At 43.2% G+C, this 60,948-nt stretch overlaps 1 protein-coding gene across 1 annotated transcript; it reads left to right on the forward strand.

Annotated features, from left to right (window-relative positions):
* Positions 1-19,220: 19,220 nt before the first annotated feature.
* Positions 19,221-60,604, forward strand: RALBP1 (ralA binding protein 1). The gene is made up of 10 exons (XM_043444510.1): positions 19,221-19,362; positions 41,507-41,808; positions 43,190-43,648; positions 46,873-47,222; positions 48,578-48,739; positions 49,753-49,884; positions 54,500-54,607; positions 58,313-58,434; positions 58,667-58,790; positions 59,175-60,604. Exons 2-10 carry the CDS (start codon positions 41,565-41,567, stop codon positions 59,385-59,387), a joined length of 1,914 nt encoding a protein of 637 aa, XP_043300445.1. The 5' UTR covers positions 19,221-19,362; positions 41,507-41,564; the 3' UTR covers positions 59,388-60,604.
* Positions 60,605-60,948: the final 344 nt, after the last annotated feature.

Genomic DNA, 60,948 nt, shown 5'->3' on the forward strand with positions numbered 1-60,948 from the left:
TGACGGAGAAGGCAATGGCACCCCACTCCAGTATTCTTGCCTGGAGAATCCCAGGGACGGGGGAGCCTGGTGGGCTGCCGTCTATGGGGTCGCACAGAGTCAGACACGACTGAAGTGACTTAGCAGCAGCAGTAGCAAACCTGATATTAATGAGAGTCTGCTGAGTAGAAACCTTGCCTTACGGAGGTGTCGGGCTTTCACCTAACCTAATATGATCACCTGGCTGTATTGATACAGGTGAGTATTCTTTTTTTTAATAGCTTGTTTTGAATTTTTATTGTATATTATTTATTTAGTTAGTTTTCTATGCAGCTTGCAGGATCTTAATTCCCCTACCAGGGACTGAACCCAGGTTCTGACAGTGAAAGCATGGAGTCCTAACCACTGGACTGTCAGGGAATTTCCAGTACAGGTATGTGTTCTTAATGGAACCAGACCTGACTATCTTCTTGTGGTGAGAGGGTAGAGGAGCAACGAGAGCTAGGAGAAATCATCTATTTCCGAATGGGCGGTCAGTCACCATGGATTATAAAGCACAGCTGCGCGTCTTTAGTGACTTAATGAAAGGTAGAGATTCAACAGAAATGAAACAGGTGGGGCCATGTTATTAGATGAATAGGTATATAAGGAAGGTTGAGATTGTTAAGGCAGTAACAGAACAAACAGGGACTTTATATAATTACTTTCAGTTGAAATAAAAAATACAGTTGTCAAACTTGGCCTACATTTAGCCAAGGGTAAAACAAAAAAAATCTTCCAAACATAAGCAAAACTTGTTAAGAAAAATTTTAGTGGGGTTGTTGAAAAAAGCTTCTAAATGTTAAATACATCTAGGGAGGGCCCTGAGGAGGTCTGAGCGTTTTGAAGACGGCGGTGATGCGCCTGATGCAGGTCGTAGCTAAGACCTGTGGCCATGGCGCCCCACCACCAGGTGGGTGCTGTGCTGTTTGTGCCTTTCCTGCTCCGTTTGTGTCTTTTCTGATCACAGTATGGTTCTTTTCACCGCGTGCTTTTCTTCTGCAAGTTTTAACACTACGTTCCTGTTCTCTATGACTTCCTACTATAAATGGCATACTGGAGTTATGGAAAAGAGAATGATTTTCTTTTGAAGTATTGCCTGGTCCCAGCATTAGCTGGAGTCAGGGGGGGAGAATGGCCCAAGAATGGGTCTTTGAATTATAACACTGTTTTACAATTACACTTGTGTTTGCAAAAGAGAGGAGAAATCAGATGAAATCAGCTTTGTCCCCATTTCCTGCTGGGGAAGAGGGTTCATACGACGGGACAAATTTTGGGTTTTCCTCACTGACAATTTTTTAAAAAGTGTATTGAAGTATCATTGATTTACAATCTTGTATTAATTTCTGCAGTATAGCAAAATGACTCAGATATACACACACATACGTGTGTATATATATAGATATATTTTATATTCTTTTCCATGATGGTTTATCACAGGACATTAAATATAGTTCCCTGTACTATACGGGAGGACCCTGTTGCTTATCTTCACCGACAATTTTAACCCTTTTGTATGAGCCACACTAGTAGGTAGTTAACATTGAACTGCTCATGTACTTGTGTGTATATACATATAAATATATACACCTGTGTATATGGGCTTCCCTCATAGCTCAGTCAGTAAAGAATCTGCCTGAAATGCACTAAACTTGGGTTTGATCCCTGGGTCAGGAAGATCCTCTAGAGAAGGAAATGGCAACCCATTCCAGTATTCTTGCCTGGAGAATCTCATAGACAGAGGAGCCTGGCAGGCTACAGTCCGTGGGTTTGCAAGAATTGGACATGATTTAGCAACTAAGCCACTACCACCTGTGTATGTATGTACCTGTATGGATGGATGGATATATGCTAAGTTGCTTTGGTCATGACTCTGTGCGATGCTATGGATGTAGCCCACCAGCCTCCTCTGTCCATGGGATTATCTAGGCAAGAATACTGGAATGGGCTGCCATGCCTTCCTCCAAGGGATTTTCCCAACCCAGGAATCGAACCAGCGTCTTTTAAGGCTCCTTCCTTGGCAGGCAGGTTCTTTACCACTAGTGCCACCTGGGAAACCCCCCCCCACACACACACACATTAAAAAAGAAAGCTTGCTAGGAGGAAGAAACATTGGTGATGGTGCTAACAGCCATGGCCTCTATGGAGACCTTGGGCTGAGTGTACTCTACCTGGAAATTGCCCAGATGTCTAGGTCACCTTGTCTGTGACTCTGCTGAGGAGGTGAAATGTTTTGTCATCTCCCAGGAACAGTATACCCGTACACCCTCAGAGAGTAGGTGGGGGTTGAGTATCTCAGCCCTTGTCCTCCTGAATTCCTCTCTTGGATTCAGCTCCGAGTCTAAGGCAGCCCCTCATCTGACTTTCTCTCAGGTGACACAGTCCCCTCTTCCACCCTCCTCGCCATCTGAGGTGCTGAGTGAGACCGAGCCTGGACTCCCTGCCTGTGACAGGCCGCCCCGCCCTCAGCACACGGGGACTGTCAGGAGAGGTGACCCGCTGGCTGCAGTCTCGGAGCTGGCCAGGACAGACTGGCGGCCAGGTGGCACGCGTGACCTTCAAGCCACAGCTGTAGACAGTCTCCTGTGGGGAAGCTCTCAGGGTCCCCTCCGCGAGCTCACAGCCACGCTGCTCCTCGTCCTCTGTTGTCCTCACGGCCAAGCTGTGGACAGTCACCCCTGCATCTGCTTGCTTCTTTCCAGAAACCACACTAGCAGACGGAATTGGATGCTAAACCCTAAGGTTCTTGCTTTGCCTCTGCTTCTGGTGGGGAGTGAGAGAAGGCCATTTTCCAGAGATCTGCAGTCCACAGACTGTTTGGAACCCGGGCTACTGACTCAGTCTTGACTTGAGGGCTGCTTGCTTGCGCGCTCCCTAGTCGGCCGTTTTCGGAGGGGCGGCTCAGCCCTCAGAAGCAGCGCTGGAGGCGGCGGCGTGCTAGAGGGGCAGACCCGCTGTGCCCCGCTGCTCCCCACAGGAGCAAGGCGCGCCCTGAGCCTCGGATGAGTGCATCTGACGCTTCCCTCCACCCCCACCCTGAACACTTCCCAGGTGCAGCCGACACCGCAGCACAAGCCTCGAGTTTCTGATGAGACACTGACTGACCTCGGCCCGATCCACAGAGGCCGGCAGAAGGGGCAGGTGTCCACTGGAGACAGTTGTTCTGGGCCATTCCGTGCTTTTTGCCGCCAAGAAGTGAACTGTCTTGAGTACCACGATGGGGGAACGCCGGTTGGCCTTCAGAGGATGGACTCTGGCTGGAGACCGCGGGCTGTCCTACCGTCAGCCGACCCCCCAGGACCAAGTGTCACAGGTACAAGTTCTGGGCTCACAAGGCTTGACCTTGGCTGGTTCTTCCAGGTTGTTTTGTACATTTTTCAGCAGCAGGTAGGGGGAAGACCCTCAGAAAGCACCCTTCCTGCCTGAGCCAGGGCCTAATGACCTTGACTTAACGAAATCTGCTCCTCCTTCCAGTCCTCCCGAGATCCCCCGTCCCTACCATGTGAAGGGGGAGCCCTGACCCTAGAGCCCAGGCTTCCACCAAAAGCCCTCCCAGGGCCCCAAGTCCTGCCCCAGCCCTGTACCTTCTTTACCAGATAGTCAGGGGGAATTCTCCCCTCCATGAACCTGCCAGGGCGCTCAGGTCAGTCCAGGGGTCCTCTGCCCCAGGCAGGCCAATATCCCTAGAGACAAGCTTCAGCAGGTCCAGACAGCCAAGGTCACCCCTCCTTCTTTTAAAAATGAATTTCTAAGTCAAAGCTAACATTGACTTTCTCTGTGACTTGCTTTTTGCACTGAGGGTATTCCACGTCAGCATATATGGAGCCATCACACTCTTTTAACAACCATACTTTTTTTTTTAAACAACCATACTTTCAAAATTAGGAAGTGGCTGTTGTGTTCTTTCTGCTGCTGTTTTTGCTGCTGTTGATGATCTTTTTTTTAATGCTTTTTAAAAATGTATTAATTTATTTATGGTTGTGCTGGGTCTTCATTGCTGCATGGGCTTTTCTCTAGTTTTGGCGAGCCCAGGCTACTCTCTCGTTGCGGCTTGCAAGGTTCTCACCGCGGTGGCTTCTCTTGTTGTGGAGCACAGCGCAGGCTTCAGCAGTGGCGGCCACTGGGCTCAGTAGTTACGGCTCCCAGGCTCTAGAGCACAGGGTCAGTTGTGGCGGGACACGGGCTTTGTTGTTCTGCAGCATGTGGGATCCTCCCAGATCAGAGATGGAACCCCATGTCTCCTGCACTGGCAGGCGGATTCTGAACCACTGTGCCACCAGGGAAGCCCTATTGACGATTTAGAATTAGGAGGCAGGTGATGTGATCGGGAGAGAGACTGGCGGGGCCTCCTACCTGGACTGGATGTGTGCTGACCTGTCCAGCAGGAGCATTCCTATAACCAGGCTATGTCTTGGGGGTGCAGGGATCCCCTAATGTAGATTTGGCTTCTACATCTCTGCAGAGGAGGGTGAGGAAACTTGTGGTCCTCCATTTCATTCTAGGTTTTCATGGCACTAGCCTATCACACCTTCAAAGATGTTTTTAATGATGTTAAATGGCCCTCCCTTCCCTTTCATTTCTCTTTCTCTTTCCTGAATCAAAGACAAACTTCAAATGTTTAGAGTGGCAGTTTCACCCAGTTTAATGCTTTTATAAGTGTTGGCAAGAAAGAAATTCCCCAAGCAAAACATGTCAAAGTGATCTTTGTGAAACAGGCATGGTGGAGAGTGTTTTCCGAATGCTGGCGATCAGCAGGATTCTTGAAATAGAATTACAGCCTTTGAAATCACATCTTATAATTAATTGTCCCAAGAACACAGCTGGGCTTTTCTCTCACAGAACTTTCAAACAGCCACAAGAGTAATGCTACCTGGTGCTTTGTTTTTCGTAAGACCAGCACAGAATCTCCTTCCTAGTTAGCTCATGTACGTTTATTTTTTTTTTATTTTATTTTTTTTCATGTACTTTATTAACTGGACACACCATGGTTGAGTGTGGGGCTCAGGGCAGGGCCAATGTTCATCTGAGGTCCTGGCTCCCGCTTGGAGCTTCTCCAGGGCTGTGCTGCTCCCCAGCCTCAGATTCCACTTGTTCTAACAACTGCTGAGCTGTCAGGGAGACCCCTGAGCCAGAGACTGACACTCAAGGTCTGAATCTTCCTCAGGTTAGAAAGGGGATTTCACAGACTGTAATTCTTTTGGCAAATATGCCGATATCATTTTAAAAATAATTTTATTTATTTATTTTTGGCTGTGTTGGGTCTTTGTGGCTGCATGGGTTTTTCTCTAATTGTAGTGTACCGGCTTCTCATTTCAGTGGCTTCTCCCGTTGCAGAGCACAGGCTCAATAGTTGTGACACATGGGCTTTGTTGCTCTGTGGCACTTGGGATCTTCCCGGACCAGGGATCGAACCCATGTCTCCCGAATTGGCAGTTGGGTTCTTTACCTCTGAGCCACCAGAGAAGCCCTGATGTCATCTTCAAATTCTAAAATTGTATTTCCAAGTTCTCACCCATGTGGAGGTGACAGAGGACTCCTGTGAATGGCTCAGCTCACAGAGTCTGAGAGGGAGGAACTGATGGGGGAACAAGTGAAGCCTGAAAATTCTACAGCATCTCCCACTCTGAGGAGGGCACCTAGCGAGTCCTGGATTATGTCAAAGCAAAGACATCATAAATCAGATTCGTTGTAGTAGGCAGTGCTTCCCAACTGAGAGTTCAAAAGATTTACTCTGTTAGAAGATAGAATGGCCACTGTTTCTATTTCAATTTTAAAAAATAGCTCAGTATCTGCTTTTTTAAAATTTCAGCCTTAAAACAGGTTTGAGAGCCATCAAATGCTTAGGCGGTGCACTGACTGGCTGAGCTCGCTCTGTACCAGCTTCTAAGAGGACTCTTTGAGAGGACTATTAAGTCCTCAGGCTTTTATCCTTACTTCTGTGTCATTTACCTTCTGGAAATGAATCCCTTATCAGATGTGTGATTTGCAAATATTCTCTCCCATTCAGTAGGTTTGCTGTTTTGTACAGGGCAACAGAGGATGAGATGGTTGGATGGCATCACTAATGCAACGGCCATGAACTTAGGCAAACTCCAGATGGTGATGGACAGGAGAGCCTGGCGTGCTGCAGTCCATGGGGTCATGAAGAGTCAGACACTACTTGGTGACTGAATAACAACAAAACAGGAAACCCACTGAATGGGAGCCCCCCAGAACCTATAGAGAATTCCTAAAACTTAATAACAAAAATGAAAAACCTGGTTAAAAATGGGCAAAGTCCTTAAATGTACATTTCTCCGAAGAAAATATACAAACATTTTCGCCTAGATCTATGACGTATTTATCTGACCACAATTCTTATGCAGCAAATCAAACTATCTCTAATTCTTCAAAAATCAGTGTTAAAAGAGAAAACACAGTTTAAAAAAATCCAACTTGGCTTTTCATTTATGGAGGAAAAAAGTCTTCTATTTACAATATATGATTTCTGAAAGAATAAGAACATAATTTGAAACTAAACAGAAAAGTCATAAAAATAAACCTACTGATGTTTTCTAACCAAAAACTGCAAAAATTTAAGACAGCTGCTTTGGCTTATTTTTTTTAATTTTATCTTATGGAAGTACAGTTGGCCTTGATTTGAACTGTGGTGTTGGAGAAGACTCTTGAGAGTCCCTTGGACTGCAAAAAGATGAAACCAGTCAATCGAAAGGAAATCAGTCCTGAATATTCATTGGAAGGACTGATGCTGAAGCTGAAGCTCCAATACTTTGAGGCCACGAGAGACAAGCAACGAAGATGCTATTACTATACAGCAGGCCCTATGTCAAAGTCCTCTCCATCTAGTACAATTTAATTCTACATACAGCTAAATGCCAACAAAGGTCTATATAGTCAAAGGTATGGTTTTCCTAATAGTCATGTGTGGATGTGAGAGTTGGACCACAAAAAAGGCTGAAGAATTGATCCTTTTGAACTGTGGTGCTGGAGAAAACTCTTGAGTGTTCCTTGGACAGCACAGAGATCAAACCAAGGGACAAGGGAGAAAACACATGTTAAGCAACTTTAGGAAAATAATAAATATTAAAACAGCATAAAATGAATTTTAAAAATTTATATTGACATTGCATATCCTGATTTTTTGTTGAGATCTGCTTCTTGAGGGAGAGAAGGCAATGGCACCCCATTCCAGTACTCTTGCCTGGAAAATCCCTGGTAGGCTGCAGTCCATGGGGTCACACTGAGTCGGGACACGACTGAATGACTTCACTTTCACTTTTCACTGTCATGCATTGGAGAAGGAAATGGCAACCCACTCCAGTGTTCTTGCTGGAGAATCCCAGGGATGAGGGAGCCTGGTGGCCTGCCGTCTATGGGGTCGCACAGAGTCGGACACGACTGAAGCGACTTAGCAGCAGCAGCAACTGCTTCTTGAGAGCCACCTTAATTGTTTGTATGCTTGATATTAGAGATTTTAAATATTAGCCTACTAAAACATGATTTCCAGGTATTTCCCTGCTAGGCTTTCAAAAGTACATGTTTTTAACATCTAATAATTTTTCAAAAGTTTTTCATAATTTTACTTTATTTTTGTTTACCAATAAACAAATTCTTTAGAAATGCTGCTTTAGGTTGGAGAGTCAAATATGTGTTATAATTAGATAAGTGTCAATAGTGTAATGACTACTTGTTCCTTAATTTTTTTCATTCATACTCTTTCTAGAGCTTGACTAATCAGGCCACTTTAATCAGTCTAATCAGACTAATCAGAATATCCTATTCTAGAGAATCATACCTAATGACATCACATTGACAGGTTGTTGTCACACATATTTCGTCCAGATAACTAAGTTTGCTGTTTGTTGAATGTCATGGACATCTTTCATGCCAAAATATAAAGATACATAGACTTTTAAAAAATACGTAATATTCTACTGAAATGAATGTCATAATTGAATTAAACAATCCATTGTTGATGGGTCTTTAGCTTTTCCAGTGTTATTAAAAATAGTAACATGTATGCATGCCACACTTGTCATCTTACAACCTTGGAATAAGTTTCCGGATCACAGTTTATGTACACTTTACATTTTGTTAGATGTTCTCAATTTCTCTCTCAGAAGACTGCCTCATTTACAGTCCCACCAAGAGGATGAGAGTTTTTTTTAGCTACTGCTTCAGCTTCTAGAAACCTGCAAAGTAAAATATTTAACAAAGGAACTCTTAAATATTCACTAGAGGGACATTTCTCATTCTTTATTTAGCAGAAAGACCCCCCACCCCCGCCATTTCATTCAGATTCTATAGAGATTGTTTCAACTGATGCTTCTTTGTTGTAATTAGACCCACACATTACCTTCCCAGGGAAATGGTAACCCACCTTACTTTTAAAAGCCTGTGTAGCTCTAAAAGCTTTTCAACAACCACAAGAAGAACGTCCTTTTGATGGCAAACTTCAAAGCTTTGTTTTGGTCAAGGATCTTTTCTTTTCTGTTGCAACCTCAGTGAAAAAATGGAATTCCTTTACTTGAAAACTCGATTTTCTGTCCTTAAAGGCATGCCTCCATCAGCATCCCTGAATTCAACAGTATTGAGATGCTGCATTTATGAATAAGCCTGAGCTCTCTCCTCCTGTTTGGGAAGCTCTGCTGGAAGGAAGGAAGAGAGGGAAGAAGAGAAAGAGTGGGAGGAAGAGGGGGAAGGAGGGACCGCAACCTGAAAGCTAAGCTACTAAGAGCTTCCAAAGGACTAGGAGCTGAAGTGAAGGTGTTTGGTTGAGTCACAAATGGCATATCTGTGTGGCTGGAACAAAAGCCAGAACCCCAGATGGATCAGTGAACCAGAAAGTCTAATGCACCATGAAACTACCTTGTGCAGTTTCAGCTATTCCAGGCTCTGTCCAGTCAGCCAGAGCAAAGAGCAAGGAGAGGTTCAGCAACTTGCCCAAGGTCACCTGTAAGTAGGTAGTGACAGATCCCTGCTCCGGCCAGATTCTCTATCTTTTGGGCCCACTGCGGTGCCTGGCGCCTGCTATTTTAGACAAGTGCCAGAACAACCTTGTAGTTAGCATCAGGAGTGTTTATGCAAATGATCTAATTGTGATCAACTAGTTCACAGAGCAGAGGTCAGCAGAGCATGGCCCAGGGGCCAAATCCAGTCCTTCATTTGTTTTTTTTTAAATAAAGGTTTTGGGGGGAAGAGGAGCAGCCACACTCCGTTGCTGAGATGGTGTCTCTGCATGACCACAGGGCAGCAGGGTTGGGTAGCTCTGACAAACATGTAGCATCGCCCCTTCCCCCCCACCGGAAAACTGACAACCTTCAAACTCAGTTTTATCAAATTAAAAAAAAATACTGTGTCCCATTAAATCATCTCATTATACCCACTCCTTGTGTAACAGAATCCTGCAGTTTGAGATTGTATTTCGTGTATCCTTGTGGACAAGTTAGAGTCATGGACAACAGTACAATTAGTCACTAATTCAGAGTCTGTGGGGAAAGGTCACCCCCCTCAGTCACATGGAGGTCATACATATGCCATGGTCTTGGAGTTGAGAGGAGGTTGCTTAGGTAACTGGAGAAAACTCGACAGGAGTTCTTTTTTTAAATACATATATATACACATATATTTTAATTTTATCAAAGTATAGTTGATTTACAATGTTGTATTTCTTTTGCACAACAAAGTGACTCAGTTTTATATATTATAGCCTTTTTCATCTTCTTTTCCATTATGGTTTGCCACAGGATATTGAATATAGTTCCTGCGCCATACAGTACGACCTTGTTGTTTATCTATCCTATATGTACTAGTTTGCATCTGCTAATCCCAAACTTCAAAACCTTCCCTCCCCTAGCCTCTTCCTCCTTGGCAACCACAATCTGTTCTCTGTCTGTGAGTCTGTTTTTGTTTTGTAGGTAAGTTGATTTGTGTCGTATTTTAGATTCCACATGTAAGTAACGTCATGTGGTATTTGACTTTTTCTTTGATTTACTTCACTTAGTATGATAATCTCTAGTTGCATTCATGTTGCTACAAGTGGCATTACTTTGTGTTTTTATGGCTGAATAATATTCCATCGTATATGTGTACCACATCTTCTTTATCCATTCCTCTGTTGGTGGATATTTAGATTACTTCCACATCTGGGCTATTGTGAATAAAGCTTCTGTGAACATAGGGGTGCATGTATCTTTTTTAATTATAGTTTTGTCCAGATATATATCCAGGAGTGGGGTTTCTGGGTCTATGGCAACTCTATTTTTAGTTTTTTGAGGAACCTCCATGCTGTTCTCCGTAGTAGCTGTATCAATTTAATTCCCACCAACAGTATAAGAAGGTTCTCCTCTACACACCGTCTCCAGCAGTGTTTGTAGATTTTTTGATGATGGCCATTCTGACTGGTGTGAGGTGATACCTCATTGTAGCTTAGTTCTACACTTTGAAATGTACTTGGACAGCCAAGAATCACTGAGCATTTGAGAAAAACCTCTCATATGAAAGTCAGAGACCAAAACAAACACAAACAACAGCCACAAAACTAAAAAATCACAATCTGAAGAATAGCCATAGATTATGCAAGGAACATACATACTTTCCCTAGCCTCTGGAAGATAAGACAGGCTATTGCATAAGAATAGAATAGGATGCCATATAAATAATTAAGAGAAAAACAATAACAGAAAAGGCAAAACAAAAAAGAGCCCTTGGAAATTAAAAGTATGAAACCAGAAATGAAAAGCTCAATAAATAGGTTGAAAACATAGTTGGAGAGGTTTCCCAGAATTTAAGTATAAAGACAAAGAGATAACAAATAGGAAGTAAGACCATAAAAGCAGAGAAGTATGAAGACTTGATAGAAATGACAGGAGTTACAAAAATAAAGAATAGAACAGCGCGGGAGGAAAATCATGAAATAAATACAGAAAATGCTGCACAACTGAAGTGCACAAGTCCTCAGGTTGAAAGGGCCCATTAGGCACCTCACCCACACAAAGAATAAAGCTAATCCTAGCTCGATTTTATAAAAACAGGGACAAAATGGAGAATTTTAAAACATTTTTTCCTTAAAGAAGGGGGAAGTTGAAGTATTTTTTTTTAAACAAGGATCTGAGATTTAAAAAGCATTGAGTTTTTTCATAGTAACACTAGACAGTGGGAAGACAGCAGCTAACTTGTCAATATCTGAGGTAGACCTGTTCCAACCAAGTCAGTTCATTGTCAGCACAGAAAAAAGATACTTTAAGATATGCAAGGTCTCCAAAAAGTGAATCTCCACACATCCATTCTCTAAAGGCTACTGGAGGGTGTGCTCTGTGGAAAGCAAAGAGTAAACTAAGAAAGAGTAAGACCAGGAAAGAAGGGTTGGTTATGGGCTGAATTCAGATGTTGACCTCCTAATCCCCAGGAGCTCAGAATATGATTGTATCTGGAAGTAGGGCCTTTAAGGAGGTAATCAAAGGAAAATGAGGTCACATGGGTGGGACCTAATCCAGCATGATTGGTGTCCTGATTAGAAGAGGGGACAGACACGTACAGAGGGACAATCACGTGAGGACACAGGGAGGAGATGGCTGTTACACGCCTCAGGAGAACCAACCCTGCCCACACCCTGATCTCTGACTTCTAGCCTTCACGACTGTGAGAAACTAATGTGCTGCTGTTCACGCCACCCAGTCTGTGGTGCTTGGTCATAGCAGCCCTAGAAACTAATGAAGGATCCAATATAGCAAGACAAAGGGGAAGCCTGGGATGCCGGTGAAGGAATGCCTGAAGAGGAACGGCAGAGGCCTATAGAGAGCAAGTCACGGAGATGAGCAGCTCACAAGTTCCTGGAGAGACATCTCAAGAAGTAACAAACATCCGGGGTGTTTACATACACAGAACACACAACTCGGAGGAAATTACTTGTAAGTACATTGAAAACTAAATAATCAAAAAAGTAAAAAAGCAATCACCAATTTTTCAGAAAATAGAAGGTACAGGAAAGGCAAGGCAGTTCTGGCTCATTACATGGCACACCTGTGAATAGCCCTGGCCTAGGCTCAGTCATATAGTGGATCAGACCTAAATGATCACATTAACTCTTAGATAAATCTCAGCATCTAAAAGTATGTGATAACCTTCTATGACATTTTCTAAAATTTCATTTTTACTTTTATCCATTATCCATACACAGAAGATATATACAGTTATAGGGTAGATACTATCCAAGAATATAAACTTAGTGGTGTGTCTGCTATCACATGGAGAGAGGCTGTCAGAAAATGAATCCAACATAAAGGAGAACCAAAAGATGGTAAGGGACAGTCCTCAAGATGCATTTGAAGCCCTAAAGCCAGCTGTGTGGGGAGTCAGTATCTTGGACTTCTTGCTTATGTGTGTGAATAAATTCTTTTTTGTTTAAGCAAATTTGAACTGAATTTCTATCACTTGCTACCCAAAGAATTTAACAGACTCATTGCACAAAAATTTATTAAGCATCTATTATGTGCCAGGCACTCTACCAGTCATGAGTAGAATGGTGAACATGCTTAATTTTTGCTCCTGTACTTACTTCCACAGTGTTAGCCAAACCTGAGAGGCAGCTGGTTTAGCAAAGGTGTCAATCACACTGACTTATCACAGATTCTTGGAGGATATAAAATCATTCCTTAGGAGCCAAGAAGATTCGAGAGTTCTTGTCATAGTTTGCAAATAAATGGCACAAATTCTTTCCATTGTCTCCCATCTGGGGGCGGAATCTATTCTCCATCCCTTGAGTCTGGGACTTGGCATGTGACTTGCTTTGGCCAGTATCCCATTAATAGACAATATGCAAACATTTGAAAAGTGCTCGTGCCCTGAGAATGCAGCCTCCGTGGGAAGCCAAGAGCCTGTAAGAGAGGCTTAGCCATTGCAGCTGCTCCAAGTGAGCCCACCTCCACTTAACACATCAGCTGACTACAGTCGCAAGAGCTGAAAACTTTAAAGCCATTAAGTTGTGGGGCAAATTGCTGCAAAGAGCAAAACTGAACTCATACAGTTCTGATGCTTATTTTGTTCAGTTCAGTTCAGTCACTCAGTTGTGTTCAACTCTTTGCAACCCCATGGACTGCAGCACTCCAGGCTTCCTTATCTATAACCATCTCCCGGAGTTCAAACTCATATCCATTCAGTCAGTGATGCCATCCAACCATCTCATCCTCTGTCTTCCCCTTCTCCTCCCACCTTCAATCTTTCCCAGCATCAGGGTCTTTTCCAATCAGTCAGCTCTTCGCATCAGGTGGCCAAAGTATTGGAGTTTCAGCTTCAACATCAGTCCTTCCAATGAACACTCAGAACTGATCTCCTTTAGGATGGACTGGTTGGATCTCCTTGCAGTCCAAGGGACTCTCGAGAGTCTTCTCCAACACCACAGTTCAAAAGCATCAATTCTTTGGTGCTCAGCTTTCTTTATAGTCTGACTCTCACATCCATACGTGACTACTGGAAAAACCATAGCTTTTATTAGACGGACCTTTATTGGCAAAGTAATGTCTCTGCTTTACCATACATTTTAAATATATACAAGTAGACCATTTCAATCATGTAACAGTGCTATGACCCAGTGAACTGTTTAGGAATCAAGACCTTAGTGCCACTCCTGAGGATACAGACAATAGGCACTGGATTCTTCCACTCTGTTCATTGAAAGGTAGGGTTTTTCTTTAGGATATTTCATTGAACTCTCATATCTTAAAAAAATATAATGGCATTATTGAGATGCAGTTCACATACCATAAAATCAACCCTTTTAAGATGTATAATTCATGAAGGATTTCAGTCTGTACTTCTGTATTTTCTTAGGATGTTCTTGGTTTTGGTACCAGGGTGATTTGGCCTCCTAAAATAAATTGGGAAATGTTCCTTAATTCTCTATTTTCTATAAAGTTATTATTAGGTTGAGGGTTCCTCCCCTCTTAAAATATTGATAGAATTCATCTGTGAAGACATTTGGACCTGGCTTTTCTTTGTAGTAGGCTTCCCTGGTGGCTCAGCAGTAAAGAACCCACCTGGGATGCGGGAGATGTGGGTTAGATCCCTGGTTGGGAAGATCCCCTGGAGAAGGGCATGGCAACCCACTCCAGTATTTTTGTCTGGGAAATCCCTTGGACAGAGGTGCCTGGGAGGATACAGTCCATGCGGTCACAAAGAGTCAGACATGACTGAGTGACTAACACTTTTGCTTTTTTTTCTTTGTGGTGATATTTGTATTTAGTGATTCAATTTTTTTTTTACCTTGATATATAGATATATAGTTGTTCAGATTTTCAAATTTTTTTTTTTTTTTGGTTTGGTAATTAGTTCTCTGTAGGAATGCCTCCATTTTCATCTACTTTAAAAATTATTGGAGTTATAGCAGCAAATAAAGATATTAAAAACAGTAGAGATATCAAATGAAGCATTTTGAGCTTGAGAAGAGAATTTTGTAGTGTAATGAATATCTGAAAAGAGTTGCTTATAGTTTTTTGTAGTTAAGCAACAGAATTAATACAGCTATTAGTCTTCCATACACTATATGACTAGTAGAAAAAAATATATACAAAATAAACTTTGTAAGTTTTGTTCGAGGCCAAAAATGAGTAGAAGAGTAAAATATCATTGATAAAAAAAATTATTGGAGTTATGATGCTCATAATACTTTATAATCCTTATTTTCATTTCTATAATTTGTGTCTGTATTATCTTTTTTTCCATCAGTGCAGCTAATGGTTTATCAATTTGATCTTTCAAAGAATCAGCATTTGGGTGCTTTTCTCTATTTTCTTACTTTTTTAATTCATTGATTTCTATTCTGATCTTCACTATTTCCTTGCTTCTATTTAATTTAGGCTTGATTCACTCCTTTTTTGCTACTTTCTTGAGGGGGAGCTTAGTAGGAATATAAGCTGGTAACTTAAGTCTTCCTTCTAATGTAAGTTTTTAAAAGGCTATTAATTTCCCTCTAAGCACACTTTAGCATGCCATGTCACTTCAGTTGTATCCAACTCTTTGTGACCCTATGGACTGTAGCACTCCAAACTCCTCTGCCCATGGGATTCTCCAAACAAGAATACTGGAGTGGGGTTGCCATGCCCTCCTTCAGAGGATCTTCCCGACCCAGGGATTGAACCCCATGTCTCCTGTGACTCCTGGATTGCAGGCGGAGTCTTTACCGCTCAGCCACCAGGGAAGCCCAAACACATTTTTAGAGGCAATTAAATCTGATTCCTTTATATTTGATGTTTTTAATTCAATTAATTAGATATTTTCTAACTAAATTAAAATTAGATATTTTCTAATTTTCCCTGTGATTTCTTCTTTGGCCCATATCTTATTTAGAAATAGATTAATTTCTAACTATTTGGAAATCTCTCAGCTTTCTTTCTGTGGCTAATTTAATTTCTCCTTGTAGAAGGAGAACATATTCTGTATGTTCTTAATCCTTTTCAATTTGTTGACATGTGTTTAGTGACCACCATATGGTCTATTCTGGAGTGTCATTTGCACTTGAAAAGAATGTGTATTCTGATGCTGTTGGATGGTTTTCTATAGTTGTGAAGTATTACAAGTTGGTTGATGTTTGATGGTGTAAGTCAGATTTTCTATACCCTTGTTGACTTTATCTTGTGTGATCAATGGCCAAGATTAAATCTTCAACTGCAAATGGTCAATTTCTCCTTTCAGCTCTCATGATTTTTGTTTTACATTTGTTAAGAATTTCCTTCCTTTTAATTCTTACTATCCATTTCCAACTAATACCACTAAGTAATATAGTGCTTATCTCATAACACTGTTGCTAGAGTGAATAAAATAGAAGTATAAATTTAAAAAAAAAGAATTTACTTCCTTTTAAAGGCTATATAGTGGTTCACTTTATGTATGCAGCATATTTTGTTTACCCATTCATCCCTTAATGGACACTTGAGTTGCTTCCACCTTTGAGTGAAGTCGCTCAGTTGTGTCTCTTTGCAATCCCATGGACTGTTGCCTACCAGGCTTCTCCGTCAATGGGATTTGCCCAAGAGTACTGGAGTGGGTTGCCATTTCCTTCTCCAGAGGATCTTCCTGACTCAGGGATTGAACCCGGGTCTCCCACATTGCAGGCAGACGCTTTACCCTCTGAGCCACCAGGGAAGCCCCCTACCTTTCAGCTATTGCAAATAATACCTCAAATATGGATTTACAAATCTCTCTCTGGTTTCATTTCTTTGGGGTATGTACTCAGAAGTGGAATTGCTGGATCAAGTGGTAGTTCTATGTTTAGTATTTTGAGGAACCACCATGCTATCTTCCATAACAGATGCACTATTATATATTGCCTTCAGCCATCAAAGCCATGGGTTTTGACCTCCCACGGCAAATCGAGTCCATCCCCTCTGGGAGCAAAGCTGCTAGTTTTCTTGGCTAGCCCCACCTACACAAGTAAAATTTCAGTTCTGGGGCAACATGGCAGCCTTGGGCAAGGTTACAGATATCTACTCTTCCTACTAGAATCTTTTAGCAGTTTTTCAAGAATAGCTGATTCTCAAATTGTCTGTGTTTGATTTCCAATGCCCTGAAATGGTTGTGTTTCACAATATTGTCCAAGTTATACTTGCTTTGTGTGCAGAGGAATTGTTGACTGTAACATATAACCATAGCTGAAAGTCTATTCCACAGTTTCTCTTGTGTTAGTCAGGGCCTTTCAACATTATGTATAAGAAATCCAACAGAACCAGTTAGGACTTTTAGAATTTTGAGTTACAGAAAACTCCCCAATGTAAACTTGTTGAATCAACACAGTAAATTCTAAACAGTCTATAGGACTGTCCATGAGACAGGTCAAAGAGGTGAGGTTTGACAGTGCAGATCTGATGATGCAACAGGGCGGGCACATTTGACAGTACTGACTTCATCTTCAGGCCCGATTGTTGCCTTTTCACCTAAACCTTTTCCCTCCAGATTTTCTTTTTTGTAGGAGCAAAATAGCTGCCACCTGTCCAGACTTCACAAATGTACACCCTGCCAGAAGATCAAGGATGCCGCAGTTTACTAGAAGCCCCAACCCACATCCCATTGGGTCTTGTCAGGTTCTGATTGGGTTACCACCTCTGAAAGGCTCAGCCACCAAAGGGAATGATTATGCTGCATGGCTTAAATGGAAGGAATGACTCTCAAGAGGCAATCAACAAATGTGTTCCATAACCACAGAGTAATTGCATTGGCTCACCCAGCTAGGTTCACATACGCAAAGCACTTCAAAAGAGCTATACAAACCATGGCTTCTGAAGCTGAAGCCAGTCTGCGTAGCGGCAGCTCCTGGTTTCTCTCCCTCTGTTCCCCAACCCCCCACTTGTTTTAGCCTCCTTCATTGCTGCTGCAAAAATGCCTCTTTAAAAAAAAAAAAAAATTATTTACTTATGGCCGTGCTGGGTCTTTGTTGCTATGTGTGTGCTTCCTCTAGTTGCAGCAAGTGGAGACTAGTCTTCCGTGAGGTCCACAGGCTTCTCATTGCATTGTTTCCTCTTGTTGCTGTGAAGCACAGGCTCTAGGCATAGGGGTATAGTTCTGGTGCATGGGGTTGCCGAGGCATGTGGGATCTTTCCCAACCAGGGATTTAAAATGTGTCCCCTGCATTAGCAGGTAGGTTCTTAACCACTGGACTACCAGTGAAGTTGAGAAAGGCCTCTTTGTGAATAACATGACCATCAATAAGATGCTATCTTTCCTCCCTTTTGTGTGTCCATATAGCAACTTCCAACAAGGGTTCAATAGCCAACGTGGTCAGTGCCCATTCCGTGACCCAATCAAAGTTGCCAGAGTACTGTAATTGGCAAGATAACATGCCCATCCCAGTGGACAGAGGACACCGTTCTGTTGCCAGACAGGCAATAAGAAAGCTTTTCAAAAAGTCAGAATACAATGGCTACAGCAGACCGTCTTGGTCTGTTGTGGGCCAGTTGTGGGCCCTTCCTGGGTATCAAGCCAAAAGGGCTCAACTTTCGAGTGGGAAATGCAAGGTACAAGGGAGAGCTCTACCATCAGACTTGAGGCGGGCTGATTTGGAACAGGGTAGGGTGGATCACAGAGGTCAGTCTAAACATGTAATGAAGTTGTAGGAAGAGGAGCACAGGCAGTAATGGAGGTGACTGGGAAAGGCCATCTATCCCCAATCTAGGGGCTTCCCCGGTGGCACAGATGGTAAAGAATCTGCCTGCAATGCGGGAGACCGGGGTCGGATCCCCGGGTCGGGAATATCCCCTGGAAAGGAATGACAACCCACTCCAACATTCTTCCTTGGAGAATTCGATGGACAGGAGACATCTCCCAAGTCAACTGTCAAACTTTATAAGACAAGAACATTTGCAGGACAATTCCTGAAGCCTTTGTGAAGGGTTTCTGGAGGAAATGCAGTTACTTCCATCTTCCTTCAGATCCAGTTCTGTGTGCACGCCTGCCGAGCGAAGGGCAGCTCTGACTCAAGAGCTCCTCGGTACAAGGTGCAAGGATCGAGGGAGGCGCTCGTCGGCCCCCGTTTAAGGAACGCTGAGGCAAAGGCCGACACGAAATCCTAGGAGGTTCCTCTTTGGAAGCCCGGGGCGCTTCCTTTGTCCAAATCCCCAGCAAAAGTCCCCACCCCAAGCCAGACTCCCCACCCAGCCCGGGATGAGCCCCACCCCGCGGCTGCTGGGCCGGCCTCCGGGCCGGTTTAACTGGTTGGGGCTGAAGCCCGCGGTGAAGACGGTCTGCGCCTCGGGAGTTAGGGAACAGGCTGTGCGGAGCGTGGGCAGGACAACTCCTGCCCTTCTCCGGAGTTCGGCCGGCTCTGCCCGCAGCAGTCCTCGCGGAGCCCTCGCTGGATAGGTACGCGACCACCAGGTGCCTCACCACCTGGAACTGCGCAGGCGCCGGCGGCTCTCTGGCGCGTCGCGTTCTCTCGCGCGCTCCCGGGTCTCCCCCGCGGGCCCCTGGGCCGGGCAGGCGTGATGCTTCCTGGATGTTGTAGTGCGCCTCCCGCGGCGGGCCGCCTGAGGACTGGGCACTGGGTTTCCGAAGACTGCTATTCCCAGCGTGCCTCGCGCGGGGGTCACGGGGCGCCTGCCCTCACGGCCCCGGACGTCAGCGCTGGGAGGAGGAGCCGGGAAGCTGGTGGCGGCGGGAGGAAGGAGTGCGCGTGCGCGGTGGGCCGGCTCACCAGGTTCTGTCCCAATCATTGTAAACAGGCGGAGGCTGGGGCGGGGTGGGAATGGGGCGCCCGAGGCCGGCCGGGGGCGCAGCGCAGGAGGCGGCCGCGGCGGCAGCAGCGTGAGAGCAAGGAGGCGGCGGCTGCGGCGGCTGGCGGTCGCGCGGCGGCGGCGGCGGCGGCGCAGGTCAGTGGCGGGCGGCGGTCGCAGCGGGGCCCGGTGCCTGCAGCCGTCCTCACGCCTCCCCGCGGCGTCTGTCAGGCAGCGGGCCGGGCTCTCGCGGCCGGGTGGCGGGGCGGGGGCGTGGCTGCCGGGGCGGCGGGGCCGGGCGCTGGTCCGCGGCTCCGGCCCGCGCAGCCCATTCCTCCGCTCGCCGGTCGAGGGTCTTGGGTCTGGGCAGGGAGGGTGGAAGCCCGGCCCTTCCCCGAGGCCCGGGCCTCGGATGGCGGAGAGGGGCTTAGGCTTTTACGTAACCGCGGCCGGGATGCTAGAGGGTCCCCGGTGCGCGCCCGGCGCGGAGGGAGGCTGGTGGGCGCGGGGGTGCTCTGGTGCGCCGGCAGGTCCGAGCTGGGAATTCTCAGAACTCCTCGTCAGGTGGGCTTGTGCCCACAGGCTCTTGTGGAGGTCAGCTGTGGGGTGGCTTTCGGGTTTTTTTGTTTGTTTATTTCTTGTTTTAACCGTCGTGAGAGTGAAACAGTTTTCCCCGCATAGCCCACACCCGAGCCTCCCTCAAGTCCTCACGCCCCTCGGGTTTGGGAGTCGTGACTCCAGAGCCTCCGCCCTGAGCAAGCAGAGCATCTTCCCCTAAGGCCTGGTTGAGTGCTCGAAGGTGATCAAGTATTATCTCGAGCGGTTTTGACCGTGCGGGTGAAAGTGCTGCGATTTGGACGCCGCGTTCACGTGGACGCGCCGGGTCAGGAGCCGGTCACCGCGGGTTGTGCGGCTGGAGCGGGCGGGTCCCAGCCCTGCGGCCCCGGTGGCGGTGCAGGTGCTCGGCGGAGAGGCGCTCAGGTTCTCCGGAAGGCGCCGGCCACGGGCGGTTCGCTGGTCACGGAGTCTTGTTGTGTGGAAATGAGAAAGGTAATCCATTTTCCGCCTTCCGAACTTGCTTGGCCGCTTGGTAACTCCTTTCTGAGTGTCTTCCTGAGGACGAGTTAATTGCTGTCAGCTGTTTCGGCAGATGGTGCCGGCAGGAAGGAAGTTAGCAGAGGGGCTTACACCTTTCAGAGTGACCCGTAAAAGGAAGTGAGGTGGGCTAGCTTAACAGGAGCCGCTGGGAAGTAATTCTTTAAACAGAGTATCTCAAAGCTGCGAGAGATAATTTATTATGTTTTTAAAATAGTATTTATCTTTTCAGGTCTTCCAGGGATCATTTCTCCCTTGATTTAGAAAAATAGAAGTGGTATCAGAAAGTGCATATTAACTTTAATTACGGTTTTTTTACAAGGAGGGATTGGGCCCAAAATGTAACCCAGAAGTATGTTCTTTCTTTTCTGGAAGAAAATCTCTAATAGAAGTTTTTGTTAGTGTATGTAGAGAAAATAAGTAAAAGTGCAGGTCATTTAGTTTAATTTCTGTGTAGCAGGTGCTGTGAAGACTTACAGATGGATAAGGCAGTGCCCCTGCCTTCAGGATGCTAAGACTTTATCTCTTACGTGAACTTCCATGAAGACAGTGTGTTTTTGAGGTTGCTTTGACTGGAGGAAGGCCAGGGGCACAGAGGGTATAGAAGGGAGGTAGTGGTCAGAGTTTTAAGGGACGGGGAGGAGAGTGTGGAAGGGGGCAGTGGTAGGGAAAAGTGTATGGGAAGGGCTGAGAACAGTGAGGAGACAGGATCAGACAGGATGGGCATTTCGTTAGGAGGATCTGTTTGAGAAAAGCCAGGAGTCCAAACTTACAGAGTGAGTGTGGGATCTGCAGGTATGGCCCACAAGGGTGGAGGGTGGTGGCAAGCTGTGAAACCCAGGAGGTAGGCAGAGGCCAAATTAGGAAGAGTCTTGTAGACAGGTGAAGTAATTTCAGCTTTACCTCGAAGCAGATGGGAGTCACTGAGACAGAATGAAGAGGCCTAAGCCTCTCTCCCCATTGTAACTCCTCCCTATGTGTCAGGCATTGTATTAGGTGTTTTAGACTTTATGTCCTTAAACTTGAAGAAGGCTTTGGCATGACCGAGGCAAAAATTGCAGGAAAAGAGGTTCAGGCCAAGGGAACGTTGAACCAGAGGATTGCGAGGATGGAAAGTCATTCTCTGCAGCTGTAGCATGGGCTTATGGGGTCAGTAGCAGAAGTTCAGGCTGCACAGATTGGTCCCCATGCCATCCTAAGGGTTCTCGAGGGCTTTTTCGCTTGGTAATAATACAGCATATGAATTTTAACCAGGCAAGAGTCATCATAAGGTTTTCATTTTAGGAAGATCACTCTGGTCTCATATAGATGTCAGAAGGGATGGAGGGAAGACAAGGCAGGGTGTAGGAGGACAGTGAACAGTTTTTGCAATATTTGAGGTGACAGATAACAGCCTAAACTAAGGTAGGGTCAGTGGAGATGCAGAGGAGTAAGTTAATAGCACAAATATTAACAAGGTAGAATTAACTGGATTCAGTGAAAATTGGATTTGGGAAGTGAGAGAGAAATAGTAGGACAAGATAACTGTGGATTTTAATTTGGATGATTGAATAGACAGCGGGAAAGTACACTGAGGGAAATCAGGAAGATCAGCAGATCTGGGGAGGAATAGTATTTTGGCTTTTGGATAAATTGAGTAGGAGTTACCTATAGAACATGCAGGTGGAAATGCTTGCTGCAGGGTCAGGTGTGTGGTTTCGGAGCACACAGGAGAGGGCTTGATAGGAGAGGCATCAGGATCTATTATAGGTGGTACCTGAAGCCTTTCATTGGGTAACATGACATAAGAAGAGTTTCCGGATGGAGAATAGTCCTGAAATAGGCCGTGGAGAATAATAGCATTTGAAGCCAAACTGAAGAAGAACTGAAAAGGGAAATTCCCATGTGTTTAGAAATCAGGAAATCATGAGACAATGATGTAGAAGCCCAAGATGGATCATTTCAGAAGGAAGCTGTACTTCACAACTGCCTCTCCAGAAAAAAAATAAATAAAAAATAAAGGAAGCGATATGCTTCCTTTGAGAACTTGAGGAAAACTGGGTTGTTCGGAGTTTGTTGAATTTGATAACTGAGAGCACTTTCATAGCATCCTGCTTAGTGCTGTCAACTGGGGAGGGAACTGTTCGATTGAATTGAGGTGTAAGTGGAAAGTCAGAGTGGAGAAAGCCAATGTAGATTATTTCAAGAATAAACAAATCTTCAGCTGTGAAGAGAAGAACAGGAAGAAGTGTTACCAGAGGTTACTAAAGGGATAGGAAGGAACTTTTAATTTGGCAAAGACCTGAGCCTGCTTTTTCCTTGTTGTTGTTCAGTCGCTAAGTCGTGTCTGACTCTCTGTGACCCCATGGACTGCGACACGCCAGGCTTCCCTGTCCTTCACTGTTTCCCACAGTTTGCTCAGATTCATGTCTGTTGAATCAGTGATGCTAAGTATCTCTTCCTCTGCTGCCCTCTTCTTTTGCCTTGCATCTTTCTGAGCATCAGGGTTTTTTTGAATGAATTGGCTCTTCTCTTCAGATGGCCAAAGTATTGGAGCTTTAGCATCAGTTCTTCCAATGAATATTCAGGATTAATTTCCTTTAGGATTGACTAGTTTGATCTCCTTGCAGTCTAAGGGACTCTCAAGAGTCTTCTCCAGAATTGAAAGCATTGCTTCTTCACCACTCAGTCGTCTTGGTGGTTTCTCACTTTCGTACATGACTACTGGAAAAACTATGGCTTTGTCATATGTGTCAAAATATGGACATTTGTCGGCAAAATGTGTATTTGCATTTTAATCCTCTGTCTAGGTTTGCCATAGCTGTTCTTTCAAGGAGCAAGCATTTTTAATTTTATGGCTGCAGTCACCATCTGCAGTGATTTAGGAGCCCAGGAAGATAAAATCTATCACTGCTTCTACTTTTTCCCTTTCTATTTGCCATGAAATGATGGGACCGAATGCCATGATTTTAACTTTTCATTCCAGCCCCAAAGAAGGGCAGTGCCAAAGTGTTCAAATTACTATAAAAGTGTGCTCATTTCTCATGCTAGTAAGGTTATGTTCAAAATCCTTCAAGCTAGGCAGGCTTCGGTAGGACATGAATGGAGAGCTTCCAGATACACAAGCTGGGTTTAGAAAAGGCACAGGAACCAGAGATCAAATTGCCAACATTGGTTGGATCATAGAGATAACAAGGGAATTCCAGAAAAACATCTGCTTCCTCGACTACGTGAAAGCCTTTGGTTGTGTAGATTACAAGATACTGTGGAAAATTCTTAGAGAGTTGGAAATACCAGACCACCTTCCCTGTCTCCTAAGAAACCTGTATGTGGGTCAAGAAGCAATAATTAGAACCTTACATGGAACAACTGACTAGTTTAAAATTGGGAAGGGACTATGCAAGACTGTATATTGTCATCCTGCTTATTTAACTTACATGTAGAGTACATCATGCGAAATGTCAGGCTAGATGAATCACAAGCTGGAATCACAATTGCCAGGAGAAATATCAGCAACCTCAGATATGCAGATGCTTCCACTTTAATGGCAGAAAGCAAAGAGGAACTAAAGAGTCTCTTGAAAGAGGAGAGTGAAATTGCTGGCATTTTCCTTATGCTACCTTTTTTAAGATATTCATATAACATAAAATTGATCCTTTTAAAGTGTACAATTCAATTTAAAGTGTTTTTAGTATGTGTAGGGGTGCAGTCACACCTGCAATCAATTTTAGAATCTTTTCATTACTGCTCTTCGTTATCAGCCACTCACCTTTCCCTCTGCTCCCACTCACTAGCAACCACTAATCTACTTCCTGTCTCTGTGGGTTTGCCTCTTTCGGACATTTCATGTACATGGAATCATATATGTGGTCATCTGTGACCGACTTTTACTCAGCATCATGTTTTCAAGACCTGTCCATTTTGTGGCAGGTGTCAGGACTCCATTCCTCTTCATTGCTGAGAATATTCCACTGGTTGGTTATACCACATTTTGTTTATTCATAAGTTGTTGAACATTTAAGTTCTTTCTACATTATGACTATTTTTAGTGCTGGTGTGAATAATCATGTGCAGCGTTTTTTGTAGATACTTGTTTTCATTGTTTTTCATGAGAGAAGTGGCTCATTGCATACAAGGGATCCTCAGTGTCATCATCAGCTGACTTCTCATCAGAAACCACAGGAGCCAGAAAGCAGTGGGATGACACAGTCACACTACTGCAAGGAAGAACTATCATACCTAAGAGTAGAATTGGCTGGATCATGTAGTGACTTTTATGTTGGAACAGTTTGAGGAACTTCTAAACTCTTTCCTAAAGCAGCTGCACCACTTCACTCTCCAGTGTAAAGATTCTCATTTCTCCATATCCTCACCAACACTTGTTATTTTCTGGTTTTTGAAAATTTAAACTATCCTGGTAGATGTGAATTGGTAACTTATTGTGGGTTTGGTTTGCATTCATTTTCCTGGTGGCTGATGATGTTGAACATCTTTTCATGTGCTTATTGGCCATTTGTATATCTTCTTTGGAGAGAGATTTATTCAGGTCCTTTTCCTAGCTTAGCATTGGGTTGTTTGTCTTTTTGTTGTTGAGTTGTGAGAGTTCCTTTGTATATTCTGGATGGTAGACCCTTATCAGTATATGCTCAGTTGTTTACTACTGTTTTGCGACCCCATGGCCCAGCAAACTCCTCTGTCTATGGAATTTTCCAGGCAAGAATACTGGAGTGGGTTGCCATTTCCTCTTATAGGGGATCTTCCTAACCCAGTGATTGAACCCGCATCTCCTGTGCCTCCTGGATTCCAGGAGCTGAGCCATCTGGGAAGCCCCTTATCAGTATATGTGATCTGCAAATACTTTCTTCTGCTCTCTGGGTAGTCTTTTTTACTTTCTTGATAATGCCCTCTGATCTATAGAAGTTTTCATTTTGATGAAGTAGAATTTATTGGTTTTTTTCTTTTGTTACTTGTGATTTTGGTGTCGTATCTGTGAATCCATTGCCAAATCCACAGGCATGAAGATTTACACTGTGCTTTCCTCTAGGAGTTTTATAGTTTTATTTCTTATATGTAGGTGTTGGTTCATTTTGAGTGAATTTTTGTATATGGTCCGAGATAGGGCCTGTTTTTTGTACATGGAAATCTAATTATCCCATTCCTATCTGTTGAAGAGACCATTTCTTTCCCATGGAATAGTCTTGACACATTTGTTGAAATCAGTTGACCATAGATGTTTGGGTTTATTCTGGACTCTTCAGATCGATTCTATAGGTCTGTATGCTTATCCCGATGCCAATACCACATTGTTTTGGTTACTCTAGTTCTGTAATTGCTTCTGAAATTACGAAGTGTGAGTCTTCCCCCTTTGTTCTTCTTCATTATTTTCGTGTTTGAGGCCATTTCGATTCCGTACTGGGGATCAGATTTCCATTTCTGCAATAAGGCTTGTTGAAGTTTTGCCTTGCATCTATAGATCATTTTGAATTACAGCAGTACTTTGTCATCTTAACAGTACTGAATTGTCCCATTAAAAAGGAGTTTATTTAGGTCTACTCTAGTTTCTCTCAGCAGTGTTTTGTAGTTATCAGTGTATAAGTCTTTCACCTCCTTGGTTATGTTTATTCCTGTTTTATTCTCTTGGCTGCTAATGCTTAATCATTAGCAGAGCAGTAAGCTACCAGAACAGCTGTGTGTCTCTTGGATGTAGCTTCAGCACTCAGCCACTTGACAACTTTGGTCTTAGCCTTTGTTTCTGTCTGTGCAGATGTCAATATCATCCAGAGGTGAGTCGGGTGGGCTTTCTCGGGTGGGATGAGCTCAATGAGATCCACCTAAGACACTTCTTAATCGACTGGTTTAAAGACAAAGACAAGGAGAGAATCTTGAAAGTAACGAGAGAAGTGGCTCGTCACATACAAGGGATCCTCAGTGTCATCATCAGCTGACTTCTCATCAGAAACCACAGGAACCAGAAGGCAGTGGGATGACACAGTCACACTACTGCAAGGAAAAATTATCAGCCAGGAATTCTGTGTCCTGAGCATGTGCGTGGCGCTGGGCATCCATGTTTCTCCTGATTTCCAGGAATTTGTTGCAGCAGTTCAGGGTCTTCCCCAGAACATCTCTCGGCTTAGCCTTTCTTCTCATGATTTGGAGGGAGTGTTGACTCCAGCTGTTGCCTGTTGCTTCGGGGGCAACGGCTAACACCTCTCTCTGCCTGCACCCTAGTGGGCTTAGCCCTGGACGTGGGGAAAGTTCTGAGGTAACTGCATTTAGGTGAGACAAGGCAGGCCTCTTCTGCAGGTAGGTCTTCCAGAGAGCCTGGAATAATAATTTCAGTTTGTTTGTGAATGAGGTTTGTTCTGCTGTGCCAGTGCTGGGAATGTGGGCTGTTATTTTCAAGGCTGCCACTGATCTGGGAAGCCCAGGATAGGATCAGAGTGAGTTAAATATCACAAAATCCTACGTTCTCACTAAGATTCAGCTGTTTTTCTTGAATAAATGCTCCCTGAATTGCTGCAAGCTTCTGGTTAGTTTCCAGGGTTGTGAAAAAGTGGATTTTGACTGGTTTTAGTTGGCTTTTCTGGAGGGTGAACTTTTGGAGTTCCTTAAGCTATCATTTTTGGAGAAGGAGATGGCAATGCACTTCAGTATTCTTGCCTGGGAAATCCCATGGAAGAGGAGCCTGGTGAGCTACAGTCCATGGAGTTGCAAAGAGTTGGACACGATTTAGCAGCTGAGCACTCAGGCGCTCATTTTACCAAGGTTACTCCATCTGTTTATTTAGCACTCCATGCATTATCAGGCTGCCTCTGTTACTATAGTTCACATGAGTCTTTTGTAGACAGCATATAGTTGGGTTAGTGTTTTTCTCTGTTCTTTGCTTTTTTCATAAAGAATTTGCGGTGCTTGTAGAGATGCAACATAATAAAGGATTTTGGCCATCAAAATCAGGACTTTGCTTACTTTTGTCTATTGGGGGACAAGGTTTAACAGTGAATTTGCTAGGTCAGAATGATAATTTTTGGTAGATACTGCTGAATTGCCTTCTAAATGAGTCAGTTTACACTTTTACCAGTAGCATGTGACAGTCTCTTTCATCACACCCTCCCAATGTTGGGTTATCAAACTTGTTCCTCTTTAGAAAATTGGTGGGTGAAAAAGAGAATCTTAAATTCCCTGTTTTTTCATTTTAAGAGTATTTGCTTCAGATTCAAATCCTCAGTCGCTTTTTGTTTTTGTTTATTAATTTGCAAAGTAATTGTCATGTTTAGTGTCAGTACTTTTCCTCCAGGTTTCTTCTTGGCTTCTTACATTTGTTTATGATTTTTTTTCTTAACAGTGCACTTATAATTTTCTGAACGTTATTTAAAATGGGAGTCAAGGAAAGAAAAAGCAGTAAAACTCTTCCTTTTTCACACTTTCATGGGTGGAGAATATAGTTTATAAAATCTCAAGTTTTGTCCAGGAGTTTTATATTGTTGCTTTTGTATAGTTGTTATTGTTGCTGCTTACTGAGTACCTGCTGTAGACCACGAATACTGTTTTGTTTAATTCTGGCAGTGCTGTGGCAGGTCAGTGTCAATATTAACAGATAAGGAAACCCCGTCTGTGAAGGGTGATAGTACTTAGACCCGCAGCTGTGCCATATTCTCTCTCCCCATCAGGGTCTCTCCCAATTTCTTTACTGAGAACTGGGGGCCTGGGTGAGCCATTAAGGATAACACTGAAGAGATCACAACTTAATCTTTTCTGGTATATTCCTCCAGAGGCGTTTTATACACATATGAGCAAAGAATGTGTAAACATGTATACTTTCTGTTCTAAACTATCGTAGTGTAAATCGTGGAATGAGGCTTTTATTTGTTGAGTGCTAACTCTACACCAGGTGCTAGGTCTGTTTCTTTGCAGTTGATCAGTTTGAATGAAGTCCATCAAACTGATCACCTGGAAAGGTTGTATAGATATTTAAATATGAAGCTTTTGTCTTAAAAGTAATTAAAAACAAAAATACTAGCTGAACAACAAAAATACTAGCAGAACTTGTTTGGAGTTGCTTTCAGAGTGATACCTTGATAAAATGAAGCATGATCATAATCATTTGGAGGCTAAATTAAATCAGAAGCACTGCAAATTGAGAGCCAGATTTGATATTTGTATGTATTATGAAATGATCATCACAGTAAATCTAGTTAGCATTCATCACCACACAGTTACAAAAAATTTTTTAAGAAAAAAATTTTTAAAATCTAGAATTATTTTTGTCACATTTATTGCTGTTTTAATGTGTAATTCCCCAATGATATATGATATGGAACATCTTTTCATATGCTTATTTGACATTTGTATGTTTTTTGGTGATGTTTCTCTTCTGGTCTTTTGCCCATTTTTAAATTGTTTTGTTTTCTTATTGTTGAGTTTTAAGAGTTCTTTGTATATTTTGGATAATGGTCCTGTATCAGGTATGTCTTATACAAATATTTTCTTCTAGTCTGTGGCTTGTCTTCTCATTCTCCGTCTTCAGTTCAGTTCAGTCGCTCAGTCGTGTCCGACTCTTTGCGACCCCATGAACCGCAGCACGCCAGGCCTCCCTGTCCATCACCAACTCCTGGAGTTCACCCAAACTCATGTCCATTGAGTTGGTGATGCCATCCAACCATCTCATCCTCTGTTGCCCCCTACTTCTCTCGGTCTTAAGTCTCTTAATTTTTATGTTCATTCTCCCACTCTTCCTCCTTCCCCTCTCTTTTTCTTTAGTATTAGCTAAATAAACTAAATTGTATGTCCCTGTATTTTGAGACTTAATCAGAATAAGGTTTTATCAGTTTAGTTTTTCCAGGCCGGTGTCTTTTTTTTGTCTGTGATCTTAACAGCCATTGATCGTTGCCAGTGTCTGTTTTTAAATTGCTTATTAAGTGGTGATAGTCTTTTATTTCTTTGTTTATTACATGGAAGATTTTGATAAAAGGAAACTTGGCTGAACTATACTTTGTATAGGAGGTTCAGAATAAATGCTCCCCCCTCCTTTATTTGCCAGTTATTCCAAACAATTACATGGTTCTCTAGTTCCCATATCCTCCAAAGTGATCAGTGAATTTTATTTTTAAATATCCATATGAACTCATGGATTTAAATATACTTGATACTTTAGTTCCTGGCAGTTATTAATTTTATTCATTCTCTTTGGCATCCTTGGCATCTTCTAGTTGACTTCTGAGTCCTTTTGTCTTGATTCCAAGCATCTTTCATTTCTTTTATGACTTGATATTTCAGTCTCATACATATCTTATGTATTAGACCTGGCGTCAGCCTAATGGAAATGTTTAATAGTATGTTAAATTATATTGTTAGACTCACACAACTAAATACGTATTTATGTCTTAGCAACTTTCAGTTCAGTTCAGTCACGTCTGACTCTTTGAGACCCCATGGACTGTAGCACACCAGGCTTCCCTGTCCATTACCAACTCCCAGAGCTTGCTCAAACTCATGTCCATCAAGTCGGTGATGCTATCCAACCATCTCATCCTCTGTCATCCCCTTCTCCTCCTGCCTTCGATCTTTCCCAGCATCAGCATCTTTTCCAATGAGTCAGTTCTTCGCATCAGGTAGCCAAAGTATTGGAGCTTCAGCTTCAGCAGCAGTCCTTCCAGTAAATATTCAGGGTTGATTTCCTTTAGGATTGACTGGTTTGATCTCCTTGCAGTTCAAGGGACTCTCGAGAGTCTTCTCCAGTACCACAGTTCTTCGGCACTCAGCTTTCTTTATAATCCAACTCTCACAGCCATACGTAACTACTGGAAAACCATAGCTTTGACTTGATGGACCTTTGCCTTTTCTAAATTCAGATTGAACATCTGGAAGGTCACGGTTCATGTACTGTTGAAGCCTGGCTTGGAGAATTTTGAGCATTACTTTGCGAGTGTGTGAGATGAGTGCAGTTGTGTGGTAATTTGAACATTTCTTTGGTATTGCCTTTCTTTGGGATTAGAATGAAAACTGACCTTTTCCAGGCCTGTGGCCACTGCTGAGTTTCCCAAATTTGCTGGCATATTGAGTGCAGCACTTTAACAGCATTGCCTTTTAGGATTTGAAATAGCTCAGCTGGGATTGCATCATCTCCACTAGCTTTGTTCCTTGTGATGCTTCCTAAGGCCCACTTGACAGGCAGCTTAGTAGCCATTTGAAAAAAATCATACACATAAGCAGAAAGAGAAAATAATTTTTATCCTAATCTTAAGTAACTAAAATTAGTGGTCTGTGTGTGTCCATTGAACACTGTGCAGCTTATGATACTTTGCAATCAGATTAAACATCACCACCCTTATTTCTTGTTTCATGTTGATTTTTTAAAAACCTCTAGAAAACCCTGCTTTATGGAGGTGTGCTGTGGAAGGGAACGTGCACAGTCGAGTGTTGAAAGCCTCCTTCTTTTCTGGTAGTTGTGCAGTGTCTGACAGGTGTCGAGGAGCACTGTGCTTCCCTCAGTTTGAGCTACCCCAGACCCGTGGAGTTTGCTCGCAGTGCCCTGGGTCCCTCTGCACACTGTTGGGGAACAATGGACTAGATGCTTTTACCCACTTTCTATTGTAACCGATGGTGTGTGTTTTAAAAATTATTAAATGAGGTTTATTGGGCTCCCCTGTTTCCATGCTAAGTTCTGAGTTAAGATTTACTTGAGACTAGATCATGTGAGTATGAGATATGGCAGGAAAGATACCACCTGTCCCCCAGCCAAAGGGTATACTGTTACTTTAAAAAAGTGCTGTTTTACTGTTAAGTTCCAAATGATATTTATTAAGTTTTTTAAAATTCAGTTTTTACTGGAGTATAGTTCCTGTACAGTGTTGTGTTTCTGCAGTACAGCAAAGTGAATTGGCTGTATGTGTTCACATAACCCCTCGTTTTGGATTTCCTTCTCACTTAGGTCACAAGGTTTTTTTTATAAGAAAACTTTTTTTTGGTCCTCGGTGTTTGTGACTGCTGATGATATAGCACTTTTGGTTTTGTGTAAAGGCAGTGGACTTTTCTCTCCATACTTACTATACATATATGCCCTTTGATTTGGACAGCTGTATGCAGAACTGAACTGTGTCCTCCCCAGCCTTTCAGCCCAGGCAGAGGTGGAATTATTTCTGGCTGCTAGATACTGTATGTTCCGGCTGCTCATTTCCTGACACCTGGAGTTCTGAACCTCAGAGTTTTTATGTTCACCTAACTAATGGACATAGTCTGTGCTTTGCAGATTTGTGTTTCATCCAGAGGTTGATTTTATATTGCATTATATCAGTTTCCTAAAATGTGAATTTTTCTGTTTTATTGTTAATAGTCATGTAATAGTTATTGTCAACCTTAAAAAGACATTCATACGTTCATATTCATTATCATGAACTTTGGAATTTCACATCTTTTAGACTGATTTGATAACCTGTATCTTAGAGATGTTTTATTATTTACTGATTTACTTTAGGCTGTGCTGGTCCTCATTGCTGCACTTGGACTTTCTGTGGTTGCAGCAAACGGGGGCTCCCTGCCAGTGGTGCCCGGGCTTCTCATTGCGGAGCACAGGCTCAGGAGTTATGGCACACAGGCTTAGTTGCTGCGCAGCATGTTGAATCTTTCCGGTCAGGGATCAAACCCGTGTCCCCTGCATTGGACTGTGGACTACCAGGGAAGACCTCTTAGGCATATTTTAATCAACGACACTGAGAATGTTGAGAACCTGAGTAGAAAACATAAATCACTGTGTCATTCAGTGAATTTCTCTATGGCATATGGGACACTAATTAAAAGTTTTTTGGCTAAGCTCCTAGGGGTGGGGGGGAAATTAAAATAAAGATTAAGTTTGATGATATATAAGAAGACTACAGAAAAGGAACAGTAACTCAGGAGTAAAATGTCTATTAAAGTACTTGTTGTTTAGTCGCTCAGTCGTGCCCAATTGTTTGTGACCCCATGGGCTGTAGCCCGCCAGGCTCATCTGTCCTCATAGACCTGAACAAAAGTTGGAAGTTTTGAAGGACCAATTACGTAACAACCCAGAGGGATGAGAGTTGGTCTGTGGGGGTATGTGTGGTTCTGCACTGTGGATACTGCTGTGCGTTATGGGCACAGGCTGTGAACCTCGCGCGTGATAGTGCGACAGGGACTTCGCTGTGGACGATAGGAAACCCTCTAAGCCCACTTCATCTGAAGGATTACTTGCCTCATCTCAGCTTGTAAACTTGGTTTTGTTTTTTTTTTCTTGAATAGTAATATTCATGTCTTAAGAGAAATCCCTTGAGGAGTAGAGTTCCTTACGGCCTATAAAATTTTGTGTAAGTGAGAAGTGTGGTTATTGGGCCTCAGCAGTTTGTAGAATAGCCTGATTTATGCAGAGTTCCTGCCTTCTTTCTGGGAGTCTGGGACTTCAGTACCCGCTCCACAGAGAACATTGCTGTGACCGGTCTCCTTGGGGACCTTGGGCTGACTGAGGAGCAGTCAGAAACCCCTGGTGCTTCATGTGTCCCCATGTCTCCCCTGCCAGGGGGCCTTGGGAGCATACGCCTGGTTCCTCTGGACTCAGCCCCTTGTCCTTTGCTTTTTTTTGCTTTGTATCCTTTCTCTGTAATAAGTCTTAGCCTGAGCTTGACTGTGTGCTTACTGATCTGAGTCCTCCTAGTGAATCGATGACCCCAGGGTGGCCTTGGGGGCCCCATCCCAGTGTCAAGACTCATAGGCAAAATGCTGTGTTCCCCACCCCCCAAGTTTTATAGCTGAAGGTTGCCTTTCAGCTATTTGTTTTGGTGTTTATTTCCTTTACCTAAGTAATATCCTTAAACTGCTGTTTTTGAAGATGGCAGTTTTGGATGTCCTCTGTTACCGGGGCGTTAGGTGGATGAGGATTTGGGTCTCTGAGGTGCTTCCCCGGGTCCCCTGCCCCCAGCCCTCCAGCATAGTCATGCCCTGCAGAGCGTTTGGTTCCATCAGTCAGCATCCATCGTTTTCATTGTGATTATTACCGAAGCATTGTGTAATCCTGAGCCAGGCAGAGAACTACAGTTTCATTTTCCCATCTACCTTTTTTCTTAAAGTTAACGGTTGTCTCTTACTGTTATTTGTTTTTTACTCTTGTTTTATGGCAGATTTGTTCCCAAAGCTCCAGTCTTCTTATTCTTTTCCACACAGGCAGATGTCTTGGAACCCTTCTTCCCCTGGGTCACGGGGACTGTGTCACCAGCTGGCCACAGGCCTGCTTTTCCTGGATTCTTTGCTGCCCATCAGGTCACATCTCAGGTCGTCAAGTCTCTTGGGCAAGTGTGCAGGGAATACAGTCCTTGCCCCTGTGTGTCTGAAGTGTCTTTATTCTACCTGTACACTTGGGTGGTGGTTGAAACTGGTTTTCTTATCAGAATTTTGAATATGTTTGTTTATTGTCTGTAAATTTCCAGTGTCCTGTTGGCAAGCTGATCATGATCTTTTGTGATTTGCTTGTCCTGTTCCTGCCTGGTAATCGTCTCTGTCCCTTGTTCCCTGAGGCCTCATGGTGTGCTCCGAGGGGTCTCTGCACGTATGGTGTTGGTGCTTAGTGGTCCCTTGTGATCTGGATGCTCTTTAATTCTGAGAAAATCTGAAGAACAAGAATGTATTTTGTATGCACACATGCTTATGAAGTTGGACACCCCCAGATAGTAGGTTAATGGGAGTCAGTGCTCAGTATATACTAACGAGCCAGTGTCTGGATTCCTTGGTAGAGATTTAGGTTAGAGACTTTCCATTTACAGATTATTATTTATTTATTTTTTTTTGGCAGATGATACTTTTATTTTTTATTTTTTCATTTATTTTTATTAGTTGGAGGCTAATTACTTTTCAGTATTGTAGTGGTTTTTGCCATACATTGACATGAATCAGCTGTGGATTTACATGTGTTCCCCTTCCCGATTCCCCCCCCCCCCAGATTATTTTTAAAAACCATAAAAACTAAGGAAAAGCTGCTTCCAGTGACTTTTAGGCTATATTTAATAAAAATTGTTTATAAATATTGGATTTGTTTAACTTGTGAACTGCCGGAGCCTGCCGGCAAACAAACTGGTCAAGAACGCAATCACCAGAGTACCTAGGAAAAATAAGACTCAGAAAGAGAAAGATGGGGTTGAGAGGGACGGAGTCCGCTTGCGTCTGACTCCGCCAACTTTATTGAAGAAGACCACGCCTATATATACGCTAACAGGAGTTACTAAGAATAGATTGAGGGTTTGCATACGTGCAGAGCTACAGATGTTTTAAATTCCCACACTCAAGATCAGCAAAGTGTTAATTACCCTAGCGCCCAACACGATTAAGATCATTAGAACATTAGATAGAAAACAGGCTTCATCAATAGAACATTAGATGGAAAACAGGTTTCAGGCATGATGAGCTTATCAGCACCAGAAAAACAGGCAAAAAGGTCACCGGTGTGTTTTTTCCCTGAAGGAGACAAATGCCAGTCTATACTTTAACAAGAAGGGGTGGCAGGACAAAGAGAGACCTTTTGATCTCTCTTAGAGCCGTAAGGGGCCTGTACATTCAGGCCGGCTCCCTGCAGTGAACTAGTTAAGCTGTTGGTGTTTTGGAAGAGGCCCTTGTCTGTGTAGATATTATCAGATTTAATGAGTCATTAGAGTTATTTTCAAAACCTCGTTTCAGGAGACTTCAGTTTAGCAGTCTGTCTTTCCTGCTGATACTGCTCTGTCCTTTGGCATGGGTGAGTGGTTCCTCTTACGTGTGCTGATTAATACTGGTACATGAGGGGAAGAGACTGTTGGGAACAGTGTATATCCTGGTTCTTTAGAGGACCGAAGTTTTTTAAGTCTTTATTAAGTTTGAGTCTGATTTTGTGAAACTTATTTTTGGCTTTACCCCAGTTAAAACTGTCATAACTATTCTTTTTACATGAAATATTTAATTTCAAAGGTATAATTTGGGGGATTCTAAAGTAAAATTCTAGATGTATTGTTTTTGCTATATACTTTTAATGGTTTTTGTTAGTTATTATAGAAGTCACATTTTTTTCCCTTAAATTCTCTCTGGAGAGAGATTTTTCCCCAAGTAGCCATAGGCTTTCATTTGGGAAAGACTGGAAATAGACATTCCTATTGCAGTGATTTTGGGTATGGGGGGCTGGGAGGGGATGTCAACCATTAGGGTAAGAGTGGCAACATTTGAGGAGAGTTCATATTTTTAATGGCTTATGATCATCTCTGCATAGCATCCGTGGCTTTTCCCCTAATCTGTGAGATTTTATTGAGGGCTAATTTATATTCAGTGATAGGCACAGTTTAATTTTTTGTGTGTGTGTGTGACCCCATGGGTAGATCTAGAGGGCATTTTGCTAAGTGAGATAAGTCGGACAGAGAAAACAGATATGATCTCAGTTATGTGTAGAATCTGAAAAATAAGACAAAATGAAAATAGACTTATAGATGCAGAGAACAAATGTGTGGTTGCCAGAAGGGAAGGAGGTGGAGGGTTGAATAGATGAAGGGGATCAGGAGGTGCAAACCCCTGGTTATTAAAAGAAAAGCCTCAGGATGTAACGTGCAGCATAAGGAATGTGGAATAATGTTGAAATAACTTTGTGTGGAGACAGGTGGTTACTAGGCTCACCACTGGTCATCATTTCAAAATGGATGGAAATGTCAAAGCACTAGTACACCTGAAACTAACACAACAGTGTGTGTCAGCGGTGTTTCATTAAGACGTGTTTCAGCAAATGTGTATGTGTGTGTAGCCCACATGCCTGTCAGGACATAGAACACAGCCATCACCCTGGAGAGTTCTCTCTAGCTACTCTGTACTCCGTCCCTGCCTCTTCCCCAAACGCCAGGACCACAGTTCTAGATTCTTGTGATGGAGATGTTTGCCTCTTCCAGAACTTCATGTAAATAGTCATACACTATGTAATCTTGGGTGTCTGCAGTGCTGTCTTGAAGTTCATCTGTTTTGTTGTATGAATGACTTGTTTATTTCAAAAAATGCTAGTATTCCATTGTGTGAATATATTACCGCTTGTATTACTGCTTGTTTATCCAGTCTTGTTAATGGCAATGTGATTCTGTTTTTTATCTGTTATGAATACAGTTACTCTGATCATGCCTTTGTGTGAACATGTTTCCATTTCTCTGGGGTAAATACTCAGGAGTGGAATTGCTGGGTCATAAGGTAAGGATTTAACTAGAAGATACTGCCAAATAGTAATACTTTTCCAAAGTGGTTAAATGTTACATTCCCACCAGCAATGTATTAAATTTCTAGTGCCCCACATCCTCACCAACATTAGGAATTATAGCTGTGTTTGCACTTCAGCCGTTTGGGATGGTGTCTGTTGATAGCTTGTTGTGGTTTTAATTTCCATTTCTTTGATGTTTAGTGATGTGAGGGTTTTTTCATGGGCTTATTGACCAGTCATAGACTTTCTTTTGTAAATTGTTTGCTTGATTTTGCCTATTTTTGTTTTGGATTGTTTATTGTTGAATTGTAGAGGTTCTGTATATATCCTGGATTTAAGTCTTTTGTGAGACACAAACACACACACACACACACTGTAAGTGTGTTCTCCACATCTTGGCCTTGACTCTTAATTTTCTTCCTAATGTCTTTTGATGAGCAAAAGTTTTTGCTTTTGATAAAAAGTCTAGTTTGTGGACTTTTAATTCTGTAGTTAATTGCTTTCTGTTCCTGTCTGGGAAATTCTACCCCTAAGGGCTCACAAATGTGTTTTATTTAGAAGTTTTAAGTTGTTAGCAGTGAACTGTTGTGTCTAGTTGGTCACGCACACTTTATGGTGACGCGATGGAGGGCTGACCTCTCTTCCCCACATGGTTACTCTGCGCCACTTGCTGAAGGCTTTCCTTGCCCCATGAATTCCTTTGGAGCCTTTGTTGACAGGCAGTTGACTGTGTATATGCGTGCCTCTGCGAAGATTCTATTTTGTTCACTAACCTGTCCGCCCTTGCTGGAGTACCATCTGTCATGGTTACGTCTCTCTGGTGGGGTAGCCCACAGAGTAGACTCTGCGTCTGTCTACTGGACGGAGTAGACTGCGTCTTCTGAAGTTTTCTGTCTGGAAGGACCGCCCACTTCTGGTCCTTCAGCTGAGAGGGCTGGCTTTTGTCATCGCTGGTGTTTCTGGCATCTTTTGCTGCAAGTCTGCGATGCAAAGGCAAAAAGAACCCTCCAGGAACAGTGTTGGTCCTCGTGTTCGAGGCCCGGTCCTGTCTGCCTTCTTTGCCTGTCAGTGTGCGGTCTGTTTCTTAACTCTGCTGACATCTTTCTTAAATGTTGACAAGTTTTACATCACTTCTCCTCAGGCCTCAGAAGTAGGAATTTCTTTTTTTTTTCTCCTCGCCTTCGGCTGTTTATGCTGAAAGTCACCGTGGACCCTTCGAGGCCTGTCTCTTCTGCCCACTCACTCAGGATGCTGAGGTGTGCTCTGGCTCCCTGAGCTCGGGACCATCCCTGCACCTCCGTGCCCGCCTCGCTCCGTCCTGTGCGCCGGTGGCCGCTCCTCCCAGCCGTGCGTGGCTGAGTCAGGGCAGCAGCTGTTCCTCCGGAGTGGTTTTTGCAAGATCGTCTCTTCAGTATGTCAGAAAGAGGACTCTTCCTTGTCAGCCCAGCGTGCAGACCACAGACTGGGGGGTGGGCCAGACCCGCCTGCATTCTGTGGTTCGTGGTCCTGCCCTCATGCCTCTCAGCCCCAGCCTGTCACTTCTGGACTTGAACTTGGTGATGACCTCCTCAGCTCGGCACCTGCTGGCTTTCAGTTCAGACCCATCTTGTCTTTCCATGTCTTTTCTGTTGCTTCTTCATGAATCTGCTCCCATCAGACCTGTCTTCTTGCTGTTCTCATAGCAAGCCCCACGTTTCTGCTTGTGTCATTAATATGCTGCTCCTCCGGGCATAAGTGTGCTCGTGTGTGTGTGTGTGCACGTGTGTACACAGAGGGCACTTCAGTGGAGAGAACGTGTGTTTCCGTCAAGCTCATCCCAGTTTTACCTCTCGCTGTGTGGCATAGGATAAGTTACTTCACTTCTCTGAGCCTTAGTTCTACTGTTTGTAAACCTGGGAAGATACTTTTCTCACAGGGCATGTTAGGTTGATGTGAAAGTTCCTGATACCACAGAATTCAAATAAAATATGGGTTTCCTTTCTTTGTTTCTGTAATTAAAAGTTGAGGCTGAGGGCCAGGTCATTTCTCCTCGTCTTTGTGTCATCCGCGGGATACAGTGTGTTGAGAACGTGGAAGAGACTTGTTAGTGGGTTTAGTTAGTTAAGGAAACGTCTGACCACTTCCCGTGCAGCCTGTGCTGTGTTAAATGTTGGGCTTGTAAATTACTGGGAGAGATGGCCCCATGCACAGGTCCTTAAGGCCCAGTGTGGCGTCCAGGTGTGCGCCTTGATTCTGTAGCTCGGGAGGCGGACACGGCTTAGCCTGGGCCGCGTGAGGCATGAGCAGGGATTCCTGGAGAAAGGGGTGCTGGTACTTGATCCTTTTTTTAACAGCTTTATTTAGGTGTAATTTGTATACCATAAGATTTCACCCACTTAAAACGTCAATTTACAGTTTGTAACCATCACCACAATCCAGATCTGGACTGTTCCCATCACTCCAGAAAGATTCCTTGTGCCCATCTGTGGGCCTAATGTGGAAAGACGAGTATGAGCTGGCTGAGCAGGAATCCTGGAAGGAAGGCTGGGTCCCGGGGCCCGGAGGAGACAGAGTGCAGGGAGGTGTGTGACCCGGGGCTGTGTCAAGCTGTGCTCCTTCCCACACCTGTGTTTTGGTTCTCTGGTCTTCAGACCTCAGTTGCCTCACCTGTGGTGTATAACCAATAGGCTGGTGGCATCTTCAGTTCAGTCGCCCATTCGTGTCTGACTCTTTGCGACCCCATGAATCGCAGCACACCAGGCCTCCCTGTCCATCACCAACTCCCGGAGTTTACTCAAACTCATGCCCATCAAGTCGGTGATGCCATCCAGCCATCTCATCCTCTGTCGTCCCCTTCTCCTGCCCCCAGTCCCTCCCAGCATCAGGGTCTTTTCCATTGAGTCAACTCTTTGCATGAGGTGGCCAAAGTACTGGAGTTTCAGCTTCAGCAGGTGGCATCTTAGCTCTGTTTAAACTCTCATCCCTTCAGTTAAGGGAAGAAAAGAATGTACTTTTAAAAAAAAAAAAGCCAACATCAGGACCCATGAGGTAAAACCAGAGAATTAGAGTGACAGCGATGCTTACAGTTCCTTTGATGAAATTTCTCGTTTAATGTTTTTCCTGCTTAGGCAAGTAGTAGTGTATACTGTACTGATAGAAAACTGATGAAATGCAAAAAAGTGAAAAGATCACTTATAACCTTATAATTCAGAGATAATTATCACTAAAGTTCCCTTGTTCTTACATTTTTCGTGTGCTTATGTATTTAAAAGTTGATACTGTGCTGTAAATTGCTTTCCTCAGACTATTAAATATCGTCAAAAACAATTTTTATGAGACTAAAAAAACATGGCCTGTTCATTTGAAAAATGTGCTAATAGCAGTACAAGTGATAGATGGGCATGGTAAGGCTCAAAATAAAATCTTTCTCTCCCTCTTTTACAACTTAGGAGACTTAACAATGGTTAATTATGTCAGCGATGGCTTGTGTGTGACTTTACATTGCATTATTTGGATCAAGCCTAATTTAATGTGTCTTTTATTGATAGCCATTTAGATTTTGCTGTCTTTGCTTTCACAATGCTAAAATGATTATTTTCACGTGCACGTCTTTGAATGCTTGTAAAAGGATGTCTGAAGGATAAGTTCCTAAAAAGAGGAGTTCTTAGATCAAAGAGAGCACATTTAAAATTTTGATCGATTTTGCCAAATTGCTTTTCAGAAAAGACTGAGCTGGTTCATACTTAAGCTGTTAGTGGATATTCTCCCTTAGTGGATATTCACATCCTTACCAGCACTTGGTATGCTGGTATATTATAGACCTTTTTTGTTCTTTGCCAGTCTGATGTTATAAAAATTCTAACTTACTGTCTTATGTTCTTAAAATTGCAGTTGTACTTGAATAGTTATTTTCACGTGGATATTAGTCATTTTCCTGTGAACTGCTTCACATTCTTGCTATGTTGAAATTTTCATTGATATGTGAGAACTCTGCTTTTTAGAAAAGTTTGCTATCATAATTTACACATTTTTTTTCATATTTGTTTGTCTTTTGACTTTGTTTTTATCAGTGATCACTTGTGTTTGTGTGTTTTTAAAATTTCAAAATCACCCTAAGTCAGTGCAAAGAGAAACAAGTGATTCTGGTAGTATTTCAAATGAGTATTAGAAAAACATTAAAGAGGATTAAGAACTAACACAATTTACTTTTGAACATGGTACTTTAAACTGTGTACCATTGTCTAAAGAAGAAAAATGTGAACAGATCTTGAACTTTTCTTACATTTGTACTTTTTTATTATTTCTTTCAAAAATTTTATTATTGAGATATAGCTGGATTACAGTGTTGTGTTAATAATTGCTGTGTGGCACTGTGACTCAGTTATACATAGATATACACACATATGTGTTCTTTTTCATATTTTCCATTCTGGTTTCTCACATGATATTGAGTACAGTTCCCTGTACTGTACAGTAGAACCTTGTTATTTACCCACATTTGTCCTTTGTAGTGTCCATTCTAGCAAAACTGTGTATAGTTTAGGAATGAGCAAATGAGGTTCTTCCTTTGTTAGCTGTATCAACACATGGATTGTCTAATGTAGTATGTAACTGCAGCTAATGATCTATAACTGTGTTAATCACTACTTCTGTCACTTTAACTGTTTTGTAAATTTTACTTATACTGAACTATTCATGTATAGTTTATAAGAGTCTTCTTGTTATTCATGGTTATTTGGTCATAACTTAAGAAAAATTAAGGTTTTCTGTTGGATACCAATCAAAATGAAACCCCTTACAGTGGGCTCTTTTTAGGAGAAACTCTGTGTCCTGCCTTGCTGTCCTTATGTCCTTTCATTTGGTTAATTTTCCTCACACTTGAAGATCCAGTGCTTTCAGCTTTTTGAGAACCAACGTGCATGTGTGATGCATGAATGCAACTCAAGGTGACAAAACCAGCAGCGGTTCTTAAGGGGGAGTGTGCCGAGCTGTGCGTCTGTCTGCTGCCCCGGGTGGTGGTCACAGGTGACCGTGATGCTCTGTCTCCCGCAGGTGTGATGGATAGGTGACCGAGAAGCCCTCCTCGCTGTCGTCAGGGAGGCAGCATGACCGAGTGCTTCCTGCCCCCCACCAGCAGCCCCAGTGAGCACCGCAGGGTGGAGCATGGCAGCGGGCTCACCCGCACCCCCAGCTCTGAGGAGATCAGCCCCACCAAGTTTCCCGGGCTGTACCGCACAGGCGAGCCCTCACCCCCCCACGACAGCCTCCACGAGCCTCCCGACGTAGTGTCTGACGATGAGAAGGACCATGGGAAGAAGAAGGGAAAGTTCAAGAAGAAGGAAAAGAGGAGTAAGTGCCGTTCCCTCTGTGCTGTGGCTTTAGTCCTGATACATTTCTGCTCTGGTCACGTGTCCCTGCCATCCCATATCCAGGGACTCCTGTTTTATATTTTCTTTTCAGGGTCTCAGTTTTTGTATTTTAGGGTCTTATTATCGCAAGTAAAAGTACTCTATTTCCAGAAGTGGTAAAGTTTTCTGGTGGAGGTTTCTTAAGTTGGTTTTTAAAAATAATGTATGAAAAGTAAATGTTGAAATTTTGTGCTTATGGAGTCTTACTGTCTTGGTGAGGTTGTATAGGCCAGTTGGAGTACATGGTAAAGAAAGTGTATTTGTTTTCTTTTTTCCTTTTTGTATTTGTTTTCTTAAGCAGATGCCACCACACACCTATATGGGATTCCTCTTCTGTAAGGAGGATGATAGCTTTCTATTATTGGGTTGGCCAGAAAGTTTGGGTTTTCCTGTAAGATGTAACAGAAAAACTCAAATGAACTTTTTGGCCATCTAATATCATGCTCTTCTTTTTTTTTTTTTTTTTTTATCATGCTCTTCTTTTGCCATTCTGGTTGGTGTGGAGTTCGTGGTATTTTAACTAGAGGGAAATTTATGCAAAACCTTTAATCTCTATTATAAAATCTCTATTATTAATCTCTATTTTAGCTTGTAAGATATTTGGCTAAAGAAAAGAACAGGAAAGTTTTAGATGTTTAAAAAAAAAAAAACAAAAAACAAGGAAGCCAAATTAGGACAGCTCTGATACTGAGTAGCTGTCAGTGTGAAACCCAGGCTTCTGACTCAGGGGCGGGGCCGACGCTCGAGGTTAGGGGTTTCCTGGTCGGTTCTCCCCAGAGGAGGCTCAGTCCCTGCTGCTGGCCCCATAGGGGACTTACCAGCCAGAGACCCGGGAGCCAGATGCGGTGGGGAGGAAAAGCACCTACACAGTCCTGCGTCTCCAGTTGTGACTGCAGACGGCTTCAGATTACAGGAACCAAATAGGAGAAGCTAAGCTAAGAGGAGTGTAGGTTAGAGGAGGTTCTTCTGACTGTGAAGGAACGTTGTGTCTGATGGTGTGATTTTTTCCAAATAAGTTGAAATAATAAATGATCATTTACAGTAATGTGGTTTGTAAAAGTTCCTCTTGCACACATGTATAAAATAAAACCACTTGCAAGGGTAACTATCTCTGGGCACATTGCCCTCTTGTGGTTGAGAGATGTCACAACAACACCTTTCAGCTGAGATGAGTGGCTGGGAGAACAGGAGGGCTGGGCCACAGGTGGAAAGCTAGGTCACCAAGGCCAGGTGACTCTCCTTTGGTCCTGTTTTAAACATAGAAAATGGACAGTGTGACATTCAGCAGACTGTGACTCACGCTCCCTGCGTTTCTTTGGCAGCTGAAGGCTATGCTGCCTTTCAGGAAGATAGTTCGGGGGATGAAGCCGAAAGTCCTTCCAAAATGAAGAGGTCCAAGGGGATCCACGTCTTCAAGAAGCCCAGCTTTTCTAAAAAGAAAGAGAAGGATTTTAAAATAAAAGAGAAACCCAAAGAGGAAAAACATAAAGAAGAAAAGCACAAAGAGGAGAAGCATAAAGAGAAGAAGTCAAAAGACTTGACAGCAGCCGACGTGGTTAAACAGTGGAAGGAGAAGAAGAAGAAGAAGAAGCCGATTCAGGAGCCAGAGCTGCCTCAGCTGGACGTCCCGAGCCTCAGGCCCATCTTCGGGATCCCACTGGCCGATGCGGTGGAGAGGACCATGATGTACGATGGTGTGCGGCTGCCCGCGGTCTTCCGGGAGTGCGTGGACTACGTGGAGAAGCACGGCATGAAGTGCGAGGGCATCTACAGGGTGTCAGGTGAGGGCTGCACCAGTCGCTACCAGTCGGCTTGCTTCTGTGTTTCAAAGGAAGGAGCAGGATACTTGTGAGCAAGATTGTGACATGGGTCCTAAGCCTCATTCATGTCCTTGGTCCTTCCAGTTGAACAAAGGCCCCCACACTGTGTCCGTGTGTGTATGTGCATGTGTATGCACGTGCTGCCTTTTTTACTCGATCCCCACGCCCCCATTAGGAGGATTCACAGTGGGTTCATTGTGCAGCGACTGGCGCATGTGGGCAGCACCCCTCACCTGGGTGCCCCCGAGAGTCTGGGTGCTGGGAGGAGGTCAGCGGGGAGGAAGGAGTCTGGCGTCTCGGTTCAGGATGTGTCTTGGCCACGAGACACAGTGACTGACGATGTCGTGTAAGTATTTCCTCAGTTTATCTGAGGGATGGACTGTTCTTGCTAAGTGTTTAGACCCCAGGGGTGGATTCCTTTAGGTCAGGTGTGGCTCTGACATGATGTTAGTGAAGTCTTGGTTCCATTTTCCTACATTCCATGTATGTGAAAACTTACATCTCATACTTGGCAGGAGTGTGATTCCTATTGGGTGTCTAAAGTCAGGCAAGACACGTGTGGTCCAAAATTGAGACTCTGTTCTTACAAAGCAGTGTGGCTTTGTTGTTGGTGCAGGATGCAAGTCCTACCTGTGCGACATCCGTGCTGTCGCTTATCACCTTCCCATGACTGAGGCTGTAACATGCATCATTGCTCATGCACATTCATGATGAGTTAGATCATACACGTTTAGAATAAAAAGACTAGATTTAGTTTTTCCATCTAATTGGTTCATGCACATTTCTTGAAGGTAGATTTGATATGCCCTTTCTTTGTTAAGAAAGGGCAGGCATGTTTGATAACTGGGGAGACCTTTACATAGCCTGCAGATAACATGCAATTTAAGAGTGTTTTGGCTAATAAGCTGCTATTTTATAGAAAATAAGAAAATGAATTAGGTACTGAATTTTAACTTATGACTTCTTAGTTACATAAAATAAACACATTTAACTGAATGTAAAACTTGCCTTTTAAGAAAAATTAATGATGGATTTTTAAAGATCTACATGATACTAACATAGCTGCTTCTCGCTTGTGATTTTGATAGGCATGAGGAAATTTCATTTTAGGTGAAAGCTTCTCTGAAGGTTCCTACAGCGTTGTTCAGAGGATTCTTTGGACTTTGTCCTGATTTTTTATGTTTGTATTCTTTTGGAGATGGAGGTGTAGAATGTCTTCTCTATTCAACACTAAACTGCTCCCCTGGTCCTTGGCTCCTTGAGAATGAGCACCCTCTTTGATCAGTTTTGTATTTATTTGTGAGGCTCTGGCAGAACACTGCATTTAGCATTCTGGACTGCAGAACTGTGCATGTGACTTTTGCTTTTTGAATACTAGTAGTATCGCTTTCTCATGGAGAACCTTGATTCGCACTTATTCATGTCCAAGTTCTAGTTTTAAAACTAATCTATTTTCATCTGCTCTTTCTGTACCTGGGACTTTGAAATGTTCAGTTTTTAAAAGGAAAGCATTTTGATAACAATTTCCGAGTAACAGACCAAACACATATGCTAATTGTTCACTTGTGCCATTTTCTGGGCAGGCACTGCTGGGGCAAAATTACATATCTACAAGGTGTTCATGAGAGAGAGAGAGGAGGTCATGAGGAATTTCAGTTGAAGTTAGCACTCACCATGTTCTATTCAGAAAAGTAAGAAAATAGGAATTATTTTCTAACTTTTCCACTCAAAATGAAGATTGTAGCAAAATAAAATCTATATTATTATTTTCCTATTTGGAATTGCTGGTTTTATTTTGTCAGTGCTGGATTAAGTTACTGATTTATTGTGATGCCATTAGAAGGTTTTATAATGTTTACCATTACAGTGTCAGCCTCAGTTAATGGCTTGTTTTTAATAACTGGCCTAAAGTTTTTTTTTTAATTGAAGTATAGTTGATGTACAATATTCTATAAGTTTCAGAGCTATAACACAGTGATTCACTATTTTTAAAGATTATACTCCACTTATAGTTATTGTGAAATATTGGCTGTATTCCCTGTGCTGTACTGTGGAGTGTATTTATTTTGTGCATGGTAGTTTGTACCTCTTAGTACCCTCCCTCTAGCTTAGCCCTCACTCTTCCTCTCTCCTCTGGTAACCACTGACTTGTTCTCTGTGTCTGAGTCTGCTTCTTTTCTGGTACATTCACTGCTTTATTTGTTTAGATTCCATAAAAGAAGTACTGGTCTTTCTCTGACTTATTTCATGTAGCAGCGCCCTCCAGGTGGAGCCATACTGTTGCCAGTGGCAGGATTTCATGCTTTTTTTATAGCTGAGTGGTGTTCTGTTGTGTGTAGCGTCACACGTTAGCCTGAAGTTTCAAGCATTGAAGACAGCGGAACCTACCTTGTGCTCTCGTGAGCGCGCAGTCAGTGTCAGTGAATTCTGTCTTAAATGCAGATTGGAGTCAAGACTTACATACTTAGTGTCTGAGAAACATTTATGTGTGTTTCTTTCTGACCAGTAAGAAAAGCAAAACAATTTGATTTTAGTAACCCAGATTTCACTTTTTTTTTTGGTTCTAGCCCTGTTTCAGATTAAGAAAACATGTAAAGAATTTAAACTTAGAAATTAGATGCGTATTATTTATTGGGGAATGATTTTGAAACAGTTTGTTTAGATGGTGAGCTCACCTTTTCCATTTGATACAATTTTTGTTTATAAAAAAGTACTTACCAAAAAAAAAAAAAAGTACTTACCCATTGCAGCGTGCTTTTGTGTACTGAGTTGTATTTTATATGGTTAGTCTTGTGACTGGTTAGAAAAAGCAGTTGGCCACTCATGTAGAGGAAGGCTTATGCTTGAATTGTAGTTTAACTTTTGCCTACTTAATCTTTAAAAACATTTTCCCTGAATCGATTGGCGTATTTGCTTAGTGTTTCTGTGTTTGCTGTGATATTTGTTCTGAATATTGTTTTTCCATTATCATTTAGCATTTGGCTAAATTCGTTTTCCGAGTATAGTCTTCTATCTTATTTACGGAGGAATTGTGTGAACAATATGCAGACAAACAGTTAACATGCCAGGTTGGCTCTTTTCCCATCTCCCTCAGGGGTGATGGTGGGCATGCTGGGGAAGAAAGCTGTGTGTTTGATTTTTTTTTTCTTGATACTTTTTTTTGTTCTGAATTTGAATGTTCTCAGGAATTAAATCCAAGGTGGACGAGCTGAAAGCAGCCTACGACAGAGAGGAGTCTCCAAACTTGGAAGAGTATGAGCCGAACACGGTGGCCAGTTTGCTGAAGCAGTACCTGCGGGACCTGCCTGAGAACCTGCTGACCAAGGAGCTCCTGCCTCGCTTCGAGGAGGCGTGTGGCCGGAGCTCGGAGGCCGAGAAGGTGCAGGAGTTCCAGCGCCTGCTGGAAGAGCTGCCCGAGTGCAGCCGCCTTCTCATCTCCTGGCTCATTGTGCACATGGACCATGTTATTGCCAAGGAACTGGAAACGAAAATGAACATCCAGAACATTTCCATAGTGCTCAGCCCCACTGTGCAGGTACATGGCCTTCCTGGCACATGTGTGGGCCCTTGGGGTTGGGGCGAGGGCGCTTCCTATTGCTGAGTCACACACCAAGCAGTGGACCAGGGACAGCGGGCAAGGGCTTGCCCTGAGTGTTGCTGTTTTCTTTCACAGTGTGGACGGTGTTGACGTGGAAGGTGGTGAGCATGTTGTGCCTGTGAAATCTGAGTATTGTCCAGGTTTGGGTGTAGGTCTGTAAGCAGCTCCTAATGACAGTGACCTGTCCTTAGTGCAGGAGGAGCCCCGGGGTACCTGCAGTGCCAGTTCATCTGCAGAGTTTTAAAGATTTCAGTTATTCCATCAAATAGCATTACTGCTCAATCATGTCACACAGACATACAGACTCAGGCCCAAGGGGGCCTAACATTATTCATTTGGTCAGGGACTTAACTTGAGGGTTTCAGTCATGAAGGTTATATAAAGTATTTTATAGAATCTTAACCTGGGGAGGCATTTCAAGGAGGTGGGTGGTGATTCTTTATAACGTAAATTCCTGGTCTTCGTTTCCTGCTGCTCACTTGGTGCTGGCCTAGAGTGTGTGAGTTCCTATATTGAAGTTACTGATATTTCACTCAGGCCAGAAACAGAGGGCAGAATGATGAGAGGGGTTATAGTTTTTGTTTTAAGCCCTCTTGGCGAATACACCAGGTTATTATTGGTCACTGTCACATATAACAGTGTATTTTCTTTCACTGAAGATTCCTTCATTGCTTACAGCTTGGAAACAAGATGTTTCTTAAATTTCCTGTCAAGTTTTCAGAATTTGGTAAATATTACATTATTACTTAGTATTTCTATAATAGGGATTATGGTGTCACAGAAAATGCAGGTGTGTTGTCAGAGTAAGTTTTAGGTAGGAAACAGTTTCTTTTACTAGCTATTTAGCCACCTGACATCCTGCTGTCTTAGCGTCTGAGCTTTGGAGCTTCCCGGAAGGTCTTTGTCCCTGGAGTGGGGGCTCCCGTGTTCAGCCCAGCTCTGTAGCCACAGGCTTCCCTGTTCTGCAGTTGATCCAGTCGTGTGTGCTAGAATGCCTCATAGTAACTGGAAAATAAAGAACATAGGATTTAAAAAATCAGTTAATTCTCTAGTGCTAAAGCAGAATAAATCATGATAATCAGCCTCTGTGTCCCTTTCTTGGCTTTTCCCCCAGTCCCTTATAGTGCTGAGTCTACCACTTAACCCGTACTTCCTCATTTTCTTCTTTAAATTGGCCATTAAGTAGCAAAGCATGTCCTGTGACTCCCGAGGATTAAAGGAGGTACTTAGGCAATAGACATAAATGAAATGAATTTAATGTTTTTCTTGCAAATCCTTTTTTCTTTTTTTAGATTAGCAATCGTGTTCTCTACGTATTTTTCACACACGTGCAAGAGCTCTTTGGAAATGTGACACTGAAGCAAGTGACAAAGCCCCTGCGATGGTCTAACATGGCCACGATGCCCATACTGCCCGAGACCCAGGAGAGCATCAAGGAGGAGATCCGGAGACAGGTGTGTGCGCCCGCCCTCTGGCACCTGAGCCCGCCCTCTGGCCTCCGAGCTGCCCTCGCCCTGACCCTGCGGGAGACTGGGGTGCTGATGGCCCATGAGTCCCTGGTCCTTGAGTACTTCCTGTGTTTATGTAGCTTTCGGGCACAGTCTTCATGGCACACCAAGGCCAGAACTTCCCATGGTGCTGATTCATGCTCATTAAGTCAGGATATCATGGTACACAGCACAGGTTTGGAAGTCAAAAGACCTGGCTTGAAATTCTTGCTCTGCTCCTGACTGACCGAATTAGGCACATTGCTTAACCTCCTTAAGGCTTTGGGATTGCATTTAAAAGTGAGTGCTCTCCTAGATTTGATCTGAAGATGACCTTAAATGAAGTAATGTGTTAAAAATGTTCAGCAAGGTGCCAGGTATGTTGCAAGCAGTCCAAAAATGTTGCCTTATCTGGACAAGGCTGCTTTTATCGGCTTTATTTTACAGATGAGAATAATGAAAGTTGGCAGAGGTAAATAACTTACTGTGTGTCACCTGGTTATTACCAAGTTGTACAACCAGGATTTGACCCCAGATCTGTGCTTTCCCACTGTCCTTCTCAAATAGCGCTGGTCAGTTGTGTGTGCTTGGCAAGCCCAGTAAGAAACTCAAGACTAAGACATTTACTTGCATTTGATTATTATTACATCTTTTGTTTGCATGTAACACATCAGATCCCTGCTCACTTTTCTTCCCTGTCATCTCCAAGTTCCTGTTTCTTAATAGTTGACATGTTGGGGGAAGGGAATGTGAATTGACTACTGGGAACCAATGTGTGCTGGTGGTTTAGAATTTAGTGCTCAGGCAAAAAAGCTAAGGAGGATTTTTCAGTCATAGCCTTGAAAACACAATCTGTGCCATTATGTCATTTCTTTAATGATGACTGAAAAGTAGTCGATTTTGCATCTTTAGAAATGGCATGTGGCTTTAAGATGATAAGACGTGAAATCCTATTCAGTGTGTGGTGTATTACTTCCTAGGAGTTTCTTTTGAATTGTTTACATCGAGATCTACAGGGCGGGATAAAGGATTTATCAAAAGAGGAGAGATTATGGGAAGTACAAAGAATTCTGACAGCCCTCAAGAGAAAACTGAGAGAAGCGAAAAGACAAGTGAGTAAATGTATTCTTTTAGTATATCATGTTTATAATGAAATGTAAAAAGACTGTGCTAAAATCTTTTATATACCATTCTAAGTTATTTTTTTAAAGTATGACAACAAATCCCTTTTGAAGGGAAGTTTCCTGGTGGGAGATTTGGTCACACGTTTCCGGTTCTGGATTATTGATCCTTCAGCTTGGTATCAGGGAAGTGCTTCCTTTAATTTAGGAAGTTGAGTTTTTTAATTAAACTGTTTGACTAAAAGATATCAGTTTTGTTGTTTCTGGCTTGGTTGGACCTGTAAACAGGTTTCCAGGGTGAGAAGCAGTCCAGTGGTGATACATTTCAAAGGCTGCAGGGGAATTGGAGGCCTTACACATGGAGGTACCGAAGGTCAGGAGGGGTTTTCTTTTCCTGGAAACAGGCAGGTGACACATTCTGCCTGATGAGCTTGGGGTTTGCAAGCCAGACTGTTGGTCTCCCTCTGGCTCAGTGTGTTCCTGGGCGCTGGGACTCTGTGAGTGTCCCAGCCAGTCTGAGGTTGAGGTCCCACATCTCTGGCCCCTCCTACACCCACGTGCAGATTCAATACCAGGGTCCAAAAGCACTTTCAAGGGACACAAGTTGGCATTTGTCAGACTGGGACCATGTGGTCTGTGGTGGTCGCAGTTGTGGTTCTGCTGAGAGACCAGACATGGCAGTCCTCTATGGCTTGAGGGCTGGCGGTTTGCATGGACATGGCGGTGTCTTTGTCAGAGAGGAGGCAGCGACGAGCTGTCTGCCCTGCACTCTAGGACTGGCAGACGCCCTCTGTGCATTTTTCTTTCTCCTTTTTCCCCTGCTTACCAGATTGTCTATCTTTTGCTTACAATGCCTGTTTTTAATTACTTCCTTCATGATTTGGCCTGGAATAAGGTTTTAGTGACAGACCCACCAGGCCTCGTGTGGTCATTGTCCACCGTACGGTGTCACCCATCAGCCTTTAACACGGCGTCTTGACCCATGTGGGTGCGGCTTCCTTTCTCTCGCTTCTGCATCCCTCTTGGATTAAGGAACTGTGACGTAACAAACCAGAGCCAGGACAGAATGGAATGGCTTAACCTCTGCTTTGCTAGTTTCTTGAAGCTGTCTTCATGTCTGCTTATTAATTCACAGAATGCAGCAAAGGTTCTATCAAGTTGATTTCAACTTTGAGGAATATATGACTTTTAAAGATTCATTATATTAACAGACTAAAAATAAGAAAAATGATAAGATCATATCAGTAGATGCAGAAAAAGTGTGTGGCAGAATTTTTCTTGATAAAAACTCTTATCTTTTCAGCCTGATAAACAGCATTTACAGGAAAAAACCTGTGATTTACATTGTACTTCATGGCAAAAGTCTGAATATTTTCTTCTGGGATTGATGGGGTATAGGAGCAAGGATTTCTGCTTTTACTGCTTCTGTTCAACATTGTACTGGAGGGTGTTTTAGCCAGTGCAGCAAAACAAGAAAAAAAGGCATATGGATTGGAGAGAAATTAGTCTTTATACACAGATCATGTGATCATCTCTGTATAAAATCTTAAGGAATCTATACAATATTGAATATGTGAGTTTAGCAATGCTCTAACATACAAGATCAGATATACGTGTCTGTTGTATTTCTGTATGTTTGCAATGAACTATTGGATAGTGCACCTAAAAAAACAAGACATAAATGATTTAGAAATATGTTTATATCATAATATTGTTAAGAGGTTTTCCCAAGTTGATCTGTGGATTCAATTCCAATCAAAATTTAAACAGGTGATTTTGTTAGAAATTAATAAGCTTTTCTAAAATCTCTGTGGAGAAAAAATCTGTGTGGAAATATAAATGATCTAGAATAGTCTAAACCATTTTGAAAAAGGACTACATTGGAAGACTCACACCACCTGATGAAGATTTTCTGTAAAGCTACAGTGATCAAGAGAGTCAGTATTCAATAAGGATGGGCATACAGAATAGAAAGTCCAGAAACAGACCAACACATGTATGGGCAGGTAATTTTCAACAAAGATACTAAGACAATTGACTAGGGAAGTTTTTTCTTTTCAACAAATGGTGCTGTAACAATTGGATATCTATATGCCAAAAAAGAGAACTTTTTTCCCCCTTTCCACACAACATATATAGAAATTAGTGCTTAATGAATCGTAGACTAAGACTTAATAAAACAGAGAAGATCTTACTGACTTTGTCTTAATTGAAGTATAGCTGATTTACAGTGTTAATTACAGCAAAGTGAATCAGCCATGCACACGCAGATACACATTCTTTTTCATATTCTTCTACATTATGGCTTTTCAAAGGATACTGAAGAGAGTTCCCTGAGCTGTACAGTAGGACCTTGTTGTTCGTCCGTCCTGCATGTAATAGCTGGCATCTGCTAACCCCAGCCTCGCAGTCTATTCCTCCCTCACGCTCCCATTCCCTTGGCAACCACAGGTCTGTTCTCTGTATCTGTGGGTCTTTTGCTGTTTCATAAATAAGTTCGAGTCATTTTAGATTCCACGTGTAAGGGGACTGACTTTGCTTAGTATGATCATTTCTAGTTGCATCTATGTTGGTGCAAATGGCGTTACTGCTTTTAAATGGGTGAATAGTGTTCCATTGTATATGTGTTTATATATAGGTATGTGGATATATATCTTCTTTATTCACCTGTCAGTGGCCATTTAGGTGGTTTCCATGTCTTGGCTGTTGTGAGTAGTGTTGCTGTGAACATTAGGTGTGCATGTATCTTTGTGAATTATAGTTTTATCTGGATATAGGCCCAGGATATAGGCCCAGGAGTGGGCTTACTGGATTGTATGACAACTCTCTTTTTTGGTATTTTGAGGAACCTCCGTACTATTTTCCATTGTGACTGTACCAACTTAAATTCCCACCAACAGTGTGAGAAGGTTCCCTTTTCTCCACACCCTCTCCAGCATTTATTATTTGTAGACTTTTTAATGATGGCCATGCTAACCAGTATGAGGTGACACCTCATTGTAGTTTTGATTTGCATTTCTCTAATAATTAGCAATGATGATTTCATCTTTTCATTTGCTTGTTGGCCATCTGTATGTCTTCTTTGGAGAAATGTCTATTTGGGTCTTTTGCCCATTTTTCAATTGGATTTTTGGTTTTTTTGTTATTGAGTTGTATGAGCTGTTTGAGTGATTCTTAAATAGGATACAAAGATTGATGAACTATAAAAGAAAAATGTGGTAAACTGTATTTTATCAAAACATACTATTCAAAAGACATTGTTAAAAAGATGAACATGCAGGCCAGAGGCTGTGACATATTTGCAAAAAAAAAACAGACACTTGATAAAGTTCTTGAACTAGAATATATTAAAAACTCTTTAGACTTAATAAGACAAGCCAATTTTTTTTTTTAAGCCAATTTTTTAAGTTTTATTTTTTTAGGGCAGTTTAGATATGACCTGCTTTTCAGGTCATATCTAAACAGCCAAACTGAGGGAAAGGTACAGAGAATTCATACTCCTTTACCCCATATGCTTAGCCTCCCTCATTATTAATATCCTCCACAGGAGTGTATGATTATTACAATCAAAATTCAATTTTAAAAAGGCAAAAGTTTGAACAGCACTTTACTGAAGATCTTTACCAGAGAATATATATAGATGATAAAGAAGCACATGTGAAGATCGTTTGTCATTGAGGAAGAACAGACCACAGTCACAGTGAGAAACCACTGCACACCAGCCATAATGACCAGTATTAAAAATACCAAGTGTGGACAGGAACGTAGAGCAGCTGGAGCACTGCTTTACTGATCTTGACTATTTCAGTCATTTTGGAAAATAGTTTGGCAGTTTCTTTCAGAGTTAAACATCAGGTTATCACTGGACCAGCAATGCCACTCCTAGGTATTTATCTAACAGAAGAAGGCATGTTCCCTCACAGAGCAGATACTTAGTGTTTTTTACAGGTCTGATTAGTAGCTCAAAAGTAGAAAGGACTGAAATGTCCACCAGCTGGTGAACGGATAAACAGACTGGGGTACATTCATATCCTTGCATATTACTCAGCAAACTACTGATACAACATAGATGAGTTGTGAAATTTAACACGCCAGGAGAAAGACTGCTTACTGATTAATTAAGTTTTTATGAAACATAAAAGGTGAGACCAGAGGAATGGAAAGCAGGTTAGTGGTTTCCAGGGGCAACTGGTGGCGGAGGAGCCCAAGGGTACTTTGTGGTGTTGAAGACGTTCAGTGTTGTGATAGACAGTGGCTACTTGACTGTGTACCATCGGCAAAACTGGCTAACTGTAGGCTTAAAGTAGACCCCCCTCCAAAAAGGAAGGATCACGGAAGGCAGTTTATATGGGAGGGTTTCAGAAATGCTGAGCACGTTAGCTGAAACTGAACATTTTCCTCCAGTGCATCCACAGTGTGAGATCCACACGTTACTGTCAAAGCCCAGTTAGCATTTGCCCCCCTGTCTGGAGATTCTGCTGGCTGTGTCACTCTTAGTTTTTTAGTTCTAGAAGCTGAGGAGGAAATTTTGGGAATGGGGACAATGTAAGTTTGTTGACTGTGTTACAGTGGGCTGACCAGTGCTTTCATTTCTCTTGTTGGACAGGAATGTGAAACCAAGATTGCACAAGAAATAGCCAGTCTTTCAAAAGAGGATGTTTCCAAAGAAGAAATGAATGAAAACGAGGAAGTCATAAATATTCTTCTTGCCCAGGTAAGTGTAACTCCTTTCACAAGATCTTTAAAAAAATATATATATATATTTAAGGTATAAACATGATTTGATGCATCTCCACCTAGTGAAATGATTGCTACAGTCAGTTACCCTCTCACAGTTACCTTCTGTGATGAGAGCACCTGAAAGATACTCTCGTGGCATAATGCAGCATTTAGTACAGTGTCGTCATCAGTATTGCCTCTCTAGACAGTCCTTCAACACAAGTGCAGCTGTGTTTTTTTTTTTGCCAGTACTTCCCTATTTTACTCACCCTCCAAGGCCTGGTAACCATGGTTGTACTCTCTGCTTCTATGAGTTCAACTTTTTCTTTGATGCCACAAATAATCAGTGAAATCATATGGTATTTGTCTTTTTCTGACTGGCTTATTTCACTTACCACCATGTCCTCCAGGTTCATCTGTGCTATTAAATGCCAGGATTTCCTTATGTCAGAATAATATTCGTTACATATATATATGTATGTTTATGTTTTCTATGTTTTTATATTTATGTGGGCATATGTATACTTAGGTATTATGAATATATGCATATCACATTATTATCCATTCATCCATCAACCATTGGGCTGTTTCCATATATTGACTGATATGAATAATGCTTCAGTGAACATACCCCTTCAGTATCCTGTTTACATTTATATATTCAGAAGCTGGATTGCTAGAACTGTGATAGCTCTATTTTGTATTTTTGGAGGAACCTCCAAAATGTTGTTTTCCACAGTCACTGTACCAGTTTATATTCCCACTAACAGTGCACAAGGGTTCCTTTTCTCCTCATCCTCACCAACACTTGTTACCTCTTGTTTTTTTGATAAAAGCCATTCTGACAGGTATGAGGTGATATTGTGGTTTTCATTTGCATTTCCCTGATGATGAGTGACAGTGATCTGTTGGCCATTTCAGTGTCTTCTTTTGAGAAATGTCAATTTAAGTCCTTTGCCCATTTTTTAATTGGGTTGTTTTCTTGCTATAGAGTTGTTTAACTTCTTCCTATATATACGAATCCCTCATCTGATGTAAGGTCTGCAGTATTTTCTCTCATTCCGTAGGCTGTCTCTTCACTCCATTTTCTTTGCTGTGTGGAAGCTTTTTAGTTTGATGGAATCCCATTTGTCTATTGTATATTTGTGCTTTTCAGGTCATATCTAAAAAAATTCTTGCTCAGACCAGTGTTAAGAAACTCTTACTGTGTTTTCTTCTAATCATTTTATTATTTCAGGTCTTATATTTGTCTTTAGTCCATTTTGAGGTGATTGATGTGTGTGTAGTGAGAGAAGGTAAGGGTTGTTTCACTTTTTTGCCTGTGGAAAACCAGTTTCTCAACATCGTTTATTAAAGAGACTGTTCTTTCTCCATTGTTTATTAGTGTCCTTGTCAAAGATCAGTTGACTGTGAACGTGTGGATTTGTTTCTGGACTCTGTTCTGCTCCACTGGTCTGTATGTATGTGTTTATGCCAGTACTGCACTGTTTTGGGTGTGGGGTGATGCCTTCAGCTTTGTTCTTTTGTTTAAGATTGCTTTGGCTGAAAAAAAAAAATGTTTGCTTTGGTTCTTACAGTCTTTTGTGGTTCTGAATGAATCTGAGGATTATTTTTTCTGTTTCTGTGGGAAACCTCAAAACCCCATTGGAATTTTGATAAGAGATTCCAGTGAATGTGTAGATCACTTTGGTAGTATGAAAATTTTATCAATATTATTTCTTCTAATCTATGAACATGAGGTACCTTTCATTTTATATTTAGTGTCTTCAATTTCTTTCATCAGTATTTTATAATTTTCAGTATATGGATGTTTCACCTCTTTGTTTAAATTCATTCTAAAGTGTTTTTTTTTTTTTTTTTTAAGTGCTATTGTAAATTTGTAAATGGATTTGTTTTCTGAATTTCTTTTTTGGATAGTAGTTAGTGTGTAGAAATGCAACTGGTTTTTGAATGTTGACTTTGTGTCCTGCAACTTTCCTAAACTTATTACTTCTAACAGTTATTTGATGGAATCTGGTTTTCTGTGTATAAGATCATGTTGTCTGTAAACAGACAATTTTACTACTTTACAGTTTGGACACCTTTGTTTCCTGTTCAGTTACTCTGGCTGGTACTTCAGTACGGCATAACCAGAAGTGGTGAGACTGGGCCTATTGTCCTCTCTCTGATCTTAGAAGAAATACTTTCAGCCTTTCACTGGTATATCATGTTATCTGTAGTAGGCCTGTCATATCAGCATATCCATGTCAACCTATTCCTTTTATATTCACTTTGTTGAGTTTTTATTGTGAAAGGATATTGAATGTTTTCAAGTGCTTCTTTGAATCTTTTGAGATATGATTTTTATCCTTCATTTTGTTAATGTGGTGTGTCACATTCATTGATTTGTGTTGAACCATCCTTGTATCGCAGAGATAACTAAAGTCCTACAAGTTTTAGTCCTTTTCTGTCATGCCTACCCAGGGACATGTAACTCTTCTCCCCTGAAGAGAGAGGGAGGTCCCAGATGCATCTTTATTTCAGAGTTTTCAGCTTGGTTTTTCTTGTAACATTAGCTTTCATAAAAAGGATGAGCACCTGTGTTCAGAAACGCTGGGGACTGTGAGGAGCACAGCTCTGAGAGAGGTTTCTTATACACACTGGAGACTTATGTGGGTTTCTTATGCACACTGGAGACTTCAGGCCGTTGACTTTAAAGTGAACTTGACCGCAGCGCCTTTCATGTTTGATCACAGGTTCTTATCCTCCCGCTACTAGTTTGGAAAGAAATATAGGCCTTGGCTGCTTCCAGCTCATTTCTATAGCTTTCCATCTCTGTTCTCTCCTAAGTTTTGTCTGCTGTGGTTCTTTTCTCTGGGTTGGAGGGGCTAGCTAGATCCTGGACAGATGTCAGTTTTAGAAATGCATATTCTGTTAAGGGAGAATATTTACTGATTAAGTATTATCCCTGGGGACATGGGTTGAGAGGACAGTGGCTTGTATTGAGGAGGAAAGATTTCTTCTGTGAACACTTTTCCATCACCAGCTCTGCTTTCAGGTGATACTGACAACAGCTTCACATCACTGGGGCCTTTCTTCCCTGGTGACACTGTTGAAGGCCCCTGTGGCCCTCAGACAGACTCTCTGTGAGAAGGTGTTCGGAAAGGCTGGGGGTAAAAACAGTCACTTGTACTCTGCTGTGTGCCTGCTGGCTGGCCTCTTGTGGATCCTTTGCATAACAAGGATTCCTAAGTAGCGTTTTATGTCGAGGAAAATCTAGTCATTCCTCCCAAACACGTTAGTCTACCTTTTCTCAAAGCTTTTCTTGAAATTAGGGAAACTGGGTATTTTAGGGGTGTGTAGTACAAGCTTTCCTGTAACGTGTGTGTTAACGTGTATGAAGGGTGAAGTGTTAGTCACTCAGTCCTGTCCAACTCCCAACTCTTTGTAACTCCAAAGCCTGCCTGTAGCCTGCCAGGCTCCTCTGTCCATGGGATTTCTCAGGCAAGAATACTGGAGTGGGTTGCCAGTTCCTTTTCCAGGGGATCTTCCCCACCCAGGGATGGAACCCAGGTCTCCTGCATTGCAGGCATATTCTTTACTACCAAAGAAGCCCCAGTGTTGTGTGTATGGGTGTAAACAGTTCAGGGCGACAGAGGAGACCCCAGAAGAGCGACCTTTCCTAGACTTTTAGAGGTGCTCACCAGTGTCACTGCTTTAGGAGAATGAGATCCTGACTGAGCAGGAGGAGCTCCTAGCCATGGAGCAGTTCCTGCGCCGACAGATTGCCTCGGAGAAGGAAGAAATCGAGCGCCTCCGGGCAGAGATCGCCGAGATCCAGAGGTGAGGGCAGGGGTCGGGGCTCCGCTTGGACCCTGGGGAGAGCAGGGTTGTCCAGCCTCAGCCCTTCCTGTGACGGGGCCAAGCAGAGCGACCCCTTCCATACCTTCTGTATTACGTCTGAGGTTGGCCTTGTCCCGAGTGGACCCGCTAGAAAGCTGGGCAGTCTGGAAGCTGACCACCAGCCTGTATGTGCGGGTGAGTCATGCGCCCCCCGCCTTCTGTCCCCGCACAGCCGCCAGCAGCACGGCCGCAGTGAGACCGAGGAGTACTCGTCGGACAGTGAGAGCGAGAGCGAGGACGAGGACGAGCTGCAGCTCATCCTGCAGGATCTGCAGCGGCAGAACGAGGAGCTGGAGGTGCGCGTGCGCGGGCCTGCCACCCTTGGGAGTGTGCGGGGTCCGCATCGTGCTTATCGGACTCACACGGGCCTGTCTCTCACGTCTCACACTTGCCTGTGGGCCTGGGCTGCTGTCTCTCTCTGGCAGGGGCTGGGACACAACAGAGAACCCCACCCAGGACCCCCCACCCTGGGTTGCTGGCCCCAGAGCCATTTGGGGGGCCGGGTGACAGGCCCCGGACAGCAGCTCGCTCTGCCCGTTTACAGATCGTGTTAGTGCTGAGCAGGAAAACAACCCCAGGAAGGAGGGAGCCCCCCGGGTCCACAGAGGGACAGTGGCTCAGCCTGACCGTTTCCGGGGTCTCGACCCCTCGCTGACGGGCCACTGCGTCTGTCCCTGCAGATCAAGAACAACCACCTGAACCAGGCCATTCACGAGGAGCGCGAGGCCATCATCGAGCTGCGGGTGCAGCTTCGTCTGCTCCAGCTGCAGCGCGCGCGCCCCGAGCCCCTGCCTGAGCCCGAGCCCAGCGCCCGGGAGCCGCCCCCGCCCCCGGCCGCCAAGGAGCAGGCGAGGCCGTCGCCCGGCAGGGAGCGGAAGGAGACGCCCATCTGAGAGCCAGCCGGGACGCGCGGGCCTCCGGAGACGGAGACTGCTGGTTGGCACACCGGTGTCCCAGACAGTCGGCTTCTTGGAAGAGTCATTTCCTTTGTTAACTTAAATAACTATTTTAACCCTTGAGTGGCTTCTTTTTAAACCAAAAATCGTCTTTCTTTGCTTTTTTATTACGGCAGAATCAGGATTTTTCTCTCGTTCATGGGGGAGCCACATGGGGCCGCCCCGCCCGCCACGTCCCCAGGATCTCGCTGCCGCCACTCGCCTGTGCCTTCACACCTCCGCGGTGCGGGTCCTGGGGGCCTCCTTCCTGAACGGCCGGCCCCACCACCCTCCCCTCTCAGCCCCGCCCGAGTCACCGCGGTGGCCTGGGTCGTGGGAGGACCCGGGGCGTCCACACAGCATGTTTCTTCGACCTTCCATTAGGACAGAGCGCCGTGGGTGGCTTGCTCGGGCCCGAATGTAAGCGTGTCTGCCTGCGTAAGCCATATTGATGGGTAACCACGCGCTCACACAGGATTGCAGTGTGTTCACACAGGCTCGGCGAAGTGCTGCTGGACGCCCGGTGGGCCAGGCTGAGTACTAGGAATCGGACTTCCTCGGGAGTCAGCCGTGGTCCTGACCCTCCCCCTCCCCCCACGACCTTGGTTACCCGAGGCGTTCGGCTCACAGGCACCGGGGTCCAGTGCCGCTGGGTCCGAGTAAGTGGCTCCAAGAGGCTCTGGACTGTGAAGACAAACCCACACGTCCTGGTGATGGAAACACCCCATGAGGGCGCATCCTCTTCTCCTGGTTAGTATTTATTTCAGCACCTGGTTAATGCGGTTTTTTATTCTCTACCTATTGCACTGTTGTGACTTGTTGGCCATTATTTGATTTTTGTACGGAAAAAAAAAGCTTTGTTATAGAAATCAGCATACTATTTTTTTAAACCTGGAGAGAAGATATTATGGTGACTGAAAATATGGTCAGGTGTCAAATATAAATGTATAAAAGCCTTCTTGCTGTCCTGTCGGTCATATTACATTTATTTTATATTTGCTGGCAATACTGAAGGTTTCTTTTTTGTTTGTGTAAACTCTAATTTCTATCACGGTGTCATGAATTTTTAAAATCAGTATTTCATTACAGTTGTCTCAGCGTTGGTTAACTAATTTTTGCCAGGACCATTATTGATAAAGCAAATAAATTCAACAGCCATTTGAGGGAGAAAAAAAGCTTCTTGTTTTCTGTACCCGTTCTTTCTTTGAAATACCTGAGTGCACTGTAGCTGGTCGGATGTGCCTTCAAGGTCCACGAGTGAGCAGGATGTTTTGTGTTAACTCGCTTTGTGTCCCCTTCCCCACCCGGCTGGTGCTGAGTGGGTGTCTGGCTGCCTGGACTGAATCTGCAGTGGCTTCTGTGAGTGATGCCCCGTCAGCCGGCCCGGTTGGGCAGGAAGGTGGGTTGTGACCAGGTTACTGTCTTGTAGGTGATGGTAGGGGTCTGTCTGTCCAATGGGTCACCTTTTTGGTGCAGGTCACATGATTCCAGACTGATGGCTTCAGGCTCGGGTTCTGGG

This window comes from Cervus canadensis, chromosome 23 (genome assembly GCF_019320065.1).
Source record: "Cervus canadensis isolate Bull #8, Minnesota chromosome 23, ASM1932006v1, whole genome shotgun sequence".
Taxonomy (NCBI): Eukaryota; Metazoa; Chordata; class Mammalia; order Artiodactyla; family Cervidae; genus Cervus; species Cervus canadensis.

Excerpts from the sequence above, each read along its gene's own strand:
- RALBP1 (XM_043444510.1), top strand. The coding sequence starts at position 41,565 with ATGACCGAGTGCTTCCTGCCCCCCACCAGCAGCCCCAGTGAGCACCGC. Across the intron at positions 48,740-49,752 it reads AGGAGGAGATCCGGAGACAG|GAGTTTCTTTTGAATTGTTT; the intron begins GTGTGTGCGCCC and ends ATTACTTCCTAG. Across the intron at positions 54,608-58,312 it reads TAAATATTCTTCTTGCCCAG|GAGAATGAGATCCTGACTGA; the intron begins GTAAGTGTAACT and ends TCACTGCTTTAG.